Source organism: Ascaphus truei, chromosome 23 (genome assembly GCF_040206685.1).
Source record: "Ascaphus truei isolate aAscTru1 chromosome 23, aAscTru1.hap1, whole genome shotgun sequence".
Taxonomy (NCBI): Eukaryota; Metazoa; Chordata; class Amphibia; order Anura; family Ascaphidae; genus Ascaphus; species Ascaphus truei.
Genome location: NC_134505.1, coordinates 3,218,768 through 3,279,715, shown reverse-complemented (window position 1 = coordinate 3,279,715; position 60,948 = coordinate 3,218,768). Strand labels below are relative to the sequence as shown.

Sequence of the window (60,948 nt, the reverse complement as noted above, 5' to 3'; positions counted from 1 at the left end):
TGGTAGGGCTAGCTGGCATCACAAAACTGGGAGGAAGCCCAGTATAGTGTAAATTGGATTATGTGCTAATTTCTAAGATCGCAGACATTAATATAATTTGCATGGGTACATTTGTATGGATTGTTTGTCTGTGATTTAATCAGCTGAGGTTCCTGCAAAGAATGGGGATTGAAACAATGGCTGGGAGTGTGGAGGTGTTACATACATTTGGTGAGTGAGAAAGAGTGAACAATCAGGGATGGGGAAAGGCTCTTAGCATTCCCTCTGGCTGTTGTGGTACCAACCTAATCCATGCTCTCACTGTCCAGCAGCCCATCCCATGTAACGGATAGCCACAGAGGGCTATATAAGGGGTGCTGCTGATCAGAGAATCAGCTCTACCTTCAGAGAGCATCTGAGAGACTGAGAGACACTCTAGGAGGGAGTGTGGAGATTCCCTCAGAGGACCATCTGAGAGACTGAGAGACACTCTAGGAGGGAGTGTGGAGATTCCCTCAGAGGACCATCTGAGAGACTGAGAGACACTCTGGGAAGGAGTATGGAGATTACCTCAAAGGACTATCTGAGAGACTGAGAGACACTCTGGGATTGAGTGTGGAGATTCCCTCAGAGGATTATCTGAGAGACAGAGAGACTGAGAGACATTCTGTAAAAGAGTTTGGATCTTTACAGTGACCAGCTGGAGATACATGTCAGGGGCTCTGCTGTGTGATCAGCCCTCTGATATCCTGGATGAGAAGCGGACAGGGCAAGCCTTCTTCAAGAAGCCCCTGCGACTAGCGAGGCTAGAGTCTACTCCCCAGGCCCCTAGTTGGTATTGTATCTTGTTTTGAACATCTTTTTTCTGTCTGCTGGTGTGCCAGAATAAACCCCATTTTATTCAACAACTTTGTCCTGTCTGGTGCTAGTGATCTCGTTGTAAAAGAACTGGTCTCCCGTGATAACATCACATGATATTCTCATTTTTAATAAAGTCCTTCAATGAAAGCTTACCCTGTGTGTCACCTCTCTCTGGCATCCACCAGTAATTATTCACAAATGTTTAGATTTCTTTGAGCATGACAGCATCATCTATGGTTACCGTTTATGACCTTCTACACACCACATATGTCACCTTGAGTGGGCCATGCGTGACAGGCCCACCCAATGAAATACTCTTTGAAGCCCCACACAGACACAGGAAAAGTCTTCACCTGTCATAAACCCAATATATTGTATTTTTAAACCCAAACCATACCTTCATTAACCCTTGAAGCACCAGAAGGATAAAAAAACATAATATTTCATGATATTATCATGAGGAGGTTATTGTGTGTGTGTGTGTGTGTGTGTGTGTGTGTGTGTGTGTGTGTGTGTGTGTGTGTGTGTGTGTGTGTGTGTGTGTGTGTGTGTGTGTGTGTGTGTGTGTGTGTGTGTGTGTGTAGTGTAGGTGGGGTGTAATTGTATTTGTGTGTGTGTGTGGGGATAATTGAAGTTTGTGGAGAGGGATATTGTATTTGTGGAGGGAGGGGGAATTTGTATTTGCGTGGGTGGGAATTGTGTTTATGGGGGGGGGTGATAATTGTATTAATCATATTGAGCTGAGACCTTCTGTGTTCCTATCTGATTATCAAGGGGACCGGTACAGCGCCGTGAGAAGTAGTAACTGTGGCTTCTGAACCGTGGAGATGATATACTGTAGTGTTCTACTGGTGGTTCCACAGGAATTTCACTGCACAGTGTGCTATACACACCATTGTTTCATCAGGGGCTTTTAACCCTTTGATTACTAGGATATAGTACACTTAGTACTGCTACATCACAGTTTACTCACCACAGTTTGCTGTCGGTACCATTTATGGAAGCCCCAACCTACATTTTCTTATATGGTTCACCATTTACCCCACGTTTGAGTCCCTACACAGTGGGTCTCATCATCCTATTTTGGTGCATAGATAGACGTGGGATACACTGATATCTGTCTATCCTATGTATTTTTCTAGATCAGTAGCACCTATCACAGTGCTCCCACTATGATCTTCGTGCGTCAATTCTAGTTTCAATACCCATTATTTTAATATTTGATATTGTAATTAAAATTGTTTTTAACATTATCACCAATCATTCATATCGGTGGTCGAGTGCCCATACTGAGTTTCTTTCTCGTTTAGTCTAAGAAAAGTAACTGTCAATATTTTCCAAAATACGTTTAACTAGTTTCCACAAAGCAAACTACTAAATCAGGATCCAAGTGGTATTTGGCTTTGTACCATGCATCCCCCGTCTCCCACCCACATTGTCATCAGAATCATCCGTTCTCCAGAAACACATTATTTCCAAACACATTAATATACATAGTGTGAATTAAATAATTAAGTGCTTTATGCCGGTGTTTATTCATAGCGCGTGTTTTACTTCTTTGATGTTGTCATGCACTTTTGTACCATTATGGGTGGGGTAAATATTCCCTTATGTTGTACAGCATTGTAACAAAATGGTAAACTGTTGTATCTCTTAGCCACCCAGATTGTCTTTGATTTCTGAAGAATCTTCAAAATTGTCTAGACTTGGAAAAAGTGTAATGTCGATATAATTCAGCAACCCCTCCCACCCATACGTTCTATAAAAGGAGACCTTTGGATAGGGAGCACTTACACTTCACTTGCTGATCAAGCTGCAGTGTCCTTCCATTTGGATCCAACTTTAGCATCACTATGAGCCACTGCAAACCCCATAAAGCCCATCATGGAGGCTCCCACATGTCCCATCATGGAGGATCTCATCATGGAGGATACGGAGGTAAAGGAATTTCCAGCTCCAAACACTCTTCTTTCGGTCATGGATGTGGCTATGGAAGTGTACATGGTGGCTCTAGTCATGGAAGCCACTTTAGCAGCTTTGGAGGTAACGGTGGTTCTAAGAATGATGGCCTGTTCGGCATCAATGAGAAGGAAACCATGCAGCTTCTGAATGAACGACTTTCATCTTACCTGGAGAGAGTGAACTCACTGGAGCAGGAAAATGCCCAGCTGGAGAGAAAGATCTGTGAGTGGTATGCAAACAATGCCCCCAGCTCATCCCCTGACTTCAGTCAGTACTACAGTGTTATTCAGGAGCTCCAGTGTCAGGTACATTCAAGTTCATTCTTTGGAAATGAAATCAATGTTGCACTGACTGAAAGACGAATATGAATTCACTGCCTGGTATGTTTTTTAGATCGCTGCAGCTACTGTGGAGAATGCAGGGATTGTTCTGCAGATAGACAATGCCCGACTGGCTATAGATGACTTCAGAAACAAGTAAGTGTGAGGAATATTATGGAGAAATAAGTGAAAGAAGGGATGAATAAGATCAGATAAGAGGAGTACATCTAAATCTCCACAAAGATGTACAAGGTACAAAAGTTTAATGGTTTGTGTTTCCTGGACTGTGTAGCCCTTAATGTCTTGTTCTTGCTGTCTCACAAGGTATGAGACAGAGGTCAGCTTGAGGAACAATGTTGAGGCCGATGCGAATGGTCTGCGCAGAGTCCTGGAAGGGCTGAACATGGAGAGGTGTGACCTGGAGATGCAAGTTCAAGGCCTCCAGGATGAACTGCAGCAAATGAGGAGTAACCATGAAGAGGTAATGTAATAGAATGGAACTCAAGATGATGGGGTTATGTTTGAAACCATTAATATTTCTGTATTTGTGCGGTGCAAGAATATTTTTTGCCAGCCTGATGTAAAAGAAAATGTCTCATCCTACATTTGAATCATATTTCTTGGATACTGGGGTTAGCCCAAATGTAGGCCTGGCGTTTTGAATTGGCAGATACAAATTCTAATACATCCTCATATATAGTAATCACTCCACAAATTATTCACTTAAAAAATACATTGACGTGCAACATGAAATTGAAGCTACTTCCAGCTACATAATAAAGAAATATTCTTCTCCGCAGCTTGATATATAGCCCCCATAATGGGACATTGCTGCTCCTCCTGATCCTCATCTTCATCTTGTGCCCTTGCAGGAGGTGAACTCTCTCCGCGCTCAGCTGGGCGCCAGAGTCAACGTGGAAGTGAACGCTGCTCCATCTGCGGATTTGAACGGAGCCTTGTCTGAGATCCGAGAGCAATATGAAAACATGATGGAGAGGAACATGAGGGAGGTTGAGAGCATGTTCCTTCAAAGGGTAAACACATCCCTTTCATTCTACTATTTCAACAGCTCATATCAGATAACGATGAATGTTCTCTAAAACCGTCACACTCATCATTCATCGTATGTCTTACAATCTAACGTGGTACCTGTGGCAGAATAAGATATGGTGACTTATCTACTGTATGTTTACTACACGAGTACAGGTATAAGAAGCAGAGTTGGAATCAGCAACTCTATGGAAACCCAACATTTACTATTAAGATTAAATAAAAGGTGTGGAATTTGTGTGGCCACATTTCTAAATATATAAGTCACCTAACTCACAGTGCAACTACTGTATGTCAGATATTATTCCATACGTCTCTTTTCTATTTGTATGTTCTTGCAGAGTGAGGAACTGAATCAGCAGGTGGCGTCCGGTTCTGAGCAGCTGGTGTCAGTGCAAAGTGAGGTCACCGAGTTGAAGCGCTGTGCGCAGAGCCTGGAGATTGAGCTTCAGAGCCAGCTGAGCATGGTATGTGTTAGCACTCATATTCCTCCATTATTGTGCGGTATCACTGTTTTGGTCTATGCAAAGAACACTGGATAACTACACACATTGGTTTGGAATAAGAAGCATATACAGTATTATTATGGCATACAGATATACACTGCATTATATAAAATCCCCTTGAAGCCTACATGTACTCTCAGTGGTATACACATATTTACTGCTTAACACACAGACTCTGCTACTCTCCATGAATCATATATATTTATCATCTACTATTTCCCTTTCTCCAACATTGCCTATACTGCTGTATTTAGTAATCAGTACGGGACTGTGCTACTGTGTTAAATAAGGATTTCCACCAATTGCACAATCTCTTATTGCCAGTATGTTCCTCTCTTGCAGAAATCAGCCCTGGAAGGCAGCTTGGCAGAGACACAGGCCGGTTATAGCTCCCAGCTCAGCCAGTTACAGGGCATGATCAACAACGTGGAAGGGCAGCTGGGCCAGATCCGATCTGATCTGGAGAACCAGAACTATGAGTACAGAGTTCTCATGGACCAGAAGACACATCTGGAGATGGAGATTGCCACATATAAACGCCTGCTGGATGGACAGGACATGCAGTATGTAACACAGTGTCCCATAGACCTTAATTATGGAATGAATTAGACATTTGAGGACTGTGCTTATTTCACCATGAAAGTGCATGGGTAAGTATATATATATATATATATATATATATATATATATATATATATATATATATATATATATAATGTGTTTTGTTAATAAATAACCACTCAATGGTATTAAATCACTCAGGAAAACTCATTAATATTAATAACAGTATGATTGCAATTGCTTAATTTTTCAAGCTCATGTGCTTAAAACCAACCGTGACTATATAACCTTGTGTTTTTCTATACAGCATTCCCCAGTGCCATTCCTCAGGAGGCAGCCATGGTAAGTGCAAAGAGATATTAGCTATAAAACCATCACAGAAATGTTCAAACCACTACATGAAACTCAAAACTGTTCTATATGAGATACTTCCAAACGGGACAAAAAGAGGGAAAAGAGAACATTGCAATAACAGTCGTATGTTAAAGTTGCCCAATGATTTATGTGAAACATATTCAGATGAGTTTTTTTTAATTCATAGACAAGATCAAAACATCTATTCTGCAAAATAATTCTCAACTGAATAAAAAGGAGTGCCAATGAAAGGAATTGAGCTAAAATATAAATATAAGAAACATTTATTAGACTGCACACAAAGTATGTATAAAGGGAAAAGCTGGTGGTGCAAAAGGGAACCGAGAGGACCCTGTTTCCTCCCAAATAATCTAAATGACACTAAAATGTTCCCAGCACACGAATAGAGAAGAAAAGAGTAAATGGATCAGCCAAAGGAAAATGTTAATGATACACGTATGATGCACACAATGGTTAACCAAGGACCGAAAAGAGCACTATGTACTAGGGAAGGGAAAAAGACAGGGAAGGGGGGGAGAGACATGGGGGGGGAGGGAGAGGAAACACGGGGGGGGGTTAAAAGTCCAGGGCAGGTGGGGCAACGTTTCGGGGTATGGAAACCCCTTCTTCATTCTCGTTCCCAGGAAGACCGTAGTTACCTGGTACTTCCCTCAACCCTGTGACTGAATCCCTGAGATGCACAGTAACAGACTATCACTGAATATCTGTGCTGAATGTGGTTGGGCTGTGAGACAAAAGACTAAATCTAGATGGTAATAAACAACTATGTTGAAGCTATGTGTGTAGCAGGGGAAATAGCTGGCAAAGGAGGGCTCTAAAGGGTTAATGACCCACGGATGCAAACCTATAGGAGAGATACATAATCAAAGCCATTGAAACACAAAAGGGAATAAACAACATCACTGGCCCCTCTGTCAGGAAAAAACACATACTTTGAGTCCAGCAAGTGCAGGGAGCCATGGGAGTGTCCTAAAGCGTGTAGACCTGTAGCCGCAAGTACCTCGTAGTGCAGTCAGTCCAGCACTGAAAGAGGAGCGGCGCCTACGTTCCTTAAGGCAGCATGGCCCAATGACCTTACTCCTAGCAGGGCAGGATCGCGTCTCCCATTGTTCAGACTGACAGCACCGCGAAGTGAAGTTCGCGTATGCGCACAAACGCAAAGTCAGAGCCGTCCGATCCAGGAGGCGAAGCTGACCATATACAGCGTCAGAGGAGATTTTGCAGCTGCAGGATGAGAGTAATTGCATTTATTTCAGTGCGTGAATATCTAGGTTGTACAATTATCAAAGGTAATTGCACCAGGACTGATCCACAGGGAACACTTTGTAAGGACTCCCAAGAATGATGCAGTATACTATATTTCCCACATGCTAGCACAAAGTACATTGTGATTTGAATGCAGTATGTCTTTCCTTTCCAGGATCTCACCATACTTCTGGGGGATAAATCAAGGTGTAAAACTACAGAGAAGAAACGACAATGGAGAACGGAATTCTTCGCCGAAATCTCCAGAAGTTATTGATTCATTAGTGTCTGTGTTTGAGAAGTCCAAGCTAACCTGTCTTTCTGATCCTTAGCATATGTTCTGTAGGAAAGTAGACCTGTAGGTGATACGGGGCACAGAGAATGGTTTGGGTTTTGAGCTCAGGTGTATCTCACCTTTTGGTCTGCAGTTTCCCAGCTTGTAAAGGTTTCAGCATTTCCTGTAATGATGCTCCTCGTGCTTTTTAAGGATTGCATTTAAATCTTGCAACATTGTGACTCCTTACAGATATAAGCAAACCAATACAGGAAATATGCTTAATATGAGTAGGGCCATTAGGATAAAGCCACAGAGAGAACGAGGTGAATAGTGACAATGTTACCCACTGGGGGATATATTCTTCCAAAATAAACACCAAGAATGGGTGTTGTTTACTATAACCATAGTCTTAATATATCACGTACTACTGATACATGCCACTGCTATTGGTTACAATGCAGATGGGCTGTGCCCACAAGCTATCACCTTTCCTATTTTGTGACGTGGTACATACAGTATTTCACCTGGCATGTAATGCATCTTTTTACTCATTCCTTCAATAAAACATTTGTTTGTCTCATTGCAAAATACTATACTGTCTAATGTGTTTATTGCTATGCTAACTGTCACATACGTACAGCACACCTGTGAGCACGTGACCTGCATACAGGACAAGGGTTAATACACAGCTCACAAGCTGTCTCACTTCTCACCTTTGCAAACGTCCGTCAAATGAACAATATCTCAACTCAATCCGTCCCAATATATCTGTCACGAAGAGCACACAAGTGAGCACGTGACTTAGATATGCAACCCAGGTTAATACACACAGTTACTCTTGCCAACTCATCTTTCTTCTTTGCAAAGGTGCCTTCAATGAGTTAATATTAACCCCTTAATCAATTGCAATCATATCTAATCGCTGCCACCACCCAAGAAATGCAAAAATATTTAATTAATAGATCTTCCAGGGTCTCAAGTCCCTGTTCATTATAGAAAAAACTATGCACTTAACATACACAAATCTGTTGTAGCAAAATGTGTCCGAAAATGTAAATACTCTCTCCAGAGCGTGCAAAAGTTCATTTAGAGTCCAAAGCATTACTTATTAATTGTTTTAATATATATAAATTTAAGTGCTTAGATTACAAAAAAAGGATTACAAGAACATACAATCACAGTAAATGCAGGGCAGTATTTTAAAATAAATAAAACATAAAATATAAATCCCTATACAGTACATTACCATATGTCATAGGTTTTCTCCCAGAGAGGTCACTGGCATACTAAGAATGAAAAATCACATGTTTGGTCCAAAACACACCTCTGTTGAAATCTGATATCCATGATCCCTTGCTAAGGTTTATGTACTATTGTTCCCCCGTTGAAACAACATAAGACCACCCCTGTCGTAAATCAGCTGCGAAATTGACAGTTTTATGACAGAGTAAAAAAAGGAACATGAAGCATATTGTTACGATGCGCAGAACATGCCCCCTGCGGCGTGTTCCTTCCTTACCTGTTTAATTTCTGATCGCCGCCCTCTAGCTGCGAGTCAAGATCCTGTGTCTTTAAGTTTTCTGAAGAAAGTGTCGCCAACTTGCTTTCTGGCAATTCCTGCCCTCTTCCTCCTGACAGGAAGTAAGCCTCACTCTGACTCACATTGCTATCAAGTCATTTGCTACCTACCCTGGTTCCTGCAAGTACTACCATCGCATGCTGTTCCTGCCTGGACCTCCTTGGGACCTTTACTTACCTCCTTTGGATTCCTGGAAGACTGGGACAGTCACTCATTCTACTTCTGAGGTTAGTTACCGTGCGGGTAGTGTAGGACCTGCTGATTAGGGTTTACCTTGACGTGGTAGCAGGCTTACAATACTTTGGCCAAAGCATTCAACTAAAGAACCCTTACTTTGAACTTAGTATTTGCTGCACTCTTCTGTCACTGGCACTATGCCTTTAAGGAGGCTGGATGTCCTCCAAGAAGCATTTCCATTGTGACCTTGTTCTCTGGACTCTACCTTACCCTGCTCCACAGCCACAGATAACCTGCTTCTCAACCACAGATACCCTGCTTCTCTCTAGTTCTCGTTATTAGTACCTGAGTATCCTGAGGCCTGCTGCTACTCTCCATGCAGAGGCCTGCGTTCCGATGTCTCCTGAGGCCTGCTGCTACTCTCCATGCAGAGGCCTGTGTTCCTGATTTCCTGTGGTCTGCAGCTACTCTCCATGCAGAGGCCTGTGTTCCTGTTTCCTGAGACCTGCTGCTACTCTCCACGCAGAGATCAGTACTGCTACTTTCCACACTAAGGCCTGTGTTCCTGAGTTCCTAAGGTCTGCTGCAACTCTCCACGCAGAGGCCTGTTCCAGACTCCTGTGCTGAAGCGTTGGCTTTTCCCCGCGTTGGTGCCTGAGAACACGCGCATCCCCGCTCTGCTGCCAGAGCATGCGCGCACATGCAGCTGGGCTAGTCGTGTTCCTGAGCTTGGCTCCGGACGCGTGGCGCATTCTTCTGCGCGCGGCGTAGTCACGTGACTACGTGCGCCGATCCCCAGCTGCACGGCAACTCACTCCCTTTCGTCTCTCCTGTGGATTCCCCACCTCGCTATCGGGTCCCTTCCCTTTCCCTCAGCTTTTGTGATGGAGCACAAGCGTAACACATATACAGTATGTACAGTAAAATAATTGCTATTTCTTCCCTAAAAAGCATGCAGAACACCAGATTTCTAAATGCTTATCCAAACTCAGGCAAGTGGAAGAGGTACAGTATACCTGTATATAAAAAAAAAACTCTTCAAATTAGTAGTGGAGAAAGCATTAAAATGGACGAGACAATTATCAGAAAAGCAATAAGGCAGATAAATTGCTGGCACAAAGTAAAGAAAAGTACAATCCGCGGCCTCTATTAAGTCTATTAAATTGGGAAATAGGGAGACATCATACGACGCAAAAATGATTGAGAAGGAGTTTATAGACTTCTGTGCCTCTTTATACAATCTCTGTTGTTATCACAAACAGGATAAGGAGGTAACATTGGAAGTATATCTGAACTCGTGTCTCCTACCGACCCTGAGTAAAAAGGGATAACATTGGATAACACAATTTGGAACAACATCAACATGTATAACATACAAAATAAATAACTCGAAATCTGAAGCGCTGGCCCTTGGGATTTATGGAGGAATGTTGAAGATGCTTAAACTTAATTTTCACGTTAGATGAAGAGAGTATCAGATTAGATACTTAGGAGTACACTTAAGACCCCACCATTCTGGGCTCTATAAGGCAAGTAATCCAGAGATATTCTCTGCGCTCAAACAAATATTGTCCTTCCTTTATTAAGGAAATATTATGCAGCAGCTCACCCGAGTCACCTGCCATTCTGGCCGAGGACCCGGGGGATGATTAAATGGGTGGAAATGTTAGCTTCAGAAATCGCGCTACAGACTATTGACTTACTCCTTTGGATTTCGAAAGGGAACACCCCAGAGGAAGCATATAATCACCCAATGATGGAGAAACATAGTATTCACCCCATGTCTAATCCCAGGTAGAATTAACGCCTGGATATCTAACAATATATTGAGGATAAAAGATGTTGTGTTTTAGAACTTTTGAGGAACTACAAGAAAAATATAGCATACCGCATACTGAGTTGTTCAAGCACAATCAAATCAGGCACGTCAATCTTTCCAAATTCAAACCGTTGAAGGACAAGCAACTTTACCTCTTGCAAAAGATTGTATACCCTGTGGGGTCATCAGAAAGGACTGATGTCTGTTTCATATATTATGGCTGCAGTGGGAAAAGGCCCTTCCACCTCCATCGCCCATATTTACAGACAAAGTGAGACATGTTTTGGAAATAGAAAAACTAACAATAATTTTAAATAAATCTATGTCTAAATGTATGAGGATATGTTTCCCATACATGACAGCTTTTACTAATGGCTGTCCCTCCAAGCAGGAATTAGCTGACCAGTGCTTCTTAAATAGCTCGCTCTGACGCCTATATCAGGGCAAATTATTGCTGGACACATATAACTGATAACTTTTTGAATCCTAGTTAAGATGTGGATGTATTGGAAATGGCGGTACCTGAGATAAGGATAATATATTGTATAATTACTAGTATATGTTGTTGGTCCCTCCCCCCTGTCATTCCCTTTTTAAGTTTTATACCCAAATAAATCTCGAAAAAAAAAAAATTACTTTGAAAAAAAGAAAAGATCCAATAGTATCCTAACCTTAATAATTATATATATACAGTAGCGGCAGCTTTTATTTGATGTACACTACCGACACGTTTAATCCGAGCAGGGCTAGTTCCGCAAGCCGGGGGATGCCCCGGCTTGCTAGCCCCACTCCCTCGGCGTGACGCGCGGTCACGCGTCATCGGGTGTCAGCGCCCCCTGCACGCGCGTCCAGGGCTCCCCGAGGGATCCCTGGTGTCCCGCGATGTGGGGGACGGCGGCAGGGGGTTCCGGGGGACCCGGCGGACCCGGCAGCGGGAGGGAGAGCGCCCCGATCGGAGGGCGCTCTTCCGCTGCTTCGGCGCGCGCCCGGCACCCTCCGGCGCGCGCCAGGTTACTGCTGCGGCCGAGAACGGGCAAATGCTCGAATAAACTCGGCCGCAGCAGTAATGACCGTGGCCGGATGCGTGTGGGAAGCGTGGAGACGCGGCGCGTTGCGGCGCACTGTGACGTCACAGTCACGTGCGCGCCCGGCTTCCCCGGCTTCCCCGGGCTTCCCCGACACCCCTGGAGATTAAAGTAAGGTAAGCGGGGGTGCGGGGAAGCAGAGGGGCAGAGCAGGAGCCGGGTTCGGGGTCGGGAAGGGGGGGTCAAATGCGCGCGAAGTGGAGGGGGGGTGCATGGGGGAAACGCGGCGGCGCGCGGTCTTGACTGGCGGCAGCCGGAGTAGATCCCGGCATGCCGCCGGCATTACATCAAATAAAAGCTGCCGCTACTGTAGAAGAGTACAATTAAAGCATGTTTAGTTATCACTTTGCTCTTCACCTTACGAGTTATGTTATATTATTTTCACATTGTAGTGCAATATATTTTGACTCACGATAAATTAAATCATTGAAAGAAAAGTAACTGTCGATATTTTCCAAAATAGGTTTAACTAGTTTCCACAAAGCAAACGACTAAATCCGGATCCAAGTGGTATTTGGCTTTGTACCATGCATCCCCCGTCTCCCACCCACGTTGTCATCAGAATCCTCCGTTCTCCAGTAACACATTACTTCCAAACACATTAATAAACTTAGTGTGAATTAAATAATTAAGTGCTTTATGCCGGTGTTTATTCATAGCGTGTGTCTTTGATGTAGACATGCACTTTTGTACCATTATGGGTGGGGTAAATTATCCCCTCTGTTGTGCATCATTGTAACAAAATGGTAAACTGTTGTGTCCCTTAGCCGCCCAGATTGTCTTTGATTTCTGAAGAATCTTCCAAATTGTCTAGACTTGGAAAAAGCGTAATGTTGATATAACTCAACAACCCCTCCCACCCATACTTTCTATAAAAGGAGACCGTTGGATAGGAAGCACTTATACTTCACTTGCTGATCAAGCTGCAGTGTCCTTCCATTTGGATCCACCTTTAGCATCACTATGAGCCACTGCAAACCCCATAAAGCCCATCATGGAGGCTCCCACATGTCCCATCATGGAGGATCCCATCATGGAGGATACGGAGGTAAAGGAATTTCAAGCTCCAAACACTCTTCTTTCGGTCATGGATGTGGCTATGGAAGTGTACATGGTGGCTCTAGTCATGGAAGCCACTTTAGCAGCTTTGGGGGTAACGGTGGTTCTAAGAATGATGGCCTGTTCGGCATCAATGAGAAGGAAACCATGCAGCTTCTGAATGAACGACTTTCATCTTACCTGGAGAGAGTGAACTCACTGGAGCAGGAAAATGCCCAGCTGGAGAGACAGATCTGTGAGTGGTATGCAAACAATGCCCCCAGCTCATCCCCTGACTTCAGTCAGTACTACAGTGTTATTCAGGAGCTCCAGTGTCAGGTACATTCAAGTTCATTCTTTGGATATTAAATCAATGTTGCACTGACTAAAAGACGAATATGAATTCACTGCCTGGTATGTTTTTAGATCGCTGCAGCCACTGTGGAGAATGCCGGGATTGTTCTGCAGATAGACAATGCCCGACTGGCTATAGATGACTTCAGAAACAAGTAAGTGTCAGGAATATTATGGAGAAATAAGTGAAAGAAGGAATGAATAAGAAGATCAGATAAGAGGAGTACATCTAAATCTCCACAAAGGTGTACAAGGTACACACGTTTAATGGTTTGTGTTTCCTGGACTGTGTAGCCCTTAATGTCTTGTTCTTGCTGTCTCACAAGGTATGAGACGGAGGTCAGTATGAGGAACAATGTTGAGGCGGATGCGAATGGTCTGCGCAGAGTCCTGGAAGGGCTGAACATGGAGAGGTGTGACCTGGAGATGCAAGTTCAAGGCCTCCAGGATGAACTGCAGCAAATGAGGAGTAACCATGAAGAGGTAATGTAATAGAATGGAACGCAAGAGGATGGGGTTAGGTATGAAACCATTAATATTTCTGTATTTGTGCAGGGCAAGAATAGTTTTTGCCAGCCTGATGTAAAAGAAAATGTCTCCTCCTACATTTGAAGCATATCTCTGTGATACTGGGGTTAACCCAAATGCAGGCCTGGCATTTTGAATTTTCAATTCTAATACATCCTCATATACAGTAATCACTCCCCAAATTGTGTACTTAAAAAACACATTGACGTGCAACATGGAATGAAGCTACTTCCACCAACATAATAAAGAAATATTCTTCTGTGCAGCTTGATATATAGCCCCCATAATGGGACATTGCTTCTCCTCCTGATCCTCATCTTCATCTTGTGCCCTTGCAGGAGGTGAACTCTCTCCGCGCTCAGCTGGGCGCCAGAGTCAACGTGGAAGTGAACGCTGCTCCATCTGCGGATTTGAACGGAGCCTTGTCTGAGATCCGAGAGCAATATGAAAACATGATGGAGAGGAACATGAGGGAGGTTGAGAGTATGTTCCTTCAAAGGGTAAACACATCACTTTCATTCTAATATTTCAACAGCTCATATCAGATAACGATGAATTTTCTCGAAAACCTTCAAAGTCAACGTTTTCATCGTATGTCTTACAATCTAACGTGGTACCGGAGGCAGAATAAGATATGGTGACTTATCTATGTTTACTACACGAGTACAGGTATAAGAAGCAGAGTTGATACTAACAACTCTATGGACCTCCCAAATGTACTATTAAGATTAAATAAAAGGTGTGGTATTTGTATGACAACATTTATAAATATGTCACCTAACTCACAGTGCAACTACTGTATGTCAGATATTATTCCTTAAGGTCTCTTTCTATTTCTATGTTCTTGCAGAGTGAGGAACTGAATCGTCAAGTGGCGTCCGGTTCTGAGCAGCTGGTGTCAGTCCAAAGTGAGGTCACCGAGTTGAAGCGCTGTGCGCAGAGCCTGGAGATTGAGCTTCAGAGCCAGCTGAGCATGGTATGTGTTAGCACTCCTATTCCTCCATTAGTGTGCGGTATCACTTTTTAGGTCTATGCAAAGAACACTGGATAACTACACACATTGGTTTGGAAGAAGAAGCATATACAGTATTATTATGGCATACAGATATACACTGCAATATATAAAATCCCCCTTGAAGCCTACATGTACTCTCAGTGGTATACACATATTTACTGCTTAACACACAGACTCTCCTACTCTCCATGAATCATACATATTTATCATGTACTATTTCCCTTTCTCCAGCATTGCCTATACTGCTGTATTTAGTAATCAGTACAGGACTGTGCTACTGTGTTAAATAAGGATTTCCACCAATTGCACAATCTCTTATTGCAGTATGTTCCTCTCTTTGCAGAAATCAGCCCTGGAAGGCAGCTTGGCAGAGACACAGGCCGGTTATAGCTCCCAGCTCAGCCAGTTACAGGGCATGATCAACAACGTGGAAGGGCAGCTGGGCCAGATCCGATCTGATCTGGAGAACCAGAACTATGAGTACAGGCTTCTCATGGACCAGAAGACACATCTGGAGATGGAGATTGCCACATACAAACGCCTGCTGGATGGACAGGACATGCAGTATGTAACACATTGTCCCATAGACCTTAATTATGGAGTGAATTAGACATTTGAGGACTGGGCTTATTTCACCATGAAAGTGCATTGGGTAGTGTATAGGAAAGGATATTCCAAACACACACAAACACACACGCACACACACACACATACATAATATACATACACATTCAGGGTTATAATGCATTCAAATATCAGTATCTATGTAATCCTGAGAGTATTAAATCATGAAATACGTTTTTAAAATTAGCTTGTTAGGTGCCTACTTCTTTAAACTAATATAATTAACACAAGCTTATTACTACAAAAGGATATATAGGTTTTGCTTTGCTTTTGGTAATAAATCACCACTCGAAGGTATTAAATCACTCAGGAAAACTCATTAATATTAATAACAGTATGATTGCAATTGCTTCATTTTTCCAGCTCATGTGCTAAAAACCAACCTTGACTATATAAACTTGCGTTTTTCTATACAGCATTCCCCAGTGCCATTCCTCAGGAGGCAGCCATGGTAAGTGCAAAGAGATATTAGCTATAAAACCATCACAGAAATGTTCAAATCACTATATGAAACTCAAAACTGTTCTATATGAGATACTTCCAAACGGGACAAAAAGAGGGAAAAGAGAACATTGCAATAACAGTCGTATGTGAAAGTTGCCCAATGATTTATGTGAAACATATTCAGATGAGCTTTTTTGCATTCATAGACAAGATAAAACATCAATTCTGTACATAAATCTCAACTTAATAAAAAGGATTGACAAGGAAAGGAATTGAGCTACAATATAAATATAGATGTGTAAAGGTAAGAAGAAATATGGAACTGCCATGAACAAAGAACCACATTTACCAAATAAAAAATCTCAATACTTTCAGATTGATCTTTTTTATTCTGCACCAGTATTACACTAGTTTTGTCCCATAGCTATTTTAATAAACAAACCTTTTAGTGTCTAAGGAAGATCTCTGATTAGCATAATTTCATGCTGAGCACATCCCTATAGTGTTAGAAGATAATTTAATTGGACTAAATATGTATTTACTTTCAGATTGTTCTTTTTTATTCTGCACCCGTATTACACTAGTTTTGTGAGTTATTTCTGCGTTGCATCATATGATGAACCAAACATACATAGCTGTACAGATGTGCAAAGTTTACGAATTGGTGTTTTTTTCGGCAAATCAGTCCGTGCCTTTATAACAGAGTAAAAATTCCCCCCGCATATCAATTAATGATGCTAACTCTCATCCATTCTGAAAAATAGGTTTTACTGGAAAGGAGAAGAGAAAATGCTTGGCCAATTACTTTAGCGAAACTGCAAACTGATAGTGAAAATGTGTGATTCTGAAAAACTTTTAGCTATTAAAAATTCAGCAAACTAGTTTACCAAAAATAGATTTTGGTCACAAAAATGTGAAAAAGTTTTCTGCTACAATGAGCACATTTTATATTTATCTCCAAGATATAGAAAAATCCCAGGCACACCAGAATTTAAGCAGGAGGAAAGTAATTGCATATATTTTGGTGTGTGAGCATTAGGTTGTGCAATTATCAAAGGTAATTGCACCAGGACTGATCCACAGGGAACACTTTGTAAGGACTCCCAAGAATGATGTAGTATACTATATTTCACACATGCTAACAGAAAGTACATTGTGATTTAAATGCAGTATATCTTTCTTTTCCAGAAGCCCAGAGCAATTTAGTTCATCGTAGCACAGAACATGGCCAGAAAGCCAGTTGTTAGACAAATCTGTTACTTCTGGGGGAGAAATCAAGGCGTAAAACTACAGAGAAGAAACGGAGAACGGAGAACGGAATTCTTTGCCAAACTCTTCAGAAGATAATGATTAATTAGTGTCTGTGTTTGAGAAGTCCAAGCTAACCTGTCTTTCTGATCCTTAGCATATGTTCTGTAGGAAAGTAGACCTGTAGGTGATATGGGGCACAGAGAATGGTTTGGGGTTTGGAGCTCAGGTGTATCTCACCTTTTGGTCTGCAGTTTCCCAGCTTGTAAAGGTTTCAGCATTTCCTGTAATGATGCTCCTCGTGCTTTTTAAGGATTGCATTTAAATCTTACAACATTGTGACTCCTTACAGATATAAGCAAACCAATACAGGAAATATGCTTAATATGAGTAGGGCCATTAGGATAAAGCCACAGAGAGAACGAGGTGAATAGTGACAATGTTACCCACTGGGGGATATATTCTTCCAAAATAAACACCAAGAATGGGTGTTGTTTACTATAACCGTAGTCTTAATATATCACGTACTACTGATACATGCCACTGCTATTGGTTACAATGCAGTTGGGCTGTGCCCACAAGCTATCACCTTTCCTATTTTCTGACATGGTATATACAGTATTTTCCATCGCATGTAATGCATCTTTTTACTCATTCCTTCAATAAAACTTGTGTTTGTCTCATTGCAAAATACTATACGGTCTAATGTGTTTCTTAGTGTTACTATAAACTAATTGCAACTATACACTAATTCCTATGAAAAACAACCCAATATCACAACCCATACAACATCTAAAAGAATTAGAGTAATTGTGCATCTGGCAGCCTTTAGCAAATGTAATGTTAGTGATTTTCTGAGACTATGCCCTGAGATGTAATCCCGGTTTAATAGAGTGATCCATGAGTCTCTAGGCAAAGTGATAGAAAATGTGCTCTCAATTATCTCAACGACCTCGGCCCAGAATGGTCAAAAAAGAAGTAAAATTCCCCAGTTCTGTAGAATAATCCCATAAAGTCCACAGCCCCGCCAACATTTGTCAGAGGCACCGGGGAAGAGGGTATGTAGTTTGGCTGGTGTGAAGTACCAACGAAGCATGACCTTGTAGGAATGTTCCACTCTTATCATAGAAGCTTCAGCATGTCCGTAAAGCCAGGGGCCCCTGTATCATAGTAATACCATCTATAAACTCTATCATAGCAGTATTATCAGATGAAACAGGCCATGGATGTCTGAACATAAGTACAGGGAGATAGACGCACTCGCATAGAATATTAGGGATCGGGTGTTAGTTTAGGTTAGAGGGCTGAGGACTAAACCTGGGTTACCATGAATATGAAGCTATTGCTAGCTCTATAAATCCAGAGAAAGTTACATGCTGGTGTATGGAATGAGGGCGGACCAAGTGCCAGAGTAGACGTGCTGCTAGTCTTGATAGTGGTTTTGCGAGTCACCGGGTAAGTTTATCTAAGGGAAAGAGTTAGACTGAGGTGATTAATATATAAATAATATAAATACAATACTTGGTAGAAGATTATCCCAAGGCTATGGAGCAATGCCATGGAAGGGGCCATGCAACCTCTTGAAGGTTTCGGATTGAAAACAAGATTTAGATCTTAAAAGGAGTCCAGGTAAAATGACTTTACCAGTAAATTCGAAATGACTCCACCTAGAGTTATAAATTGTACGTTTATAATTCTGTAACAATTGAATTACAATTTACCTTACGACCCTTTTCCATATGTTTGAAAATCTTCTTTGTCGTATCCTTCGGCATAGTCCACTGGGATAATCACACACAAAGCCAGAGATGGCATCAGAGAGACAGAGTACATGTTTTATGTTTAATGATTTATGTAAAATCAGCAATGAAGGGTGTCCCTTCAAACATGATGTAAACGTACTACTAAGAATTTATATATATATACATATTTGGCCAGGTCCCCCCTGGGTTCCCCTTCAGTCGCCTTACCTCCCGGCGTGTCTGTGTGTGGTAGCGGAGGCAGGGACAGGTGCCGACAGGGAGCGGGAGAGAGAGAGCTGCGGTCAGGGTGTCGCAATGTTGTTAGGCTTGCGCATGCGCAGAAGAGTGCGGCGCCCACTAGAGATGCACGCATGCGCAGTGATAGCGCAAGAGCTGCGGCCATTGCAGCAGAGGGACTACAAGCCCCACAATGCACAAGGGGCTGAGGATCAGGTGCCACAGTTAAGCCAATAGGGCTGCGAGGATCCACTGCTCCAGAGAATGATACATTTCATGCGCTGGGGAGCACGCCAGTCAGAGCTCGGACAAGAAGAGGGTAGGGTGTGTGTGCATGGCGTCTTTGACTCCTGCACTAGGCCAGAGACCCCCTTAGGCCCCCAGCTAGGCCCAGACTCCCTGTTTAGCTTGTGGATGCTGCAGTGATCATCCTAGTAGATAGGGACACTACCCCTGTAGCATAAGCGTGAGGGACACAGCCAGGACGTGGCTGCAACCTGGCATCAGGTGGTCTGGGACTAGATCACCGCGCGCAGAGAGACTATAAGGTGGGACACTCCTGCTGGAGACCACCCCACATGGAGGTGGACTCGTCGCTGATGACAACGGCGTGGGACCGGATGGTTCAATGTCTTCAGTCGGTGCTACCGGGTGCTGGAGTACCCGGCAGGTATCAACAAGTGCACCAGCTCTACACACCTTAGTTGTGGGCAGTGCTGTCGCACACACGGGGTAGGAGTGCCTATTTAGGCCGGACACTAGTACATTAGTGCCCCTGTACCCAAGTACTGTGGGAAAGCTGTGTGGGACTATTGGTATACGTATTATACTGTGTGGTTGTGTAGTATGTGTTTATTATCAATTTGTGCTTAGTAAATATCGTTATACCATATCCTGGTGTGTACATTGTTCTATGGCGGGGTTATCCAACACTGTTAGGATCCTGCGCAGGTGGAGGCGCTGACATCAGACGGATCAGGAACACCCCAGGCTCCCAGCAGCGGAGGCTCATACCTCCTGTGAGCCACAGGTGACGCACCACACACACAGTAGCCGCCATATCTCCCAGGGGGTGGGGGAAACTGCGCTACATATACAAAAGGGAAACGCTCAATAAAATGTGGTTTAAAAAAATGACATTACTCTAATTGTTTTAGATATTGTGTGGGTTGTGATATTGGGAAGGTTTTTTTATAGGAATTAGTGTATAGTAGCAACCAGTTTATAGTAGTGTTAATTTTCAGCTCTTCACTGGGTAAACAGCATGAAGTGTGCACCAGAAACCCTGTGGTAACGTGTTGTACAGAAGGATAATACGTTCCTGTGTTATAACCAGGGACCTGTCATGTTAGCATAACACTAGGAAACACATTAGACAGTATAGTATTTTGCAATGAGACAAACAAATGTTTTATTGAAGGAATGAGTAAAAAGATGCATTACATGCGAGGTGAAATACTGTATGTACCACGTCACAAAATAGGAAAGGGGATAGCTTGTGGGCACAGCCCATCTGCATTGTAACCAATAGCAGTGGCATGTATCAGTAGTACGTGATATATTAAGGCTTCTGTTATAATTAACAATAACCATTATTAGTTTTTATTTTGGAAGAATATATCCCCCAGTGGGTACCATTGTCACTATTCACCTCGTTCTCTCTGTGGCTTTATCCTAGTGGCCCTACTCATATTAAGCATATTTTTTGTAAGAAGTCACAATGCGGTAAGATTTAAATGCAATCCTTAAAAAGTACGAGGGACATAATTACAAGCTGGGTAACTGCAGACCAAAAGGTGAGATACACTTGAGCTCAAAAATCAAAACCATTCTCTGTGCCCCGTATCACCTACAGGTCTACTTTCCTACAGAACATATGCTAAGGATCAGAAAGACAGGTTAGCTTGGACTTCTCCAACACAGACACTAATGAATCATTAACTTCTGGAGAGTTCGGCAAAGAATTCCGTTCTCCGTTCGCCGTTTCTTCTCTGTAGTTTTACGCCTTGATTTCTCCCCCAGAAGTATCAGATTTGTCTAACAGCTGGCTTTCTGGCCATGTTCTGTGGATTGGTGACCTGAATTGCTGTGGTGAGATCCTGGAAAGGAAAGACATACTGCATTCAAATCACAATGTACTTTGTGTTAGCATGTGGGAAATATAGTATCTGCTCATTGTAGCAGAACATTTTTTCATGTTTTTTTTTTTTACCAAAATCCATTTCTGTGAAACCAGTTTGCAGAATTTTTAAGAGCAAAAAGTTTCCTAATCACAATTACTCCTCCAGAGACCTAACCTTCCCAAAGTAATGCAATGGGAAAGAACCCGGGCGCTCCCTCTAGACGAAATGTATAAATAATAATAATAATAACAAAAATATATTTTTCAGAACATAACAACCTTATGTGGTATATAAGGTTCTCATCTGCTTCCAGGTCTCTTCCTGTGACTCTAAAACCCCAGTAGGACCTATCCAGGATCCTTGTAAATACAGAAATGCAAGAGAAAAGGGGGAGCACAGGTTTGAGAAATGATGGGAGAAGTAGATTCAATATCATTGGGTCAAATATTCCTGAGCTAATATGAGTGGGGATAATGGTGTGTAGAATATAATATAATAAACACTTACACTGTGTAAGTGTTTATTATATTCGACACACCATTATCCCCACTCAGATTAGCTCAAGAATATTTGACCCATATTGAATCTACTTCTCCCATCATTTCTCAAACCTGTGCTCCCCCTTTTCTCTTGCATTCCCAAATTAATGCATTGTACATTCTTCAGACACTGAATAAGGCCCGAAGACCCCATCCAATATGGGTGAAGTCTCTTAACAATGGCACAGAAGCCCCTGAATTCCATTCAAATAAAAAGGGTTCAGAGACTTTCCTGCCATGGAGAAGCAAAATAGTTAATCTGTCGAAATCACAATTTGTAGATAGTTAATAATAAAAGGTTTATCATTCAAGAATAAAAACGTTCTCTCTAAGATGAGAATTGCCAATAATTCCAAAAGAAAAAAATCTCAGGTACTTAATACATATAAGTGATTGGTGCGCAGCTAATAATTAGTGAAACACAATAAGCAATATGCAGTGCACAGTGATAATATAATCAGAAAAATTCAACCTTGAATGTGGAAAAGTCACATATGATGCGTCTGCAGCCCTTCTTGGGGGTGTCCCAACACCCCTAGAGCTATGGAAGAGACAAAAAAACAAGGCGCACAACGCACATAGTGAAGTACAATAAAAATTTAAGTTTACTTATAAAAATATATATAATCTGCGTACATCAATAGAGTAAAATATGAGCAGTTGGTAATTGGATATACCACACCATTTCCCTGAAGAAGTAACCACGAGTTACGAAACACGTTGGAGGGTGTCAGTGCTCGTTTTTATTACCCTCTTGTTGGTGTTAACACTCCGCAAGTGTTTCCCCGTTTCACGCAAGACTTTGTGCCTATTACATCTTCCCAAGAAGCCGCGTGTATCCTTCGCTACACCGCACTGAGTGAGCCCTTGCAGGCGGTTCGTAGAAGAGTGCGACCGGACTGTGACGTCACTATCGGGCGCTCCATGGAGGAGTAGCGACACGTGACTAACGTGCTTGGATGCGGATGTGAGCGGAGGCTGCTACACGCTGATGAGGATCGATGTTCCAGGACTATCCGGCAGCAGAGACTGAGACCTGCCCCGTCTTGAGTGAGAGGGAGACGGCTTCCACAACTACCAGCTTGACATCAGATGAGGAGAGATCCCCTGCACCCTACAATCGAGTGAGGAGTGCCGTCTGGAGCTGTGTACTGGTGTGGTATACCCAATTACCAACTGCTCATATTTTACTCTATTGATGTACGCAGATTATATATATTTTTATAAGTAAACTTAAATTTTTATTGTACTTCACTATGTGTGTTGTGCGCCTTGTTTTTTTGTCACTTAATACATATGTAGTCCAATGAAATGATCTTCTTTCTAACACAATAGGGACGTGCTCAGCATGAAATGATGCTAATCAGAGATCTTCCTAAGACAATAAAAGGTTTGTTTATTAAAATAGCTATGGGACAAAACTAGTGTAATACTGGTGCAGAATAAAAAAGATCGATCTGAAAGTATTGAGCTGTATTATTTGGTAAATGTGGTTCTTTGTGCATGGCAGTTCCATATTTCTTCTTACCTTTACACATCTATATTTATATTGTAGCTCAATTCCTTTCATTGTCACTCCTTTTTATTCAGTTGAGATTTATGTACAGAATAGATGGTTTTATCTTGTGTATGAATGCAAAAAAGCTAATCTGAATATGTTTCACATAAATCATTGGGCAACTTTAACATACGACTGTTATTGCATTGTTCTCTTTTCCCTCTTTTTGTCCCGTTTGGAAGTTTTGATATAGAACAGATTTGAGTTGTTGCTTTCATATAGTGGTTTGAACATTTCTGTGATGGATTTATAGCTAATATCTCTTTGCACTTACCATGGCTGCCTCCTGAGGAATGGCACTGGGGAATGCTGTATAGAAATACACAAGTTTATATAGTCACGGTTGGTTTTTAGCACATGAGCTTAAAAAAATTAAACAATTGCAATCATACTGTTATTAATATTAATGAGTTTTCCTGAGTGATTTAATACCTTCAAGTGGTTATTTATTACCAAAAGCAAAGCAAAACCTAAATATACTTTTGTAGTAATAAGCTTATGTTCATTATATTAGTTTAAAGAAGTAGGCACCTAACAAGGTAATTTTGAAAACGTATTTCATGATGTGAGTCATGCTTTCCGAGTGTGGACCAAATGGCCTCATGTAATAACTGTAATACTCTCTGGGTTACATAGGTACTGATACTGGAATGCATTATAACCCCATGTGTGTATGTGTGTATGTGTGTATGTGTGTGTGTGGTTTTGGAATATCCTTTCCTATACACTACCCCATGCACTTTCATGGTGAAATAAGCCCAGTCCTCAAATATCTAATTCACTCCATAATTAAGGTCTATGGGACACTGTGTTACATACTGCATGTCCTGTCCATCCAGCAGGCGTTTGTATGTGGCAATCTCCATCTCCAGATGTGTCTTCTGATCCATGAGAACTCTGTACTCATAGTTCTGGTTCTCCAGATCAGATCGGATCTGGCCCAGCTGCCCTTCCACGTTGTTGATCATGCCCTGTAACTGGCTGAGCTGGGAGCTATAACCGGCCTGTGTCTCTGCCAAGCTGCCTTCCAGGGCTGATTTCTGCAAGAGAGGAACATACTGGCAATAAGAGATTGTGCAATTGGGGGAAATCCTTATTTAACTCAGTAGCACAGTCCGTACTGATTACTAAATACAGCAGTATAGGCAATGCTGAGAAAAGGGAAATAGTAGATGATAAATATATATGATTCATGGAGAGTAGGAGAGTCTGTGTGTTAAACAGTAAATATGTGTATACCACTGAGAGTACATGTAGGCTTCAAAGGGGATTTTATATAATGCAGTGTATATCTGTATGCCATAATAATACTGTATATGCTTCTTATTCCAAACCAATGTGTGTAGTTATCCAGTGTTCTTTGCATAGACATAAACAGTGATACTGCACAATAATGGAGGAATATGAGTGCTAACACATACCATGCTCAGCTGGCTCTGAAGCTCAATCTCCAGGCTCTGCGCACAGCGCTTCAACTCGGTGACCTCACTTTGGACTGACTGCAGCTGCTCAGAACCGGACGCCACCTGCTGATTCAGTTCCTCACTCTGCAAGAACATAGAAATAGAAAAGAGACGTATGGAATAATATCAGACATACAGTAGTTGCACTGTGAGTTAGCTCACTTATATACTTAGAAATGTGGCCACACAAATACCACACCTTTTATTTAATCTTAATAGTACATTTGGGAGGTCCATAGAATTATTGGTTCCAACTCTGCTTCTTATACCTGTACTCATCTGGTAAACGTAGATAAGTCACCATATCTTATTCTGCTTCAGGTATCAAGTTAAATTATAAAATATGCAAGCAATGTTGCGTTTGATTGTGTTACAGAGGATTCATTGATTGATGTGAGCTGCTTAAATATTAGAATGAAAGCGATGCGTTTACCCTTTGAAGGAACATGCTCTCAACCTCCCTCATGTTCCTCTCCATCATGTTTTCATATTGCTCTCGGATCTCAGACAAGGCTCCATTCAAATCCGCAGATGGAGCAGCGTTCACTTCCACGTTGACTCTGGCGCCCAGCTGAGCGCGAAGAGAGTTCACCTCCTGCAAGGACACAAGATGAAGATGAGAAACAGGAGGGGCAGCAATGTCCCATTATGGGGGCTATATATCAAGCTTCACAGAAGAATATTTCTTTATTATGTAGGTGGAAGTAGTTTCAATTTCATGTTGTACGTCAATGTATTTTTTAAGTGAATAATTTGGGGAGTGATTACTGTATATGAGGATGTATTACAATTGATTTCTTCCAATTCAAAATGCCAGGCCTGCATTTGGGTTAACCACAGTATCACAGAGACATGCTTCAAATGTAGGATGAGACATTTTCTTTTACATCAGGCTGGCAAAAACTATTCTTGCCCCGCACAAATACAGAAATATTAACGGTTTCATATCTAACCCCATCCTCTTGCGTTCCATTCTATTACATTACCTCTTCATGGTTACTCCTCATTTGCTGCAGTTCATCCTGGAGGCCTTGAACTTGCATCTCCAGGTCACACCTCTCCATGTTCAGCCCTTCCAGGACTCTGCGCAGACCATTCGCATCCGCCTCAACATTGTTCCTCATACTGACCTCCGTCTCATACCTTGTGAGTTAGCAGGAAAATGACATTAAAGGCTACACAGTCCAGGAAACACAAACCATTAAACGTGTCTACCTTGTACATCCTTGTGAAGATTTAGATGTACTCCTCTTATCTTATTCATCCCTTCTTTCAATTATTTCTCCATAATATTCCTGACACTTACTTATTTCTGAAGTCATCTATAGCCAGTCGGGCATTGTCTATCTGCAGAACAATCCCTGCATTCTCCACAGTGGCTGCAGCGATCTAAAAAACATACCAGGCACTGAATTCAAATTCGTCTTTTAGTCATTGCAACATTGATTTAATTTCCAAAAAATGAACTTGAATTTACCTGACACTGGAGCTCCTGAATAACACTGTAGTACTGACTGAAGTCAGGGGATGAGCTGGGGGCATTGTTTGCATACCACTCACAGATCTTTCTCTCCAGCTGGGCATTTTCCTGCTCCAGTGAGTTCACTCTCTCCAGGTAAGATGAAAGTCGTTCATTCAGAAGCTGCATGGTTTCCTTCTCATTGATGCCGAACAGGCCATCATTCTTAGAACCACCGTTACCCCCATAGCTGCTAAAGTGGCTTCCAAGACTAGAGCCACCATGTACACTTCCATAGCCACATCCATGACCGAATGAAGAGTGTTTGGAGCTGGAAATTCCTTTACCTCCGTATCCTCCATGATGGGATCCTCCATAATGGGACATGTGGGAGCCACCATGATGGGCTTTATGGGGTTTGCAGTGGCTCATAGTGATGCTAAAGTTGGATCCAAATGGAAGGACACTGCAGCTCGATCAGCAAGTGAAGTATAAGTGCTCCCTATCCAAAGGTCTCCTTTTATAGAAAGTATGGGTGGGAGGGGTTGTTCAATTATATCGACATTACACTTTTTCCAAGTCTAGACAATTTGGAAGATTTTTTAGAAATCAAAGACAATCTGGGCGGCTAAGGGACACAACAGTTTACCATTTTGTTACAATGCTGCACAACAGAGGGGATAATTTACCTCATAATTGTACAGAAGTGCATGTCTACATCAAAGAAGAAGTATAACACGCGCTGTGAATAAACACCGGCATAATGCACTTAATTATTTAATTCAAAGGATGTTTATTAATGTGTTTGGAAGTCATGTGTTTCTTGAGAACGGAGGATTCTGATGACAATGTGGGTGGGAGACGGGAGATGCATGGTACTGTACAAAGCCAAATACCACTTGGATGACAGATGAAGACTTTTCCTGGGTCTGTGCGGGGCTCCAAAGAGTATTTCATTGGGGGGGCCTGTCACGCATGGCCCACTCAAGGTGACATATGTAGTGTGTAGAAGGTCATAAACGCTAACCAGAGATGATGCTGTCATGGTCAAAGAAATCTAAACGTTTGTGAATAATTACTGGTGGATGCCAGAGAGAGGTGTCACAAAGGGTATGCTTTCATTGAAGGACTTTATTAAAAATGAGAATATCATGTGACGTTATCACGGGAGACCAGTTCTTTTACAACGAAACCACTAGCACCAGACAGGACAAAGTTGTTGAGTAAAATGGGGTTTATTCTGGCACACCAGCAGACAGAAAAAAGATGTTCAAAACAAGATACTATACCAACTAGGGTCCTGAGGAGTAGACTCTAGCCTCGCTATTCGCAGAGGCTGTTTGAAGAAGACTTGCCCTGTCCGCTTCTCGTCCAGGATATCAGAGGGCTGATGACACAGCAGAGCCCCTGACATGTATCTCCAGCTGGTCACTGTGAAGATCCAAACTCTTTTACAGAATGTCTCTCAGTCTTTCTGTCTCTCAGATAGTCCTCTGAGGGAATCTCCACACTCCTTCCCATAGTGTCTCTCAGTCTCTCAGATGGTCCTCTGAGGGAATCTCCACACTCCTTCCCATAGTGTCTCTCAGTCTCTCAGATGGTCCTCTGAGGGAATCTCCACACTCCTTCCCAGAGTGTCTCTCAGTCTCTCAGATAGTCCTCTGAGGGAATCCCCACACTCCTTCCCAGAGTGTCTCTCAGTCTCTCAGATGGTCCTCTGAGGGAATCTCCACACTCCCTCCTAGAGTGTCTCTCAGTCTCTCAGATGCTCTCTGAAGGTAGAGCTGATTCTCTGATCAGCAGCACCACTTATATAGCCCCCTGTGGCTATCCGTAACATGGGACGGGCTGCTGGACAATCAGAGCATGGATTAGATTGGTACCACAACAGCCAGAGGGCTTGCTTAGAGCCCATCCCCATCCCTGATTGTTCACTCTTTCTCACTCACCAAATGTAACACCTCCACGCTCCCAGTCTTTCAACCCACATTCTTTGCAGGAACCTCGGCTGATTAAATCACAGACAAACAATCCATACAAATGTACTCATGCAAATCACATTAAAGACTGCTATCTTAGAAATGAGCACATAATCCAATTTACACTTTACTGGGCTTACTCCCAATTTTGTGATGCCAGCTAGCCCTACCATCACAGACGTCATCTACTGTACATACTAGGAGTTACATGTGTGTGTTTGGAGCACAGAGTAGCATGTAATGCGACTACACACTGCATGGGTAAGAGGTCCTAAGGGCAGATATCCATTTGTCACTCAAATTTAGGCAGTCATACTTAGTCTCGTTGCGTCTATAATGAGCATCTGAATCTATTGATGTGGCTCACATGTGTCAGAGTTTTAGAGGAGGGAAGTTATGAGTGCGGTTATATACCGAGGCAAATTTAAACGTCATTTGTTAGGAGTTTTTTACTCTGTCATAAAACTGTCAATCTCGCAGCTGATTTGCGACAGGGGTGGGATTATGTTGTTTCAATGGGGGAACAATAGTACATAAACCTTAGCAAGGGATTATACAAATCAGATTTCAACAGAGGTGTGTTTTGGACTAATGTCATGGAACAGGAATACCCCTGTCTGCACTTCTGTCTCACCCCCCCGCCCCCCTTGTCCTTGCAGCCCTGCTTGTCAGCCTGCTTAGTGGCAGCTGTATGTGTTTGGTTCTGCACACAAACACAGTGCCAGTTCCCCTCTTCCCAGCAGTATGCTGCATTAAGATGCAACATTTCTGTTACATGTTGCAGCTTCCCCAGACACTCCTGTGAGTTGTCATGGCAGCCCCAGCTTTCCTCACAAATGGGATGGTCTGCTTTCTCCCCCTCTGTTCTGCCCACAGATGGTTTGTCCCCAGACCATTTTATTACCCAGTATGTATCACCACCTTCTTTCCACCATTTCCCCTGGACTTGTGAGTACCCTGCTGTAATCCCTGTAATGGTGATGAAGAAGTATCTTTTCACCTCCCTTGAATACTGAGCACACACAGAGACACCTACACCTCTACACAAGAGACTGTACCTTATCCTGTTTTCCCTCAATAAAACTAAGAAAAGAAACAGATCTTGTCGTGCTTAAGAAAGAGGGCGAGTTGGCACTATCTGAGCTAAGTCATCCCCATGTGACCCTCTGGCTTCCAGAATAACTAAACACGTGATTTTTCATTCTTAGTATGCCAGTGACCTCTCTGGGAGAAAACCTATGACATATGGTAATGTACTGTATAGCGATTTCTGTTTTATGTTTTATCCTATTATTTTAAGAACCTGTCCTGCATTTACTGTGATTGTATGTCCTTGTAATCTTTTTTCTGTAATCTAAGCACTTAACTTTTATATAGATTAAAACATTTAATAAGTGATGCTTTGGGCTCTGAATGAACTTCTGTACGCTCTGGAGAGAGTATTTACATTTTTGGACATATTTTGCTGCAGATTTTTGTGTGTTAAGTGTCTAGTTTTTTCAATAATAAACAAGGACCTGAGACCCTGGAAGATCTATTAATTAAATATCTTTGCATTTCTTGGGTGGTGGAAGCATTTAGATATGATTGCCATTCAGTAATGGGTTAATATTAAATCATTGACATTACCTGTTCAGAGGAGAAAGGTGTGTTGGCTAGAGTAACCGTGTGTATTAACCCGGGTTGCATATCTGTTCGTAGCAGGTGGTATATTGGGACAGATTGAGTTGAGATATTGTTCATTTGACAGACCTTTGCAAAGCTGAGAAGTGAGACAGCTTGCGAGCTCTGTATTAACCCTTGTCCTGTATGCAGGTCACGTGCTCACAGGTGTGCCGTACGTATGTGAGAGTTAGCATAGCACTAAACACATTAGACAGTATAGTATTTTGCAATGAGACAAACAAAAGTTTTATTGAAGGAATGAGTATAAAGATGCATTACATGCGAGGTGAAATACTGTATGTACAACGTCACAAAATAGGAAAGGTGATAGCTTGTGGGCACAGCCCATCTGCATTGTATCCAATAGCAGTGGCATGTATCAGTAGTACGTGATATATTAAGGCTTCTGTTATAGTAAACAACACCCATTCTTGGTGTTTATTTTGGAAGAATATATCCCCCAGTGGGTAACATTGTCACTATTCACCTCGTTCTCTCTGTGGCTTTATCCTAATGGCCCTACTCATATTAACTATATTTCCTGTATTGGTTTGCTTATATCTGTAAGGAGTCACAATGTTGCAAGATTTAAATGCAATCCTTAAAAAGCACGAGGAGCATCATTACAGGAAATGCTGAAACCTTTACAAGCTGGGAAACTGCAGACCAAAAGGTGAGATACACCTGAGCTCAAACACCCCAAACCATTCTCTGTGTCCCATGTCACCTACAGGTCTACTTTCCTACAGAACATATGCTAAGGATCAGAAAGACAGGTTAGCTTGGACTTCTCAAACACAGACACTAATGAATCAATAACTTCTGGAGATTTCGGCGAAGAATTCCGTTCTCCATTGTCGTTTCTTCTCTGTAGTTTTACACCTTGATTTCTCCCCCAGAAGTATCAGATTTTTCTAACAGCTGGCTTTCTGGCCATGTTCTGTGGATTGGTGACCTGAATTGCTGTGGTGAGATCCTGGAAAGGAAAGACATACTGCATTCAAATCACAATGTACTTTGTGCTAGCATGTGGGAAATATAGTATACTGCATCATTCTTAGGAGTCCTTACAACGTGTTCCCTGTGGATCAGTCCTGGTGCAATTACCTTTGATAATTGTACAACCTAGATATTCACGCACTAAAATAAATGCAATTACTTTCTTCCTGCGGCTGCAAAATCTCCTCTGACGCTGTATATGGTCAGCTTCGCCTCCTGGATCGGACGGCTCTGACTTTGCGTTTGTGCGCATGCGCGGACTACACTTCGCGGTGCTGTCAGTCTGAACACTGGGAGACGCGTTCCTGCCCTGCTAGGAGTAAGGTCATTGGGCCGCGCTGCCTTAAGGGATGCAGGCGCCGCTCCTCGTTCAGTGCTGGACTGACTGCACTACGAGGTACTTGCGGCTACATGGCTACACGCTTTAGGACACTCCCGTGGCTCCCTGCACTTGCTGGACTTAAAGTATGTGTTTTTTCCTGACAGAGGGGCCAGTGATGTTGTTTATTCCCTTTTGTGTTTCAATGGCTTTGATTATGTATCTCTCCTATAGGTTTGCATCCATGGGTCATTAACCCTTTAGAGCCCTCCTTTGCCAGCTAGTTCCCCTGCTACACACATAGCTTCAACATAGTTGTTTATTACCATCTAGATTTAGTCTTTTGTCTCACAGCCCAACCACATTCAGCACAGATATTCAGTGATAGTCTGTTACTGTGCATGTCAGGGATTCAGTCACAGGGTTGAGGGAAGTACCAGGTAACTACGGTCTTCCTGGGAACGAGAATGAAGAAGGGGTTTCCATACCCCGAAACGTCGCCCCCCCTGCCCTGGACTTTTAAACCCCCGGTGTTTCCTCTCCCTCCCCCCACCATGTCTCTCCCCCCCTTCCCTGTCTTTTTCCCTTCCCTAGCACACAGTGCTCTTTTTGGTCCTTTGTTAACCATTGTGTGCATCATACGTGTATCATTAACATTTTCCTTTGGCTGATCCATTTACCATTTTCTTCTCTATACGAGTGCTGGGAACATTTTACTGTCATTTAGATTATTTGGGAGGAAATAGGGTCCTCTCGGTTCCCTTTTGCACCACCAGCTTTTCCCTTTATACATACTTTGTGTGCTGTCTAATATATTTTTCTTATATTTATATTGTAGCTGAATTCCTTTCATTGGCACTCCTTTTTATTCAGTTGAGATTTATTTTGCAGAATAGATGTTTTTATCTTGTCTATGAATTAAAAAAAACTCATCTGATTATGTTTCCCATAAATCATTGGGCAACTTTAACATACGACTGTTATTGCAATGTTCTCTTTTCCCTCTTTTTGTCCCGTTTGGAAGTATCTCATATAGAACAGTTTTGAGTTGTTGCTTTCATATAGTGGTTTGAACATTTCTGTGATGGTTTTATAGCTAATATCTCTTTGCACTTACCATGGCTGCCTCCCGAGGAATGGCACTGGGGAATGCTGTATAGAAAAATAAAAGTTTATATAGTGAAGGTTGGTTTTAAGCACATGAGCTTGAAAAATTAAGCAAATGCAATCATACTGTTATTAATATTAATGAGTTTTCCTGAGTGATTTAATACCATTGAAAACACTATATATATATATATATATATATGTGACCAAGCTGTGACCATGCAGCAAGCTTAAGCCTATAGGGAACCATGTTAAAAATGGTTATTGAGGCAAAAAGTGACACTGTGTGCTCATTTGCATGTCATTTCCCAGAATCCCTTGCTGCAGTGGAAGTGCTGTATGCTGGGTGATAATGGGGAAAGGCGGGGTTGCAGACCTGCCTAAGACATGCAGATGAGCATACAGCTATATTTGCATATTTGCTTTCCTGTGGAGGGTTTTTGTCACTTTTTTTACTCACCATAACTTAACTCAGTATTATGGTTTGGCCTATCCCATAAGCCTCTCTTGCATCCCAGTAAAATCAACCCCACACTGATGAGACCCATCAAGGTCGAAACAGCTGTCTGTGGGTGGTTTTCTGGGTATGCACCTTAACCCTGGCTGTGCTCAAAGCTGTGACCATGCAGCAAGCTTAAGCCTATAGGGAACCATGTTAAAAATGGTTATTGAGGCAAAAAGTGACACTGTGTGCTCATTTGCATGTCATTTCCCAGAATCCCTTGCTGCAGTGGAAGTGCTGTATGCTGGGTGATAATGGGGAAAGGCGGGGTTGCAGACCTGCCTAAGACATGCAGATGAGCATACAGCTATATTTGCATATTTGCTTTCCTGTGGAGGGTTTTTGTCACTTTTTTTACTCACCATAACTTAACTCAGTATTATGGTTTGGCCTATCCCATAAGCCTCTCTTGCATCCCAGTAAAATCAACCCCACACTGATGAGACCCATCAAGGTCGAAACAGCTGTCTGTGGGTGGTTTTCTGGGTATGCACCTTAACCCTGGCTGTGCTCAAAGCTGTGACCATGCAGCAAGCTTAAGCCTATAGGGAACCATGTTAAAAATGGTTATTGAGGCAAAAAGTGACACTGTGTGCTCATTTGCATGTCATTTCCCAGAATCCCTTGCTGCAGTGGAAGTGCTGTATGCTGGGTGATAATGGGGAAAGGCGGGGTTGCAGACCTGCCTAAGACATGCAGATGAGCATACAGCTATATTTGCATATATATATATATATATATATATATATATATACTTCCCCATGCACTTTCATGGTGAAATAAGCCCAGTCCTCAAATGTCTAATTCATTCCATAATTAAGGTCTATGGGACACTGTGTTACATACTGCATGTCCTGTCCATCCAGCAGGCGTTTGTATGTGGCAATCTCCATCTCTAGATGTGTCTTCTGGTCCATGAGAAGCCTGTACTCATAGTTCTGGTTCTCCAGATCAGATCGGATCTGGCCCAGCTGCCCTTCCACGTTGTTGATCATGCCCTGTAACTGGCTGAGCTGGGAGCTATAACCGGCCTGTGTCTCTGCCAAGCTGCCTTCCAGGGCTGATTTCTGCAAGAGAGGAACATACTGGCAATAAGAGATTGTGCAATTGGGGGAAATCCTTATTTAACACAGTAGCACAGTCCTGTACTGATTACTAAATACAGCAGTATAGGCAATGCTGAGAAAGGGAAATAGTAGATGATAAATATATATATGATTCAGGGAGAGTAGGAGAGTCTGTGTGTTAAGCAGTAAATATGTGTATACCACTGAGAGTACATGTAGGCTTCAAGGGGATGTTATATATTGCAGTGTACAGTATATCTGTATGCCATAATAATACTGTATATGCTTCTTCTTCCAAACCAATGTGTGTAGGTATCCAGTGTTCTTTGCATAGACCTAAACAGTGATACCGCACAATAATGGAGGAATATGAGTGCTAACACATACCATGCTCAGCTGGCTCTGAAGCTCAATCTCCAGGCTCTGCGCACAGCGCTTCAACTCGGTGACCTCACTTTGGACTGACACCAGCTGTTCAGAACCAGACGCCACCTGACGATTCAGTTCCTCACTCTGAAAGAACATAGAAATAGACAAGAGACGTATGGAATAATATCTGACATACAGTAGTTGCACTGTGAGTTAGCTCACTTATATATTTAGAAATGTGGCCACACAAATTCCACACCTTTTATTTAATCTTAATAGTAAATGTCGGGTTTCCATAGAGTTGCTGATTCCAACTCTGCTTCTTATACCTGTACTCGTGTAGTCAACATAGATTAGTCACCATATCTTATTCTGCCTCAGGTACCACGTTAGATTGTAAGACATACGATGAATGATGAGTGTGATGGTTTTAGAGAACATTCATCGTTATCTGATATGAGCTGTTGAAATAGTAGAATGAAAGGGATGCGTTTACCCTTTGAAGGAACATGCTCTCAACCTCCCTCATGTTCCTCTCCATCATGTTTTCATATTGCTCTCGGATCTCAGACAAGGCTCCGTTCAAATCCGCAGATGGAGCAGCGTTCACTTCCACGTTGACTCTGGCGCCCAGCTGAGCGCGGAGAGAGTTCACCTCCTGCAAGGGCACAAGATGAAGATGAGAAACAGGAGGGGCAGCAATGTGCCATTATGGGGACTATATATCAAGCTGCGCAGAAGAATATTTCTTTATTATGTTGGTGGCAGTAGCTTCAATTTCATGTTGTACTTCAATGTATTTTTTAAGTGAATAATTTGTGGAGTGATTACTGTATATGAGGATGTATTAGACTTTGTATCTGCCAATTCAAAATGCCAGGCCTGCATTTGGGCTAACCCCAGTATCACAGAGATATGCTTCAAATGTAGTATAAGTCATTTTCTTTCACATCAGGCTGGCAAAAAATATTCTTGCCCCGCACAAATACAGGAAAATTAACGGTTTCATACATAACCCCATCATCTTGAGTTCCATTCTATTACATTACCTCTTCATGGTTACTCCTCATTTGCTGCAGTTCATCCTGGAGGCCTTGAACTTGCATCTCCAGGTCACACCTCTCCATGTTCAGCCCTTCCAGGACTCTGCGCAGACCATTCGCATCGGCCTCAACATTGTTCCTCAGGCTGACCTCCGTCTCATACCTTGTGAGACAGCAAGAACAAGACTTTAAAGGCTACACAGTCTAGGAAACACAAACCATTAAACGTGTCTACCTTGTACATCTTTGTGAAGATTTAGATGTACTCCTCTTATCTTATTCATCCATTCTTTCAATTATTTCTCCATAATATTAATGACACTTACTTATTTCTGAAGTCATCTATAGCCAGTCGGGCATTGTCTATCTGCAGAACAATCCCTGCATTCTCCACAGTGGCTGCAGCAATCTAAAAAAACATACCAGGCAGTGAATTCAAATTCGTCTTTTAGTCAGTGCAACATTGATTTAATTTCCAAAAAATAAACCTGAATATACCTGACACTGGAGCTCCTGAATAACACTGTAGTACTGACTGAAGTCAGGGGATGAGCTGGGGGCATTGTTTGCATACCACTCACAGATCTTTCTCTCCAGCTGGCATTTTCCTGCTCCAGTGAGTTCACTCTCTCCAGGTAAGATGAAAGTCGTTCATTCAGAAGCTGCATGGTTTCCTTCTCATTGATGCCGAACAGGCCATCAGTCTTAGAACCACCGTTACCCCCAAAGTTGCTAAAGTGGCTTCCAAGACTAGAGCCACCATGTACACTTCCATAGCCACATCCATGACCGAAAGAAGAGTGTTTGGAGCTGGAAATTCCTTTACCTCCGTATCCTCCATGATGGGATCCTCCATGATGGGACATGTGGGAGCCTCCATGATGGGCTTTATGGGGTTTGCAGTGGCTCATAGTGATGCTAAAGGTGGATCCAAATGGAAGGACACTGCAGCTCGATCAGCAAGTGAAGTGTAAGTGCTCCTTATCCAAAGGTCTCCTTTTATAGAAAGTATGGGTGGGAGGGGTTGTTGAATTATATCGACATTACACTTTTTCCAATTTGGAAGATTCTTCAGAAATCAAAGACTATCTGGGCGGCTAAGGGACACAACAGTTTACCATTTTGTTACAATGATGCACAACAGAGGGGATAATTTACCTCATAATTGTACAAAAGTGCATGTCTACATCAAAGAAGAAGTAAAACGCGCTATGAATAGACACCTGCATAAAGCACTTAATTATTTAATTCAAAGGATGTTTATTAATGTGTTTGGAAGTAATGTGTTTCTGGAGAACGGAGGATTCTGATGACAATGTGGGTGGGAGACGGGGGATGCATGGTACGAAGCCAAATACCACTTGGATCCTGATTTAGTCGTTTGCTTTGTGGAAACTAGTTAAACGTATTTTGGAAAATATTGACAGTTACTTTTCTTAGACTAAACGAGAAAGAAACCCAGTATGGGCACTCGACCACCGATATGAATGATTGGTGATAATGTTACAAACAATTTTAATTACAATATCGTATATTAAATTATTGGGTATTGAAACTAGAATTGACGCACGAAGATCATAGTGGGAGCACTGTGATAGGTGCTACTGATCAATAAAAATACACAGGATAGACGGATATCAGTGTTTTCCACTTCTATCTATGCACAAAAATAGGATGATGAGATCCACTGTGTAGGGACTCAAACGTGGGGTAAATGGTGAACCAAATAAGAAAATAGGTCCTGTAGGTTGGGGCTTCCATAAATGGTACAGACAGCAAACTGTGGTGAGTAAACTGGGATGTAGCAGTACTAAGTGTACTATATCTTAGTAATCAAAGGGTTAAAAGCCCCTGATGAAACAATGGTATATATATAGCGCACTGTGCAGTGAAATTCCTGTGGAACCACCAGTAGAACACTACAGTATATCATCTCCATGGTTCAGAAGCCACAGGTAATACTTCTCACGGCGCTGTACCAGTCCCCAGTGATCGGCCCCTTGATAATCAGATAGGAACACAGAAGGTCTCAGCTCAATATGATTAATACAATTATCACCCCCCCACAAATACAATTCCCACCCATGCAAATACAAATTCCCCCTCCCTCCACAAATACAATATCCCTTTCCACAAACTTCAATTACCCACCAACACACACACAAATACAATTACAACCCACCTACACACACACACACACACACACACACACACACACACACACACACACACACACACACACACACACAATAACCCCCTCTTATGATAATATCATGAAATATTATGTTTTTTTTTTTATCCTTCTGGTGCTTCAAGGGTTAACAAAGGTATGGTTTGGGTTTAAAAATACAATATATTGGGTTTATGACAGGTGAAAACTTTTCCTGGGTCTGTGCGGGGCTTCAAAGAGTATTTCATTGGGTGGGCTTGTCACGCATGGCCCACTCAAGGTGACATATGTGGTGTGTAGAAGGTCATAAACGCTAACCAGAGATGATGCTGTCATGCTCAAAGAAATTTAAACGTTTGTGAATAATTACTGGTGGATGCCAGAGAGAGGTGACACACAGGGTATGCTTTCATTGAAGGACTTTATTAAAAATTAGAATTTCATGTGACATTGTCATGGGAGACCAGTTCTTTTACACCAAGATCACTAGCACGCCAGCATACAAAGCAAAGATGTTCATAACAAGATACAGTACCAACTGGGGGCCTGGGGAGTAGACTCTAGCCTTGCTAGGTGCAGGGGGCTGCTTCAAGAAGGCTTTCCCGGTCTGCTTCTCATCCAGGCTATCAGAGTGCTGATCACACAGCAGAGCCCATGACATGTATCTCCAGCAGGTCACTGTAAAGATCCAAACTCCTTTACAGAATCTCTCAGTCTCTCAGATGCTCCTCTGAAGGAATCTCCACACTACTTCACAGAGTGTCTCTCAGTCTCTCAGATGGTCCTCTGAGGGAATCTCCACACTCCTTCCCAGAGTGTCTCTCAGTCTATCAGCTGCTCTCTTAAAGTAGATCTGATTCTCTGATCAGCAGCACCCCTTATATAGCCCTCTGTGGCTATCCGTTACATGGGAGGGGCTGCTGGACAGTGAGAGCATGAATTAGGTTGGTACCACAACAGCCAGAGGGCATGCTAAGAGCCCTTCCCCATCCCTGATTGTTCACTCTTTCTCACTCACCAAATGTCTGTAACACCTCCACACTCCCAGCCTTTGTTTCAATCCACATTCTTTAAAGGAACCTCAGCTGATTAAATCACAGACAAACAATCCATACAAATGTACCCATGCAAATTATATTAATGTCTGCGATCTTTGAAATTAGCACATAATCCAATTTACACTTTACTGGGCTTCCTCCCAGTTTTGTGATGCCAGCTAGCCCTACCGTCACAGACGTCATCTCCTGTACATACTAGGAGTTACATGTGTGTGTTCGGAGCACAGAGTGGCATGTAATGAGACTACACACTGCACGGGTAAAAGGTGCTAAGGGCAGATATCCATTTGTCACTCAAATTTAGGCAGTCGTACTTAGTCTCGTTGCGTCCATAATGAGCATCTGAATCTATTGATGTGGCTCGCATGTGTCAGAGTATTAGAGGAGGGAAGTTATGAGTGCGGTTATATACCGAGGCAAATTTAAACGTCATTTGGTAGAAGTTTTTTTACTCTGTCATAAAACTGTCAATCTCGCAGCTGATTTACGACAGGGGTGGGCTTATGTTGTTTCAATGGGGGAACAATAGTACATAAACCTTAGCAAGGGATTATGCAAATCAGATTTCAACAGAGGTGTGTTTTGGACTAAACACGTGATTTTTCATTCTTAGTATGCCAGTGACCTCTCTGGGAGAAAACCTATGACATATGGTAATGTACTGTATAGCGATTTCTGTTTTATGTTTTATCCTATTATGTTAAGAACTTGTCCTGCATTTACTGTGATTGTATGTCCTTGTAATCCTTTTTCTGTAATCTAAGCACTTTACTTTTATATATATTAAAACATTTCATAAGTGATGCTTTGGGCTCTGAATGAACTTCTGTATGCTCTGGAGAGAGTATTTACATTTTTGGACATATTTTGCTGCAGATTTTTGTGTGTTAAGTGTATAGGTTTTTCAATAATAAACAAGGACCTGAGACCCTGGAAGATCTATTAATTAAATATCTTTGCATTTCTTGGGTGGTGGAAGCATTTAGATAGGATTGAAATTCAGTAAGGGGTTAATATTAAATCATTGACATTACCTGTGCAGAGGAGAAAGATGTGTTGGCTAGAGTAACCGAGTGTATTAACCTGGGTTGCATATCTAAGTCACGTGCTCACTTGTGTGCTGTTAGTGACATGTTGTATATTGGGAAATTGAGTTGAGATATTGTTCATTTGACCGACCTTTGCAAAGGTGAAAAGTGGGACAGCTTGTGAGCTGTATATTAACCTTTGTCCTGTATGCAGGTCACGTGCTCACAGGTGTGCTGTACGTATGTGACAGTTAGCATAACACTAAGAAACACATTAGACCGTTTAGTATTTTGCAATGAGACAAACAAAAGTTTTATTGTAGGAATGAGTAAAAAGATGCATTAAATGCGAGGTGAAATATTGTATGTACCATGTCAGAAAATAGGAAAGGTGATGGCTTGTGGGCACAGCCCAACTGCATTGTAACCAATAGCAGTGGCATGTATCAGTAGTACGTGATATTTTAAGACTACGGTTATAGTAAATAACACCCATTCTTGGTGTTTATTTTGGAAGAATATATCCCCCAGTGGGTAACATTGTCACTATTCACCTCGTTCTCTCTGTGGCTTTATCCTAATGGCTCTACTCATATTAAGCATATTTCCTGTATTGGTTTGCTTATATCTGTAAGGTGTCACAATGTTGTAAGATTTCAATGTAATCCTTAAAAAGCACGAGGAGCATCATTACAGGAAATGCTGAAACCTTTGCAAGCTGGGAAACTGCAGACCAAAAGGGGAGATACACCTGAGCTTAAAACCCCAAACCATTCTCTGTGCCCCATATCACCTACAGGTCTACTTTCCTACAGAACATATGCTAAGGATCTGAAAGACAGGTTAGCTTGGACTTCTCAAACACAGACACTAATGAATCATTAACTTCTGGAGAGTTCGGCAAAGAATTCCCTTCTCCATCGCCGTTTCTTCTCTGTAGTTTTACACCTTGATTTCTCCCCCAGAAGTATCAGATTTGTCTAACAGCTGGCTTTCTGGCCATGTTCTGTGCTCTGATGAGCGGAGTTGCTGTGGTGAGATCCTGGAAAGGAAAGACATACTGCATTCAAATCACAATGTACTTTGTGTTAGCATGTGGAAAATATAGTATCTGCTCATTGTAGCAGAACATTTTTTCATGTTTTTTGAATCCATTTTTTTAGAATCCATTTCTGTGAAACCAGTTTTGGAGAATTTTTAAGAGCAAAAAGTTTCCTAATCACAATGTCTCCTCCAAAGACCTAGCATCAGTTCCCAAATCAATGCATTGTACATTCTTCAGATATTTAATAAGGCCCAAGACCTCATCCAATATGGGTGAAGTCTCTTACCCATGGCACAGAAGCCCCTGAGTTACATTCAAATGAATTGGGTTCAGAGACTTTCCTGCCACGGAAAAGCAAAATAGTCAAACTGTTGAAATCACAATTTGTAGATAGTTAATAATAAAAGGTTTATCATTCAAGAATAAAAACGTTATCTCCAGGGTGAGAATTGCCTATAACTCCAAAAGAAAAAAATTCTCAGGTACGTGGTTCATATTTAGCCCAATGAAATGATCTTCTTTCTAACACAATAGGGAAGTGCTCAGCGTGAAATGATGCTACTCAGAGATCTTCCTAAGACACTAAAGGGTTCATGTATTTAAATAGCTATGGGACAAAACTAGTGCAATACTGGTGCAGAATAGAAAAGCTCAATCTGAAAGTATTGAGAATTTTTATTTGGTAAATGTGGTTCTTTGTTCATGGCAGTTCCATATTTCTTCTTACACATCTATATTTATATTGTAGCTCAATTCCTTTCCTTGTCACTCCTTTTTATTCAGTTGAGATTTATGTACAGAATAGATGTTTTTATCTTGTCTATGAATGCAAAAAAGCTCATCTGAATATGTTTCACTTAAATTATTGGGCAACTTTAACATACGACTGTTATTGCAATGTTCTCTTTTCCCTCTTTTTGTCCCGTTTGGAAGTATCTCATATAGAACAGTTTTGAGTTTCATATACAGTAGTGATTTGAACATTTATGTAATGGTTTTATAGCTAATATCTCTTTGCACTTACCATGGCTGCCTCCTGAGGAATGGCACTGGGGAATGCTGTATAGAAAAACACAAGTTTATATAGTCAAGGTTGGTTTTTAGCACATGAGCTTGAAAAATTAAGCAATTGCAATCATACTGTTATTAATATTAATAAGTTTTCCTGAGTGATTTTATACCTTTGAGTGGTTATTTATTACCAAAAGCAAAGCAAAACCTATATATACTTTTGTAGTAATAAGCTTGTGTTAATTATATTAGTTTAAAGAATTAGGCACTTGACAAGGTAATTTTAAAAACGTATTTCCTGATGTGAGTCATGCTTTCCGAGTGTGGCCCAAATGGCCTCATGTAATAACTGTAATACTCTCTGGGTTACATAGGTACTGATACTGGAATGCATTATAACCCCAAGTGTGTATGTGTGTATGTGAGTGTGTTTTTATATATATACTTCCCCAGGCACTTTCATGGTGAAATAAGCCCCGTCCACAAATGTCTAATTCATTCCATAATTAAGGTCTATGGGACACTGTGTTACATACTGCATGTCCTGTCCATCCAGCAGGCGTTTGTATGTGGCAATCTCCATCTCCAGGTGTGTCTTCTGGTCCATGAGAACTCTGTACTCATAGTTCTGGTTCTCCAGATCAGATCGGATCTGGCCCAGCTGCCCTTCCACGTTGTTGATCATGCCCTGTAACTGGCTGAGCTGGGAGCTATAACCGGCCTGTGTCTCTGCCAAGCTGCCTTCCAGGGCTGATTTCTGCAAGAGAGGAACATACTGGCAATAAGAGATTGTGCAATTGGGGGAAATCCTTATTTAACTCAGTAGCACAGTCCTGTACTGATTACTAAATACAGCAGTATAGGCAATGCTGGAGAAAGGGAAATAGTAGATGATAAATATATATAATTCAGGGAGAATAGGAGAGTCTGTGTGTTAAGCAGTAAATATGTGTATACCACTGAGAGTACATGTAGGCTTCAAGGGGATTTTATATAATGCAGTGTATATCTGTATGCCATAATAATACTGTATATGCTTCTTATTCCAAACCAATGTGTGTAGTTATCCAGTGTTCTTTGCATAGACCTAAACAGTGATACCACACAATAATGGAAGAATATGAGTGCTAACACATACCATGCTCAGCTGGCTCTGAAGCTCAATCTCCAGGCTCTGCGCACAGCGCTTCAACTCGGTGACTTCACTTTGGACTGACACCAGCTGCTCAGAACCGGACGCCACCTGACGATTCAGTTCCTCACTCTGCAAGAACATAGAAATAGAAAAGAGATTTATGGAATAATATCTGACATACAGTAGTTGCACTGTGAGTTAGCTCACTTATATATTTAGAAATGTGGCCACACAAATACCACACCTTTTATTTAATCTTAATTGTAAATGTCAGGTTTCCATAGAGTTGTTGATTCCAACTCTGCTTCTTATACCTGTACTCGTGTAGTAAACATACAGTAGATAAGTCACCATATCTTATTCTGCCTCAGGTACCACGTTAGATTGTAAGACATACGATGAATGATGAGTGTGACGGTTTTAGAGAACATTCATCGTTATCTGATATGAGCTGTTGAAATAGTAGAATGAAAGGGATGCGTTTACCCTTTGAAGGAACATGCTCTCAACCTCCCTCATGTTCCTCTCCATCATGTTTTCATATTGCTCTCGGATCTCAGACAAGGCTCCGTTCAAATCTGCAGATGGAGCAGCGTTCACTTCCACGTTGACTCTGGCGCCCAGCTGAGCGCGGAGAGAGTTCACCTCCTGCAAGGGCACAAGATGAAGATGAGAAACAGGAGGGGCAGCAATGTGCCATTATGGGGGCTATATATCAAGCTGCGCAGAAGAATATTTCTTTATTATGTAGGTGGAAGTAGTTTCAATTTCATGTTGTACGTCAATGTATTTTTTAAGTGAATAATTTGGGGAGTGATTACAGTATATGAGGATGTATTACAATTGATTTCTTCCAATTCAAAACGCCAGGCCTGCATTTGGGTTAACCACAGTATCACAGAGATATGCTTCAAATGTAGAATGAGACATTTTCTTTTACATCAGGCTGGCAAAAACTATTCTTGCCCCGTTCAAATACAGAAATATTAATGGTTTCATACCTAACCCCATCCTCTTGCGTTCCATTCTATTACATTACCTCTTCATGGTTACTCCTCATTTGCTGCAGTTCATCCTGGAGGCCTTGAACTTGCATCTCCAGGTCACACCTCTCCATGTTCAGCCCTTCCAGGACTCTGCGCAGACCATTCGCATCGGCCTCAACATTGTTCCTCATACTGACCTCCGTCTCATACCTTTTGAGTTAGCAGGAAAATGACATTAAAGGCTACACAGTCCAGGAAACACAAACCATTAAACGTGTCTACCTTGTACATCCTTGTGAAGATTTAGATGTACTCCTCTTATCTTATTCATCCATTCTTTCAATTATGTCTCCATAATATTCATGACACTTACTTATTTCTGAAGTCATCTATAGCCAGTCGGGCATTGTCTATCTGCAGAACAATCCCTGCATTCTCCACAGTGGCTGCAGCGATCTAAAAAACATACCAGGCACTGAATACATATTCGTCTTTTAGTCAGTGCAACATTGATTTCATTTCCAAAAAATGAACTTGAATATACCTGACACTGGAGCTCCTGAATAACACTGTAGTACTGACTGAAGTCAGGGGATGAGCTGGGGGCATTGTTTGCATACCACTCACAGATCTGTCTCTCCAGCTGGGCATTTTCCTGCTCCAGTGAGTTCACTCTCTCCAGGTAAGATGAAAGTCGGTCATTCAGAAGCTGCATGGTTTCCTTCTCATTGATGCCGAACAGGCCATCATTCTTAGAACCACCGTTACCCCCAAAGCTGCTAAAGTGGCTTCCAAGACTAGAGCCACCATGTACACTTCCATAGCCACATCCATGACCGAAAGAAGAGTGTTTGGAGCTGGAAATTCCTTTACCTCCATGATGGGATCCTCCATGATGGGACATGTGGGAGCCACCATGATGGGCTTTATGGGGTTTGCAGTGGCTCATAGTGATGCTAAAGTTGGATCCAAATGGAAGGACACTGCAGCTTGATCAGCAAGTGAAGTGTAAGTGCTCCCTATCCAAAGGTCTCCTTTTATAGAAAGTATGGGTGGGAGGGGTTGTTGAATTATTTCGACATTACACTTTTTCCAAGTCTAGACAATTTGGAAGATTCTTCAGAAATCAAAGACTATCTGGGCGGCTAAGGGACACAACAGTTTACCATTTTGTTACAATGATGCACAACAGAGGGGATAATTTACCTCATAATTGTACAAAAGTGCATGTCTACATCAAAGAAGAAGTAAAACGCGCTATGAATAAACACCTGCATAAAGCACTTAATTATTTAATTCAAAGGATGTTTATTAATGTGTTTGAAAGTAATGTGTTTCTGGAGAACGGAGGATTCTGATGACAACGTGGGTGGGAGACGGGGGATGCATGGTACAAAGCCAAATACCACTTGGATCCTGATTTAGTCGTTTGCTTTGTGGAAACTAGTTAAACCTATTTTGGAAAATATTGACAGTTACTTTTCTTAGACTAAACGAGAAAGAAACCCAATATGGGCACTCGACCACCGATATGAATGATTGGTGATAATGTTACAAACAATTTTAATTACAATATCGTATATTAAAATATTGGGTATTGAAACTAGAATTGACGCACGAAGATCATAGTGGGAGCACTGTGATAGGTGCTACTGATCTAGAAAAATACATAGGATAGACGGATATCAGTGTTTTCCACTTCTATCTATGCACAAAAATAGGATGATGAGACCCACTGTGTAGGGACTCAAACGTGGGGTAAATGGTGAACCATATAAGAAAATGTAGGTTGGGGCTTCCATAAATGGTACCGACAGCAAACTGTGGTGAGTAAACTGTGATGTAGCAGTACTAAGTGTACTATATCCTAGTAATCAAAGGGTTAAAAGCCCCTGATGAAACAATGGTGTATATATAGCACACTGTGCAGTGAAATTCCTGTGGAACCACCAGTAGAACACTACAGTATATCATCTCCATGGTTCAGAAGCCACAGGTAATACTTCTCACGGCGCTGTACCGGTCCCCAGTGATCGGCGCCTTGATATTCAGATAGGAACACAGAAGGTCTCAGCTCAATATGATTAATACAATTATCACCCCCCCACAAATACAATTCCCACCCACGCAAATACAAATTCCCCCTCCCTCCACAAATACAATATCCGTTTCCACAAACTTCAATTACCCCCCAACACACACACACACAAATACAATTACAACCCACCTACACACACACACACACACACACACACACACACACACACACACACACACACACACACACACACACACACACACACACACACACACACACACACACACACACCTCCTCTTATGATAATATCATGAAATATTATGTTTTTTTATCCTTCTGGTGCTTCAAGGGTTAACGAAGGTATGGTTTGGGTTTAAAAATACAATATATTGGGTTTATGACAGGTGAAGACTTTTCCTGGGTCTGTGCGGGGCTTCAAAGAGTATTTCATTGGGTGGGCCTGTCACGCATGGCCCACTCAAGGTGACATATGTGGTGTGTAGAAGGTCATAAACGCTAACCAGAGATGATGCTGTCATGCTCAAAGAATACTAAACGTTTGTGAATAATTACTGGTGGATGCCAGAGAGAAGTGACACACAGGGTATGCTTTCATTGAAGGATTTTATTAAAAATTAGAATTTCATGTGACATTGTCATGGGAGACCAGTTCTTTTACACCAGGATCACTAGCACCAAACAGGACAATGTTGTTGAATAAAATGTGGTTCATTCTGGCGCGCCAGCAGACAAAGCAAAGATGTTCATAACAAGATACAGTACCAACTGGGGGCCTGGGGAGTAGACTCTAGCCTTGCTAGGTGCAGGGGGCTGCTTCAAGAAGGCTTTCCCGGTCTGCTTCTCATCCAGGCTATCAGAGTGCTGATCACACAGCAGAGCCCCTGACATGTATCTCCAGCAGGTCACTGTAAAGATCCAAACTCCTTTACAGAATCTCTCAGTCTCTCAGATGGTCCTCTGAGGGAATCTCCACACTACTTCACAGAGTGTCTCTCAGTCTCTCCGATGGTCCTCTGAGGGAATCTCCACACTCCTTCCCAGAGTGTCTCTCAGTCTATCAGCTGCTCTCTTAAAGTAGATCTGATTCTCTGATCAGCAGCACCCCTTATATAGCCCTATGTGGCTATCCGTTACATGGGAGGGGCTGCTGGACAGTGAGAGCATGGATTAGGTTGGTACCACAACAGCCAGAGGGCATGCTAAGAGCCCTCCCCCATCCCTGATTGTTCACTCTTTCTCATTTACCAAATGTCTGTAACACCTCCACACTCCCAGCCTTTGTTTCAATCCACATTCTTTACAGGAACCTCGGCTGATTAAATCACAGACAAACAATCCATACAAATGTACCCATGCAAATTACATTAAAGTCTGCGATCTTTGAAATTAGCACATAATCCAATTTTCACTTTACTGGGCTTCCTCCCAGTTTTGTGATGCCAGCTAGCCCTACCGTCACAGGCGTCATCTCCTGTACATACTAGGAGTTACATGTGTGTGTTCGGAGCACAGAGTGGCATGTAATGAGACTACACACTGCACGGGTAAAAGGTGCTAAGGGCAGAAATCTATTTGTCACTCAAATTTAGGCAGTCGTACTTAGTCTCGTTGCGTCCATAATGAGCATCTAAATCTATTGATGTGGCTCACATGTGTCAGAGTATTAGAGGAGGGAAGTTATGAGTGCGGTTATATACCGAGGCAAATTTAAACGTCATTTGGTAGAAGTTTTTTTACTCTGTCATAAAACTGTCAATCTCGCAGCTGATTTACGACAGGGGTGGGCTTATGTTGTTTCAATGGGGGAACAATAGTACATAAACCTTAGCAAGGGATTATGCAAATCAGATTTCAACAGAGGTGTGTTTTGGACTAAACACGTGATTTTTCATTCTTAGTATGCCAGTGACCTCTCTGGAAGAAAACCTATGACATATGGTAATGTACTGTATAGCGATTTCTGTTTTATGTTTTATTCTATTATGTTAAGAACTTGTCCTGCATTTACTGTGATTGTATGTCCTTGTAATCCTTTTTCTGTAATCTAAGCACTTTACTTTTATATATATTAAAACATTTAATAAGTAATGCTTTGGGCTCTGAATGAACTTCTGTATGCTCTGGAGAGAGTATTTACATTTTTGGACATATTTTGCTGCAGATTTTTGTGTGTTAAGTGTATAGGTTTTTCAATAATAAACAAGGACCTGAGACCCTGGAAGATCTATTAATTAAATATCTTTGCATTTCTTGGGTGGTGGAAGCATTTAGATAGGATTGAAATTCAGTAAGGGGTTAATATTAAATCATTGATGTTACCTGTGCAGAGGAGAAAGATGTGTTGGCTAGAGTAACCGAGTGTATTAACCTGGGTTGCATATCTAAGTCACGTGCTCACTTGTGTGCTGTTGACATGTTGTATATTGGGAAATTGAGTTTAGATATTGTTCATTTGACCGACCTTTGCAAAGGTGAAAAGTGGGACAGCTTGTGAGCTGTGTATTAACCTTTGTCCTGTATGCAGGTCATGTCCGCACAGGTGTTCTATACGTACGTGACAGTTAGCATAACACTAAGAAACACATTAGACCGTTTAGTATTTTGCAATGAGACAAACAAAAGTTTTATTGAAGGAATGAGTAAAAAGATGCATTAAATGCGAGGTGAAATATTGTATGTACCATGTCAGAAAATAGGAAAGGTGATAGCTTGTGGGCACAGCCCAACTGCATTGTAACCAATAGCAGTGGCATGTATCAGTAGTACGTGATATATTAAGACTACGGTTATAGTAAATAACACCCATTCTTGGTGTTTATTTTGGAAGAATATATCCCCCAGTGGGTAACATTGTCACTATTCACCTCGTTCTCTCTGTGGCTTTATCCTAATGGCTCTACTCATATTAAGCATATTTCCTGTATTGGTTTGCTTATATCTGTAAGGAGTCACAATGTTGCAAGATTTAATTGCTATCCTTAAGAAGCACGAGAAGCATCATTACAGGAAATGCTGAAACCTTTACAAGCCGGGAAACTGCAGCCCAAAAGGTGAGATACACCTGAGCTTAAAACCCCAAACCATTCTCTGTGCCCCATGTCACCTACAGGTCTACTTTCCTACAGAACATATGCTAAGGATCAGAAAGACAGGTTAGCTTGGACTTCTCAAACACAGACACTAATGAATCATTAACTTCTGGAGAGTTCGGTAAAGAATTCCGTTCTCCATCGTCATTTCTTCTCTGTAGTTTTACGCCTTGATTTCTCCCCCAGAAGTATCAGATTTGTCTAACAGCTGGCTTTCTGGCCATGTTCTGTGCTCTGATGAGCGGAGTTGCTGTGGTGAGATCCTGGAAAGGAAAGACATACTGCATTCAAATCACAATGTACTTTCTGTTAGCATGTGGAAAATATAGTATCTGCTCATTGTAGTAGAACATTTTTTAATGTTTTTTTTAACCAAAATCCATTTCTGTGAAACCAGTTTTGGAGAATTTTTAAGAGCAAAAAGTTTCCTAATCACAATGTCTCCTCCAAAGACCTAGCATCAGTTCCCAAATCAATGCATTGTACAATGCTTCAGATATTTAATAAGGCCCAAGACCCCATCCAATATGGGTGAAGCCTCTTACCCATGGCACAGAAGCCCCTGAGTTACATTCAAATGAATTGGGTTCAGAGACTTTCCTGCCATGGAGAAGCAAAATAGTCAATCTGTTGAAATCACAATTTGTAGATAGTTAATAATAAAAGGTTTATCATTCAAGAATAAAAACGTTATCTCCAGGGTGAGAATTGCCTATAACTCCAAAAGAAAAAAATTCTCAGGTACGTGGTTCATATTTAGCCCAATGAAATGATCTTCTTTCTAACACAATAGGGAAGTGCTCAGCGTGAAATGATGCTACTCAGAGATCTTCCTAAGACACTAAAGGGTTCATGTATATAAATAGCTATGGGACAAAACTAGTGTAATACTGGTGCAGAATAAAAAAGCTCAATCTGAAAGTATTGAGATTTTTTATTTGGTAAATGTGGATCTTTGTTCATGGCAGTTACATATTACTTTGTACCTTTACACATCTATATTTATATTGCAGCTCAATTCCTTTCCTTGTCACTCCTTTTTATTCAGTTGAGATTTATGTACAGAATAGATGTTTTTATCTTGTGTATGAAGGCAAAAAAGCTAATCTGAATATGTGTCACATAAATCATTGGGCAACTTTAACATACGACTGTTATTGCAATGTTCTCTTTTCCCTCTTTTTGTCCCGTTTGGAAGTATCTCATATAGTACAGTTTTGAGTTTCATATAGTGATTTGAACATTTCTGTGATGGTTTTATAGCTAATATCTCTTTGCACTTACCATGGCTGCCTCCTGAGGAATGGCACTGGGGAATGCTGTATAGAAAAACACAAGTTTATATAGTCAAGGTTGGTTTTTAGCACATGAGCTTGAAAAATTAAGCAATTGCAATCATACTGTTATTAATATTAATAAGTTTTCCTCAGTGATTTAATACCTTCGAGTGGTTATTTATTACCAAAAGCAAAGCAAAACCTATATATACTTTTGTAGTAATAAGCTTGTGTTAATTATATTAGTTTAAAGAATAAGGCACTTGACAAGGTAATTTTAAAAACGTATTTCCTGATGTGAGTCATGCTTTCCGAGTGTGGCCCAAATGGCCTCATGTAATAACTGTAATACTCTCTGGGTTACATAGGTACTGATACTGGAATGCATTATAACCCCAAGTGTGTATGTGTGTATGTGAGTGTGTTTTTATATATATACTTCCCCATGCACTTTCATGGTGAAATAAGCCCCGTCCACAAATGTCTAATTCACTCCATAATTAAGGTCTATGGGACACTGTGTTACATACTGCATGTCCTGTCCATCCAGCAGGCGTTTGTATGTGGCAATCTCCATCTCTAGATGTGTCTTCTGGTCCATGAGAAGCCTGTACTCATAGTTCTGGTTCTCCAGATCAGATCGGATCTGGCCCAGCTGCCCTTCCACGTTGTTGATCATGCCCTGTAACTGGCTGAGCTGGGAACTATAACCGGCCTGTGTCTCTGCCAAGCTGCCTTCCAGGGCTGATTTCTGCAAGAGAGGAACATACTGGCAATAAGAGATTGTGCAATTGGTGGAAATCCTTATTTAACACAGTAGCACAGTCCTGTACTGATTACTAAATACAGCAGTATAGGCAATGCTGGAGAAAGGGAAATAGTAGATGATAAATATATATATGATTCAGGGAGAGTAGGAGAGTCTGTGTGTTAAGCAGTAAATATGTGTATACCACTGAGAGTACATGTAGGCTTCAAGGGGATGTTATATATTGCAGTGTACAGTATATCTGTATGCCATAATAATACTGTATATGCTTCTTCTTCCAAACCAATGTGTGTAGTTATCCAGTGTTCTTTGCATAGACCTAAACAGTGATACCGCACAATAATGGAGGAATATGAGTGCTAACACATACCATGCTCAGCTGGCTCTGAAGCTCAATCTCCAGGCTCTGCGCACAGCGCTTCAACTCGGTGACCTCACTTTGGACTGACACCAGCTGTTCAGAACCAGACGCCACCTGACGATTCAGTTCCTCACTCTGAAAGAACATAGATATAGACAAGAGACGTATGGAATAATATCTGACATACAGTAGTTGCACTGTGAGTTAGCTCACTTATATATTTAGAAATGTGGCCACACAAATTCCACACCTTTTATTTAATCTTAATAGTAAATGTCGGGTTTCCATAGAGTTGCTGATTCCAACTCTGCTTCTTATACCTGTACTCGTGTAGTCAACATAGATTAGTCACCATATCTTATTCTGCCTCAGGTACCACGTTAGATTGTAAGACATACGATGAATGATGAGTGTGATGGTTTTAGAGAACATTCATCGTTATCTGATATGAGCTGTTGAAATAGTAGAATGAAAGGGATGCGTTTACCCTTTGAAGGAACATGCTCTCAACCTCCCTCATGTTCCTCTCCATCATGTTTTCATATTGCTCTCGGATCTCAGACAAGGCTCCGTTCAAATCCGCAGATGGAGCAGCGTTCACTTCCACGTTGACTCTGGCGCCCAGCTGAGCGCGGAGAGAGTTCACCTCCTGCAAGGGCACAAGATGAAGATGAGAAACAGGAGGGGCAGCAATGTGCCATTATGGGGACTATATATCAAGCTGCGCAGAAGAATATTTCTTTATTATGTTGGTGGCAGTAGCTTCAATTTCATGTTGTACTTCAATGTATTTTTTAAGTGAATAATTTGTGGAGTGATTACTGTATATGAGGATGTATTAGACTTTGTATCTGCCAATTCAAAATGCCAGGCCTGCATTTGGGCTAACCCCAGTATCACAGAGATATGCTTCAAATGTAGTATAAGTCATTTTCTTTCACATCAGGCTGGCAAAAAATATTCTTGCCCCGCACAAATACAGGAAAATTAACGGTTTCATACATAACCCCATCATCTTGAGTTCCATTCTATTACATTACCTCTTCATGGTTACTCCTCATTTGCTGCAGTTCATCCTGGAGGCCTTGAACTTGCATCTCCAGGTCACACCTCTCCATGTTCAGCCCTTCCAGGACTCTGCGCAGACCATTCGCATCGGCCTCAACATTGTTCCTCAGGCTGACCTCCGTCTCATACCTTGTGAGACAGCAAGAACAAGACTTTAAAGGCTACACAGTCTAGGAAACACAAACCATTAAACGTGTCTACCTTGTACATCTTTGTGAAGATTTAGATGTACTCCTCTTATCTTATTCATCCATTCTTTCAATTATTTCTCCATAATATTAATGACACTTACTTATTTCTGAAGTCATCTATAGCCAGTCGGGCATTGTCTATCTGCAGAACAATCCCTGCATTCTCCACAGTGGCTGCAGCAATCTAAAAAAACATACCAGGCAGTGAATTCAAATTCGTCTTTTAGTCAGTGCAACATTGATTTAATTTCCAAAAAATAAACCTGAATATACCTGACACTGGAGCTCCTGAATAACACTGTAGTACTGACTGAAGTCAGGGGATGAGCTGGGGGCATTGTTTGCATACCACTCACAGATCTTTCTCTCCAGCTGGGCATTTTCCTGCTCCAGTGAGTTCACTCTCTCCAGGTAAGATGAAAGTCGTTCATTCAGAAGCTGCATGGTTTCCTTCTCATTGATGCCGAACAGGCCATCAGTCTTAGAACCACCGTTACCCCCAAAGCTGCTAAAGTGGCTTCCAAGACTAGAGCCACCATGTACACTTCCATAGCCACATCCATGACCGAAAGAAGAGTGTTTGGAGCTGGAAATTCCTTTACCTCCGTATCCTCCATGATGGGATCCTCCATGATGGGACATGTGGGAGCCTCCATGATGGGCTTTATGGGGTTTGCAGTGGCTCATAGTGATGCTAAAGGTGGATCCAAATGGAAGGACACTGCAGCTCGATCAGCAAGTGAAGTGTAAGTGCTCCTTATCCAAAGGTCTCCTTTTATAGAAAGTATGGGTGGGAGGGGTTGTTGAATTATATCGACATTACACTTTTTCCAATTTGGAAGATTCTTCAGAAATCAAAGACTATCTGGGCGGCTAAGGGACACAACAGTTTACCATTTTGTTACAATGATGCACAACAGAGGGGATAATTTACCTCATAATTGTACAAAAGTGCATGTCTACATCAAAGAAGAAGTAAAACGCGCTATGAATAGACACCTGCATAAAGCACTTAATTATTTAATTCAAAGGATGTTTATTAATGTGTTTGGAAGTAATGTGTTTCTGGAGAACGGAGGATTCTGATGACAATGTGGGTGGGAGACGGGGGATGCATGGTACAAAGCCAAATACCACTTGGATCCTGATTTAGTCGTTTGCTTTGTGGAAACTAGTTAAACGTATTTTGGAAAATATTGACAGTTACTTTTCTTAGACTAAACGAGAAAGAAACCCAGTATGGGCACTCGACCACCGATATGAATGATTGGTGATAATGTTACAAACAATTTTAATTACAATATCGTATATTAAAATATTGGGTATTGAAACTAGAATTGACGCACGAAGATCATAGTGGGAGCACTGTGATAGGTGCTACTGATCAATAAAAATACACAGGATAGACGGATATCAGTGTTTTCCACTTCTATCTATGCACAAAAATAGGATGATGAGATCCACTGTGTAGGGACTCAAACGTGGGGTAAATGGTGAACCAAATAAGAAAATAGGTCCTGTAGGTTGGGGCTTCCATAAATGGTACAGACAGCAAACTGTGGTGAGTAAACTGGGATGTAGCAGTACTAAGTGTACTATATCCTAGTAATCAAAGGGTTAAAAGCCCCTGATGAAACAATGGTATATATATAGCGCACTGTGCAGTGAAATTCCTGTGGAACCACCAGTAGAACACTACAGTATATCATCTCCACGGTTCAGAAGCCACAGTTTCTACTTCTCACGGCGCTGTACCGGTCCCCAGTGATCGGCCCCTTGATATTCAGATAGGAACACAGAAGGTCTCAGCTCAATATGATTAATACAATTATCACCCCCCCACACAAATACAATTCCCACCCACGCAAATACAAATTCCCCCTCCCTCCACAAATACAATATCCCTTTCCACAAACTTCAATTACCCACCAACACACACACAAATACAATTACAACCCACCTACACACACACACACACACACACACACACACACACACACACACAATAACCCCCTCTTATGATAATATCATGAAATATTATGTTTTTTTTTTATCCTTCTGGTGCTTCAAGGGTTAACAAAGGTATGGTTTGGGTTTAAAAATACAATATATTGGGTTTATGACAGGTGAAAACTTTTCCTGGGTCTGTGCGGGGCTTCAAAGAGTATTTCATTGGGTGGGCTTGTCACGCATGGCCCACTCAAGGTGACATATGTGGTGTGTAGAAGGTCATAAACGCTAACCAGAGATGATGCTGTCATGCTCAAAGAAATTTAAACGTTTGTGAATAATTACTGGTGGATGCCAGAGAGAGGTGACACACAGGGTATGCTTTCATTGAAGGACTTTATTAAAAATTAGAATTTCATGTGACATTGTCATGGGAGACCAGTTCTTTTACACCAAGATCACTAGCACGCCAGCATACAAAGCAAAGATGTTCATAACAAGATACAGTACCAACTGGGGGCCTGGGGAGTAGACTCTAGCCTTGCTAGGTGCAGGGGGCTGCTTCAAGAAGGCTTTCCCGGTCTGCTTATCATCCAGGCTATCAGAGTGCTGATCACACAGCAGAGCCCATGACATGTATCTCCAGCAGGTCACTGTAAAGATCCAAACTCCTTTACAGAATCTCTCAGTCTCTCAGATGCTCCTCTGAAGGAATCTCCACACTACTTCACAGAGTGTCTCTCAGTCTCTCAGATGGTCCTCTGAGGGAATCTCCACACTCCTTATCAGAGTGTCTCTCAGTCTATCAGCTGCTCTCTTAAAGTAGATCTGATTCTCTGATCAGCAGCACCCCTTATATAGCCCTCTGTGGCTATCCGTTACATGGGAGGGGCTGCTGGACAGTGAGAGCATGAATTAGGTTGGTACCACAACAGCCAGAGGGCATGCTAAGAGCCCTTCCCCATCCCTGATTGTTCACTCTTTCTCACTCACCAAATGTCTGTAACACCTCCACACTCCCAGCCTTTGTTTCAATCCACATTCTTTAAAGGAACCTCAGCTGATTAAATCACAGACAAACAATCCATACAAATGTACCCATGCAAATTATATTAATGTCTGCGATCTTAGAAATTAGCACATAATCCAATTTACACTTTACTGGGCTTCCTCCCAGTTTTGTGATGCCAGCTAGCCCTACCGTCACAGACGTCATCTCCTGTACATACTAGGAGTTACATGTGTGTGTTCGGAGCACAGAGTGGCATGTAATGAGACTACACACTGCACGGGTAAAAGGTGCTAAGGGCAGATATCCATTTGTCACTCAAATTTAGGCAGTCGTACTTAGTCTCGTTGCGTCCATAATGAGCATCTGAATCTATTGATGTGGCTCACATGTGTCAGAGTATTAGAGGAGGGAAGTTATGAGTGCGGTTATATACCGAGGCAAATTTAAACGTCATTTGGTAGAAGTTTTTTTACTCTGTCATAAAACTGTCAATCTCGCAGCTGATTTACGACAGGGGTGGGCTTATGTTGTTTCAATGGGGGAACAATAGTACATAAACCTTAGCAAGGGATTATGCAAATCAGATTTCAACAGAGGTGTGTTTTGGACTAAACACGTGATTTTTCATTCTTAGTATGCCAGTGACCTCTCTGGGAGAAAACCTATGACATATGGTAATGTACTGTATAGCGATTTCTGTTTTATGTTTTATCCTATTACTTTAAGAACTTGTCCTGCATTTACTGTGATTGTATGTCCTTGTAATCCTTTTTCTGTTATCTAAGCACTTTACTTTTATATATATTAAAACATTTCATAAGTGATGCTTTGGGCTCTGAATGAACTTCTGTATGCTCTGGAGAGAGTATTTACATTTTTGGACATATTTTGCTGCAGATTTTTGTGTGTTAAGTGTATAGGTTTTTCAATAATAAACAAGGACCTGAGACCCTGGAAGATCTATTAATTAAATATCTTTGCATTTCTTGGGTGGTGGAAGCATTTAGATAGGATTGTAATTCAGTAAGGGGTTAATATTAAATCATTGACATTACCTGTGCAGAGGAGAAAGATGTGTTGGCTAGAGTAACCGAGTGTATTAACCTGGGTTGCATATCTAAGTCACGTGCTCACTTGTGTGCTGTTAGTGACATGTTGTATATTGGGAAATTGAGTTGAGATATTGTTCATTTGACCGACCTTTGCAAAGGTGAAAAGTGGGACAGCTTGTGAACTGTATATTAACCTTTGTCCTGTATGCAGGTCACGTGCTCACAGGTGTGCTGTACGTATGTGACAGTTAGCATAACACTAAGAAACACATTAGACCGTTTAGTATTTTGCAATGAGACAAACAAAAGTTTTATTGTAGGAATGAGTAAAAAGATGCATTAAATGCGAGGTGAAATATTGTATGTACCATGTCAGAAAATAGGAAAGGTGATAGCTTGTGGGCACAGCCCAACTGCATTGTAACCAATAGCAGTGGCATGTATCAGTAGTACGTGATATTTTAAGACTACGGTTATAGTAAATAACACCCATTCTTGGTGTTTATTTTGGAAGAATATATCCCCCAGTGGGTAACATTGTCACTATTCACCTCGTTCTCTCTGTGGCTTTATCCTAATGGCCCTACTCATATTAAGCATATTTCCTGTATTGGTTTGCTTATATCTGTAAGGTGTCACAATGTTGTAAGATTTCAATGTAATCCTTAAAAAGCACGAGGAGCATCATTACAGGAAATGCTGAAACCTTTGCAAGCTGGGAAACTGCAGACCAAAAGGGGAGATACACCTGAGCTTAAAACCCCAAACCATTCTCTGTGCCCCATATCACCTACAGGTCTACTTTCCTACAGAACATATGCTAAGGATCTGAAAGACAGGTTAGCTTGGACTTCTCAAACACAGACACTAATGAATCATTAACTTCTGGAGAGTTCGGCAAAGAATTCCCTTCTCCATCGCCGTTTCTTCTCTGTAGTTTTACACCTTGATTTCTCCCCCAGAAGTATCAGATTTGTCTAACAGCTGGCTTTCTGGCCATGTTCTGTGCTCTGATGAGCGGAGTTGCTGTGGTGAGATCCTGGAAAGGAAAGACATACTGCATTCAAATCACAATGTACTTTGTGTTAGCATGTGGAAAATATAGTATCTGCTCATTGTAGCAGAACATTTTTTCATGTTTTTTGAATCCATTTTTTTAGAATCCATTTCTGTGAAACCAGTTTTGGAGAATGTTTAAGAGCAAAAAGTTTCCTAATCACAATGTCTCCTCCAAAGACCTAGCATCAGTTCCCAAATCAATGCATTGTACATTCTTCAGATATTTAATAAGGCCCAAGACCTCATCCAATATGGGTGAAGTCTCTTACCCATGGCACAGAAGCCCCTGAGTTACATTCAAATGAATTGGGTTCAGAGACTTTCCTGCCACGGAAAAGCAAAATAGTCAAACTGTTGAAATCACAATTTGTAGATAGTTAATAATAAAAGGTTTATCATTCAAGAATAAAAACGTTATCTCCAGGGTGAGAATTGCCTATAACTCCAAAAGAAAAAAATTCTCAGGTACTTGATTCATATTTAGCCCAATGAAATGATCTTCTTTCTAACACAATAGGGAAGTGCTCAGCGTGAAATGATGCTACTCAGAGATCTTCCTAAGACACTAAAGGGTTCATGTATTTAAATAGCTATGGGACAAAACTAGTGCAATACTGGTGCAGAATAAAAAAGCTCAATCTGAAAGTATTGAGAATTTTTATTTGGTAAATGTGGTTCTTTGTTCATGGCAGTTCCATATTTCTTCTAACACATCTATATTTATATTGTAGCTCAATTCCTTTCCTTGTCACTCCTTTTTATTCAGTTGAGATTTATGTACAGAATAGATGTTTTTATCTTGTCTATGAATGCAAAAAAGCTCATCTGAATATGTTTCACTTAAATTATTGGGCAACTTTAACATACGACTGTTATTGCAATGTTCTCTTTTCCCTCTTTTTGTCCCGTTTGGAAGTATCTCATATAGAACAGTTTTGAGTTTCATATACAATAGTGATTTGAACATTTATGTAATGGTTTTATAGCTAATATCTCTTTGCACTTACCATGGCTGCCTCCTGAGGAATGGCACTGGGGAATGCTGTATAGAAAAACACAAGTTTATATAGTCAAGGTTGGTTTTTAGCACATGAGCTTGAAAAATTAAGCAATTGCAATCATACTGTTATTAATATTAATAAGTTTTCCTGAGTGATTTTATACCTTCGAGTGGTTATTTATTACCAAAAGCAAAGCAAAACCTATATATACTTTTGTAGTAATAAGCTTGTGTTAATTATATTAGTTTAAAGAATTAGGCACTTGACAAGGTAATTTTAAAAACGTATTTCCTGATGTGAGTCATGCTTTCCGAGTGTGGCCCAAATGGCCTCATGTAATAACTGTAATACTCTCTGGGTTACATAGGTACTGATACTGGAATGCATTATAACCCCAAGTGTGTATGTGTGTATGTGAGTGTGTTTTTATATATATACTTCCCCATGCACTTTCATGGTGAAATAAGCCCCGTCCACAAATGTCTAATTCACTCCATAATTAAGGTCTATGGGACACTGTGTTACATACTGCATGTCCTGTCCATCCAGCAGGCGTTTGTATGTGGCAATCTCCATCTCCAGATGTGTCTTCTGGTCCATGAGAACTCTGTACACATAGTTCTGGTTCTCCAGATCAGATCGGATCTGGCCCAGCTGCCCTTCCACGTTGTTGATCATGCCCTGTAACTGGCTGAGCTGGGAGCTATAACCGGCCTGTGTCTCTGCCAAGCTGCCTTCCAGGGCTGATTTCTGCAAGAGAGGAACATACTGGCAATAAGAGATTGTGCAATTGGGGGAAATCCTTATTTAACTCAGTAGCACAGTCCCGTACTGATTACTAAATACAGCAGTATAGGCAATGCTGGAGAAAGGGAAATAGTAGATGATAAATATATATAATTCAGGGAGAATAGGAGAGTCTGTGTGTTAAGCAGTAAATATGTGTATACCACTGAGAGTACATGTAGGCTTCAAGGGGATTTTATATAATGCAGTGTATATCTGTATGCCATAATAATACTGTATATGCTTCTTCTTCCAAACCAATGTGTGTAGTTATCCAGTGTTCTTTGCATAGACCTAAACAGTGATACCGCACAATAATGGAGGAATATGAGTGCTAACACATACCATGCTCAGCTGGCTCTGAAGCTCAATCTCCAGGCTCTGCGCACAGCGCTTCAACTCGGTGACTTCACTTTGGACTGACACCAGCTGCTCAGAACCGGACGCCACCTGACGATTCAGTTCCTCACTCTGCAAGAACATAGAAATAGAAAAGAGATTTATGGAATAATATCTGACATACTGTACAGTAGTTGCACTGTGAGTTAGCTCACTTATATATTTAGAAATGTGGCCACACAAATACCACACCTTTTATTTAATCTTAATTGTAAATGTCAGGTTTCCATAGAGTTGTTGATTCCAACTCTGCTTCTTATACCTGTACTCGTGTAGTAAACATACAGTAGATAAGTCACCATATCTTATTCTGCCTCAGGTACCACGTTAGATTGTAAGACATACGATGAATGATGAGTGTGACGGTTTTAGAGAACATTCATCGTTATCTGATATGAGCTGTTGAAATAGTAGAATGAAAGGGATGCGTTTACCCTTTGAAGGAACATGCTCTCAACCTCCCTCATGTTCCTCTCCATCATGTTTTCATATTGCTCTCGGATCTCAGACAAGGCTCCGTTCAAATCTGCAGATGGAGCAGCGTTCACTTCCACGTTGACTCTGGCGCCCAGCTGAGCGCGGAGAGAGTTCACCTCCTGCAAGGGCACAAGATGAAGATGAGAAACAGGAGGGGCAGCAATGTGCCATTATGGGGGCTATATATCAAGCTGCGCAGAAGAATATTTCTTTATTATGTAGGTGGAAGTAGTTTCAATTTCATGTTGTACGTCAATGTATTTTTTAAGTGAATAATTTGGGGAGTGATTACAGTATATGAGGATGTATTACAATTGATTTCTTCCAATTCAAAACGCCAGGCCTGCATTTGGGTTAACCACAGTATCACAGAGATATGCTTCAAATGTAGAATGAGACATTTTCTTTTACATCAGGCTGGCAAAAACTATTCTTGCCCCGTTCAAATACAGAAATATTAATGGTTTCATACCTAACCCCATCCTCTTGCGTTCCATTCTATTACATTACCTCTTCATGGTTACTCCTCATTTGCTGCAGTTCATCCTGGAGGCCTTGAACTTGCATCTCCAGGTCACACCTCTCCATGTTCAGCCCTTCCAGGACTCTGCGCAGACCATTCGCATCGGCCTCAACATTGTTCCTCATACTGACCTCCGTCTCATACCTTTTGAGTTAGCAGGAAAATGACATTAAAGGCTACACAGTCCAGGAAACACAAACCATTAAACGTGTCTACCTTGTACA

General features: G+C 41.5%; 6 protein-coding genes across 8 annotated transcripts in view; 1 reads left to right on the top strand and 5 right to left on the bottom strand.

Annotated features, from left to right (window-relative positions):
• The first annotated feature begins 2,648 nt into the window (after positions 1-2,648).
• Positions 2,649-17,715, top strand: LOC142473084 (keratin, type I cytoskeletal 19-like). 2 transcript variants are annotated; one of them, XM_075580245.1, is made up of 8 exons: positions 2,649-3,107; positions 3,196-3,278; positions 3,447-3,603; positions 3,995-4,156; positions 14,567-14,692; positions 15,075-15,295; positions 15,772-15,806; positions 16,988-17,715. In XM_075580245.1, the coding sequence occupies exons 1-8, from the start codon at positions 2,694-2,696 to the stop codon at positions 17,044-17,046; spliced, it is 1,257 nt and encodes a 418-aa protein (XP_075436360.1). In that variant the 5' UTR covers positions 2,649-2,693; the 3' UTR covers positions 17,047-17,715. The 2 variants fall into 2 exon arrangements, with proteins under 2 accessions (XP_075436360.1, XP_075436359.1); XM_075580244.1 differs by lacking the exons at positions 2,649-3,107; positions 3,196-3,278; positions 3,447-3,603; positions 3,995-4,156 and adding exons at positions 12,717-13,173; positions 13,261-13,343; positions 13,515-13,671; positions 14,055-14,216 and having other exon boundaries at positions 16,988-17,711.
• Positions 17,716-20,412: 2,697 nt separating this feature from the next.
• LOC142473090 (keratin, type I cytoskeletal 19-like) lies at positions 20,413-26,636 on the bottom strand. Its single transcript, XM_075580251.1, has 8 exons — positions 26,187-26,636; positions 26,016-26,098; positions 25,696-25,852; positions 25,143-25,304; positions 24,668-24,793; positions 24,066-24,286; positions 23,521-23,555; positions 20,413-21,125 (listed from the first exon to the last, which is right to left on the bottom strand). Exons 1-8 carry the CDS (start codon positions 26,598-26,600, stop codon positions 21,064-21,066), a joined length of 1,260 nt encoding a protein of 419 aa, XP_075436366.1. The 5' UTR covers positions 26,601-26,636; the 3' UTR covers positions 20,413-21,063.
• A 3,396-nt stretch (positions 26,637-30,032) lies between these two features.
• On the bottom strand, positions 30,033-36,172 carry LOC142473082 (keratin, type I cytoskeletal 19-like). The gene is given in 9 exon segments (XM_075580242.1): positions 30,033-30,788; positions 32,248-32,282; positions 33,586-33,806; positions 34,194-34,319; positions 34,672-34,833; positions 35,225-35,381; positions 35,545-35,627; positions 35,717-35,817; positions 35,820-36,172. Coding segments are annotated over 9 exon segments (1,257 nt in total). The 5' UTR covers positions 36,130-36,172; the 3' UTR covers positions 30,033-30,726.
• Positions 30,033-44,641, bottom strand: LOC142473083 (keratin, type I cytoskeletal 42-like). 2 transcript variants are annotated; one of them, XR_012789978.1, is made up of 9 exons: positions 44,196-44,641; positions 44,025-44,107; positions 43,705-43,861; positions 43,152-43,313; positions 42,669-42,794; positions 42,067-42,287; positions 41,544-41,578; positions 40,226-40,516; positions 30,033-30,496 (listed from the first exon to the last, which is right to left on the bottom strand). XR_012789978.1 is itself a non-coding variant. In XM_075580243.1 (8 exons), exons 1-8 carry the CDS (start codon positions 44,598-44,600, stop codon positions 40,455-40,457), a joined length of 1,251 nt encoding a protein of 416 aa, XP_075436358.1. In that variant the 5' UTR covers positions 44,601-44,641; the 3' UTR covers positions 39,848-40,454. The 2 variants fall into 2 exon arrangements, 1 of the variants encoding a protein (XP_075436358.1); XM_075580243.1 differs by lacking the exon at positions 30,033-30,496 and having other exon boundaries at positions 39,848-40,516.
• Positions 44,642-48,687: 4,046 nt separating this feature from the next.
• Positions 48,688-53,197, bottom strand: LOC142473081 (keratin, type I cytoskeletal 19-like). Its single transcript, XM_075580241.1, has 8 exons — positions 52,739-53,197; positions 52,567-52,649; positions 52,247-52,403; positions 51,694-51,855; positions 51,216-51,341; positions 50,607-50,827; positions 50,084-50,118; positions 48,688-49,062 (listed from the first exon to the last, which is right to left on the bottom strand). The coding sequence occupies exons 1-8, from the start codon at positions 53,150-53,152 to the stop codon at positions 49,001-49,003; spliced, it is 1,260 nt and encodes a 419-aa protein (XP_075436356.1). The 5' UTR covers positions 53,153-53,197; the 3' UTR covers positions 48,688-49,000.
• Positions 53,198-56,776: 3,579 nt separating this feature from the next.
• Positions 56,777-60,948, bottom strand: part of LOC142473080 (keratin, type I cytoskeletal 42-like) — a 4,872-nt gene continuing 700 nt past the window's right edge. Inside the window, exons 3-8 of the mRNA XM_075580240.1 lie at positions 60,712-60,868; positions 60,159-60,320; positions 59,671-59,796; positions 59,069-59,289; positions 58,546-58,580; positions 56,777-57,518 (exon numbers count right to left, since the gene is read on the bottom strand). Coding sequence (XP_075436355.1) covers positions 57,457-57,518; positions 58,546-58,580; positions 59,069-59,289; positions 59,671-59,796; positions 60,159-60,320; positions 60,712-60,868 — 763 coding nt within the window. The 3' untranslated portion in view covers positions 56,777-57,456. The remainder of the gene's footprint in view (positions 57,519-58,545; positions 58,581-59,068; positions 59,290-59,670; positions 59,797-60,158; positions 60,321-60,711; positions 60,869-60,948) is intronic.

Coding starts and splice junctions, on each gene's coding strand:
- LOC142473084 (XM_075580245.1), top strand. CDS start 2,694: ATGAGCCACTGCAAACCCCATAAAGCCCATCATGGAGGCTCCCACATG. Junction 3,604..3,994: donor TGAGGAGTAACCATGAAGAG/GTAATGTAATAG, acceptor GTGCCCTTGCAG/GAGGTGAACTCTCTCCGCGC. Junction 15,296..15,771: donor CTGGATGGACAGGACATGCA/GTATGTAACACA, acceptor TTTTCTATACAG/CATTCCCCAGTGCCATTCCT.
- LOC142473081 (XM_075580241.1), bottom strand. CDS start 53,152: ATGAGCCACTGCAAACCCCATAAAGCCCATCATGGAGGCTCCCACATG. Junction 51,856..52,246: donor TGAGGAGTAACCATGAAGAG/GTAATGTAATAG, acceptor GTGCCCTTGCAG/GAGGTGAACTCTCTCCGCGC. Junction 49,063..50,083: donor TTCCTCAGGAGGCAGCCATG/GTAAGTGCAAAG, acceptor TTTCCTTTCCAG/GATCTCACCACAGCAACTCC.
- LOC142473090 (XM_075580251.1), bottom strand. CDS start 26,600: ATGAGCCACTGCAAACCCCATAAAGCCCATCATGGTGGCTCCCACATG. Junction 24,287..24,667: donor TTCAGAGCCAGCTGAGCATG/GTATGTGTTAGC, acceptor CCTCTCTTGCAG/AAATCAGCCCTGGAAGGCAG. Junction 23,556..24,065: donor CTGGATGGACAGGACATGCA/GTATGTAACACA, acceptor ATTTCTATACAG/CATTCCCCAGTGCCATTCCT.
- LOC142473083 (XM_075580243.1), bottom strand. CDS start 44,600: ATGAGCCACTGCAAACCCCATAAAGCCCATCATGGTGGCTCCCACATG. Junction 44,108..44,195: donor TTCAGGAGCTCCAGTGTCAG/GTATATTCAAGT, acceptor TATGTTTTTTAG/ATCGCTGCAGCCACTGTGGA. Junction 42,795..43,151: donor AGAGCATGTTCCTTCAAAGG/GTAAACGCATCC, acceptor ATGTTCTTGCAG/AGTGAGGAACTGAATCGTCA.